The sequence below is a fragment of the Anser cygnoides genome, chromosome 19 (assembly GCF_040182565.1).
Source record: "Anser cygnoides isolate HZ-2024a breed goose chromosome 19, Taihu_goose_T2T_genome, whole genome shotgun sequence".
Taxonomy (NCBI): Eukaryota; Metazoa; Chordata; class Aves; order Anseriformes; family Anatidae; genus Anser; species Anser cygnoides.
Genome location: NC_089891.1, coordinates 10289566 through 10342387, shown reverse-complemented (window position 1 = coordinate 10342387; position 52822 = coordinate 10289566). Strand labels below are relative to the sequence as shown.

At 51.4% G+C, this 52822-nt stretch overlaps 2 protein-coding genes and 1 long non-coding RNA gene across 6 annotated transcripts; 1 reads left to right on the top strand and 2 right to left on the bottom strand.

Annotated features, from left to right (window-relative positions):
• Positions 1–1023: 1023 nt before the first annotated feature.
• On the bottom strand, positions 1024–15345 carry LOC125182864 (uncharacterized). 4 transcript variants are annotated; one of them, XR_007163527.2, is made up of 4 exons: positions 14149–15345; positions 8079–8227; positions 4012–4209; positions 1024–2503 (listed from the first exon to the last, which is right to left on the bottom strand). It is a non-coding gene; the product is annotated as an uncharacterized lncRNA (long non-coding RNA). The 4 variants fall into 4 exon arrangements; XR_010825814.1 differs by lacking the exon at positions 14149–15345 and adding an exon at positions 9157–11186; XR_007163526.2 differs by lacking the exon at positions 14149–15345 and adding an exon at positions 8680–9144.
• A 4346-nt stretch (positions 15346–19691) lies between these two features.
• FAM20A (FAM20A golgi associated secretory pathway pseudokinase) lies at positions 19692–33724 on the top strand. The gene is made up of 11 exons (XM_066979952.1): positions 19692–20080; positions 25978–26162; positions 26533–26583; positions 26789–26867; positions 27389–27481; positions 28676–28791; positions 29098–29278; positions 30117–30226; positions 30579–30660; positions 30739–30798; positions 33169–33724. The coding sequence occupies exons 1-11, from the start codon at positions 19755–19757 to the stop codon at positions 33431–33433; spliced, it is 1548 nt and encodes a 515-aa protein (XP_066836053.1). The 5' UTR covers positions 19692–19754; the 3' UTR covers positions 33434–33724.
• A 2425-nt stretch (positions 33725–36149) lies between these two features.
• Positions 36150–52033, bottom strand: PRKAR1A (protein kinase cAMP-dependent type I regulatory subunit alpha). Its single transcript, XM_048064507.2, has 12 exons — positions 51894–52033; positions 51314–51381; positions 49747–49925; positions 44611–44784; positions 43898–43989; positions 43556–43617; positions 42974–43020; positions 42140–42298; positions 41391–41451; positions 40989–41110; positions 40337–40418; positions 36150–38637 (listed from the first exon to the last, which is right to left on the bottom strand). Exons 3-12 carry the CDS (start codon positions 49921–49923, stop codon positions 38465–38467), a joined length of 1149 nt encoding a protein of 382 aa, XP_047920464.1. The 5' UTR covers positions 49924–49925; positions 51314–51381; positions 51894–52033; the 3' UTR covers positions 36150–38464.
• Between the last annotated feature and the right edge of the window lie 789 nt (positions 52034–52822).

Genomic DNA, 52822 nt, shown 5'->3' with positions numbered 1-52822 from the left:
CACTGACCTATAGGTGCTGCCCCTAACAATAGTTGCAAAAAGTTTAAGCCATTTACAGACACTGGTTAAATAGAAAAAATCTTTTGAACATTTTACAAAACCAGTTTTAAAAACAGGACGTGCAAACCCTTTATCTTGGGACGTGTTTATCCCAGCGATCAGATGTTCCACTTTGGTCTCCCCGCCAGGGCAATAAAAGCCCTACAAAAATCCTTAAAAACCAAAGTACAAACTTCAAGTTGAGCCCAGGAAAAATAAAGGAAATTGCTGTGCTAAAAGGGGAAAAAAAAAAAAAAAATGTGCTCTTCAATGCACAGCCACGCTCTGTGGGTAATTTCAGCCGAGCCCAAAAAAAGGGCGCTGAGTTTGTGGGTGGAAACATCAGCCCAGGGACCGTGACTGCACGTAGCGAGTCTGCACGGAAAATGAAAGCCGGGATGGGCTGGTGGAGCCCTGGCTGCTCCTGGCTCTTTCTGCGTGGCGTGGGCTTTCAGCGGCACCCACTTCCCCAGAGAACAGCCTCTCCATCCGCCTCGGCTGCCCCCAGCCTTTGCTGGCAGCCCCTGAGAATCCCCATGGGATGCAGAGGGTCTGCGGACAAGAAGCCCTTGGGCTGGGGCTCCTGTAGACATGCAATACGTTTACAAGGCTCTTCCTTCCCCACCGAGGTGGGATGCTGAAGCACAACGTGCCTTACCCATGGACAGGCAAGGCTCAGAGAAGCACAAGGAGGACACAATTCACCATCAAGCTCACCCACCTTCTCCACGGTCCCCGATGCCCTCCCAGGTACGAGGAGCCCAGGCGTTATGGGCTCCATAAAACCTCCCAGGTGTTATGAGACCGCTCATAATTCATGGTTTGTCACACTCTGCTCACAAACACTCCCACTGTATTTGCCCGAGAGCCCAAGCAGGTAAAGCCTGCAGTGGTTTGGGCTCCGAAATCACTGCCTGGCTGAAACACGCATTAAAAAACAGATAGAAAAAGCTACCGGCTGCCCACAGAATCAAATAAAATTAGTTCAGCTCAGCCTCCTCCGTCTTTCTTTATTGCTCAGGTAATAAAATCACTCACGATACAAATCTCTAATTTAAGGTGCATGGGAAAGCAAGCCATTAACAAGACAGCAGTGGCTGGGCTCTGCCCAGCACCGCTGTGGGATGAGGTGCTGGTCCCTCGCATCAACAACTGCTGGTTGTACAGCCCAGAGAGTTAAGCACTTTTTCAAACAAATAAAACAGCTCTCCAGGAAGGGATATGTCGGGGTGAATGAAAAGTACGAGCCTGAATGCTAGTGGGGGAAAGAGCATCTCCCCCAGGTGGTGAGAGGCGAGGAGAATATGCCCTGCTCAGCAGTGCCTGTAGCGCACCAGCCCCCGAGGGGACGGCTGGGACGTGCGGGGAGAAAAATCCTCTCCCCTCAGCTGGATCGAGGTTTCAGCCAAGCTCCTCTGCATTAATCGTACACTCATTAAAATCAGTTGTTCTCTTTCTAATTCAACCAGTGCTGCCAAGCTCAAGGATTAAAAATTCATGAGCTAATGTCCCTCAAAAAAAAAAAAAATTCGTCCGACGAGGCATAGATTTTTAAAATTGTCATAAAAAAAAAAAAAAAGTCTAGCTGTTCCTTTGTGCTCGAAACTTTCAGCTCGCATTTTTGTGAGGGACGGGAAAATGAACAAAAGCTGAGATTTTACACAATCGTGTGACTCCTGGTGCTTCCTGGAGGCAGCCTCGCAAATTGCGTCACCCGCGTGATGAAAACCAAGAGAGCGAGCACGTTGGGTTCCTCCCATCCCTCCTCCAGTCCAGCCCCTTGGTCCTTCTCCTTGGAGCTCTGCCCTTGAAATGTGCGTAGAGAACAGGGGCCTTCCTCCAGCGGGGCTCTCTCCTGGGTGCGGAGCAGCCCTGGCAGAAGGGTACAAGCGAGGGGGCCAAAGCCCAGAATTTCTCCCAAATCCCGTGCGTGTGAGCGACAAGCGAGGCGTGACTCTTAATGTGCTCCTCATTAAGGTCACCGCTGACAATAGCTGCAGAGCTGGAGACAAAGACAATAAACACCCTTTATTTGAAGCAGATGGGAACTTGGGAAGCCCTCGCCAATATTCTGAAAGCGATCCGGGATTTTTTTTCAATGGCCAAAACGAAAAACCACGCTGCTGGAGAGCCAGAGAGCTCCGGCCCACGGAAACACCCAAGGCACCTTTGCCAGCCCAGTCGGGGCGATCACGCCGTGCTGCTGCGCTCCCTCCCCCAGCAAAGGGCACCGGGGTTAGCAAATAAAACCCCCACCAAGCCAGGCCAGAGCACAAACAGCCCGGGAAGAGGCTGGGATCAGCTCCTCCGGCAGGGTTTGTTTCCTGAAGGAGGAGCAGCATAAATGAGGATGGCTCGTTAGCGAGCGTCGCTGCAGTTATTTATGGAAGGCGTTCATTTCCTTCATCATCTGGATAAATATCCATTAGCCTTCGAGGTGATGAGTCAACTATTAATTAACCTGCTGGGAAAAAAAAAATACAGATATTAATGTCTTCAAAGGAAGCCGCCAGCCAAGGGGAGGGAAAAAAAGGGACACTGGGGCAATGGTTGTTTACTCCTGCACGACGCCCCTGGATGCTGAAACTACAGCCCGGACCCTTCTTGTAGGGCATGCACTAAAAATGTGGAGGAGACAGGATGCATGCTGGCTGCTACATGTGCGCGTACACGGTCAACAAAAAATAAAATAAAATAAAATAAAATAAAATAAAATAAAATAAAATAAAATAAAATAATAAAATAAAATAAAATAAAATAAAATAAAATAAAATAAAATAAAATAAAATAATAAAATTAAAAAAAAAAAAAAACAAAATAAGGACTGTGTATGAAGTCATCCTGTTCCTGCCTCTCTTTGACCATTTTTAGCTCTGCTTTTTCCCTCTGCATATTCCCCAGTTCTCTACCCACACATGCCCACACTTCAGACAGACTATCCCAAAAAACTGAAAGATGTCGAAAAACCCACAATAATCCAGGGCCTCATCAACTTCCAGGAATGCTAACTGGCTTAAGAAACCACAACTTCTTTTTTTATTTTTTTTATTTTATAATGTATGGTGTTGTTTTTTTTTTTTTTTAGTCTTTTACAATCTCCTGTTTTAAAAACTGGCAGGAATTTCCTCCCTTTTCACCCTCCTCAGTCCTCTCCCTCCCAGCTATATTCGGGGAACACGTCTCACCAGCCCCGTTTAGCTCACATTTCAGGGCAGAGCAAATGTGCGTGCATTGATGAGTCAATTAGGCAGCCGATAAAAATCTGATCTCCGAAATTCCCTTTCTGCCTGCAAGCGTGCCGGGAGCGGCGGCGGCCACCGAGCCAGCGCTGTGCCCAGCGTGCCCAGAGCCTGGCAGGCAGAAAACGATTTCCTCCAGCTGACACCGCTCCCGCCCTGTGCTTGATGAGGCATCTGCCACTTAGCGCGAAAGACACCATCACGGTGTAATAAAGCACGCTGCCAGAAGGGTTTCGCGCTCCCACCAGCGCTCTGCCAGCTGCAGCGCTTCCCCTCGGCACGCTGCTGGCCGTGCCCTGCAGACCTCGCGTAGCGCGGCTGGTAATTAACTCGTCCCCAGAGCAGGCAGCTGAGCTCAGCCCTCGGAGCTCGCAGCCGCCTCTTCCGTTGCTCCCATCGCTCCAACCCCGGATTTCTGGGTCTGCAAGGAAAAGCCCCAGCGATGCCCCATTTTCCATGCAGGCGCCGTGTGCTGCACAGACAGCACCGCCGTTTTCCAGCTGTGCGCTACATTAGAAGGGGGTGGAGGCGAGAGATGGTGCCTGCCCAACCTCCTTGCCGATGGCCAAGCCGTGAAGCACCCAAGCAAGGCCACCCGCTCCCTTCCCACCTCGCAGCCACGGCCAAGACCCAAGCCACCCGCCGGTGAGGCTGCCCTGGGCGCGCACGCTTGGTGCCAGCACTGCCCCACAAGAGGAGAAACTCGGCCTGCTCCGTGCTGCTAGAGAGAGACCTCGTGGGCCCGACCCATGCAGCGCCGTACTGAAGGACGGGAGCACATCGGGAGGTGCTGGGCTTGCAGAGCTGGCTCTGCTGCTGCCATCGCCTGCTCAGCTCCGTGACCTCCCCTGGAGCCAGGTATCTCCCGCTCAGGCCGCACGCTTCTATTTTGCCGTCTGTTCTGTCTTCCGCCCAGCGTCTCTGCAAGTGGCTGAGCCGGGTTTTAAATGGAAAGAAAGAAACGGTGGAAGGCCACATGCGCACAGAATCGCGGGTGCTGACAGCCCCTCCTCAGCCTGGCAGCCCCCCGCCCCACAGGTCATCTGCACATCCCTGCAGCAAGCGCTCCCGTCCTGCGCCAGGCTGACCACTGGCACTGGGAACAGCCCAGAGGACTTTTCCACCGCCCTGCACGTCGTGTAGGGAGCGTCTTTGTGGGACCAGGTGAAAGGGTTCGTCAGCTGGCACACCCCGTGACATACAAAGCACTAATAATCACAGACACAGAGTCCAGTGTTCAAATGGAGTGAAGCAGATTGTGCTGCTCACGTCAGAAAACGATTATCCTACCAGTTATCGTCCTGCTTGGGCAGTAATTCCCATTTCCTTCTGAGCTAGGGGTTTCTGCTGGACCTGTTTGCACCCTTTCTGCTGCCCTCTCTCGTAGCACAACTGTCCTGGCAACACGTCTAAAAGTGGGCACATGCAGCACAATTTGAGAAATTCGGGCGTTCCTAGTCGGGTTTTGATTTCATGGGACCGGTCGGGTTTAGAGGAGAAAATGGGACAAACTGTCCCGAGCTTTGGCACATTCAAGCAGCGGCAATTTCGAGTAGAATGCAACACTGCAAAATTCGTAGTCGTAAAAACCGATCCTACATTAAGAAGAGCTGAATTTTAAAAATGACCCTGTAAAACCAGCCATTTCATAACCAAGACTCTGCCCTTGGATCTGTCCTTTCCAGCCAGGAAAATAAGTTAATGTTGGTGTAATTACAGAGTGACCGTTATTTACCATCGAGCTTCATAAAAATGTTGAGGAGAGATGTATGCATTTTAATTAAGTTCCAGGGGAAAAGAATGTGTACCTGGCCAGACTGCAAAGAGATGAACTCACCACGTCATCCACGCCCCAGCCTCCTGCCTGTTTTCCTCTGCAACAGTGAGATCAGCCCAGATTGCAGTCAGCGGGTTTAAAAAGCAAAGTAATCCTCTGAAAGTGCTGGGCCAGCATTTTCTCATCCCTGAGGCTCTGAACTGGGAGCTCTCATACAGCCATGTCTCCAGTGCGACTGACGGGCAGGTGCTGGAAATCCTAAGAAACCTGCAGGATTCCCCAAACTGGGGTATGGGGAGGGGACCCCGGTGGAGTTCGCTGCGGAGTTTTCCAGCTCCTGCAGCTGCCCGACTTTTCCATGGATTGCCCAGGTCGGGCTTTGTGCTACGGAGCTCCCTTTTCTCCTCGGGAATGCCCAGCTGTGGAAGGGAGGGTGCAGCTCATCCTGGGGTGCTCCTGGCACGGGTTTGTGCCCGAGCCACCACGGGCACGCTGCCAGCGGGGTCACAGCCGTGCTCCCGCGGGGCTACGGCGAGCCAGGGGTGTGCAGCTGGCTGGGGACGGATCCCGGTTGCCTTTGGGCGTGTAGAAAAAAGAAATAACAAATATATATATATATATATATATATATCCTGAGTTTGAGCAGCAAAGCAAAAAAAGAAAACAACTCCCCTAAGTGAGTCTGGAATGTTTCTAGGGCGTAGAGACAGAGCGAGGGATCAGCAGCAGCCCCCTCCCCGGGGTCAGCAGAGCAGCCTGCCACAATGGAAAATAGTTTCTGCTCTTTTCAAAGACTCGGATAGATCCCCTGTGAAAGTCACCGTTGCTCTAGCAGAGGGTCAGACGCGGTGTCTGTGGGCTATTTAAAGGCCAAACCATCTGCCCGATACCACTGCTCGGGTCCGACAGGAGCGGCGCAGGTGGCCGATGGCACGCGCGTGGCGCCTCCATCATGCAGCCACGGGACTGCTCCTTCCCGGAGGCTTCACAGAAAACAAGAGCCTCCCAAAGCTGGGGTCTCATTTCCTTCTTTTTGCAGTTTTGGGTGCCCCTAGGTGGGACAATGTCCGTCCGTGCTACAGCCTGGGCCAAAAAACCTGACCTTTCACAAGGCGGTGACCAAACGGGGCAGCGTCACCCAGCCCTTCCCAGCAGCGCGCGCCTTGCAGGGGCTGACCCAGCCCCTACGAGCATCCCTCGGGGAGATGCCGGCGTGTCGAAGCTGCAGGGGCTCGGCTTGGCGTGGCGTGGACGCAGCCTGCCCTGCCCTGCCTTGTGCTTCCCGTCCTGCTGGGAACAGCCTGGCTCCGGCCCCGCGGCTGACCGCGAGCCCCGTCCACACGAACGTGTTTGTTCCAGCGCTCGTTCACGCTGCAGCCACGGCGCTGGTTGGAAGGACACGGCTCAGGCTCAGTGTCAAACAAAACCCATTCCAACTGTCTGGGAAGAGAGCAAAATCTGCCATTGCGCTGCTTTGAGGGGTTTGCAGCTCGCTGCAGCACTTTGTGTCTGCAGTTGTTTCCATAAGCAAGTCCAAGAGAGCCCGCGAGCAGGAAGGAATTAGGCACTTATGCAAAGCCCATTAAAGTCGAGGGGAATCTTTCCATTGACTTCAGAGCCTTTGGCTCCTGGCCCTGCATATCGGGGGCTGTTGTGTGGGATTTCGAGCAGGAAGCGGGAGCAGGGCTCTGCAGGTTTTCTCAGCATTAGTTACAGACTTCAGCACAGCTCTCCGTGCCTGTCTCCCTGCGTGTAAATTAGGAAGTGCGTAGGCACTGACTGCTCGTTCTGGATGCACAGCCCTAACTGTGCGCCTCCTCCGTCCTTCCTGGGGTAGGCAGAGCGGGACCCCTCATCAGCAGGATTAGTCCGTTCCTGCGGGCAGCAAGGATTCTGTGTGGGTCCTGACACATCGGTCCTGGTGCCAAACCTACATATGATGTGTCAGTCTGAGATACACAAATTGGAAAAAAACAAAAACAAACAAACAAAAAAAAAACTCAGCAGGTCTGAAACCCTTGTTCACCCAAAGTCCAGATTCACAGCAGGGTGAATCCCCTGCTGGGACCACTCAGCGTTTCTCTGGCTGCACTTCTCCCTGCCCACTTTCACCCAGCACTTCTGCAGAGGGATGCACGGCCTTTTGGTGGAGCCCAGGAACACGCAACAAAATGACCGAGGATCTGAGCTGCCTCCGTTTTCACACCGAGCAGCAGAGAACTGATGTGCACGCTTGGGACCCGACCTCTGGAAACCAGAGCTCTCCAAGGAGCATCGTGCCAGGCACCCAAACCTGCCAGCACACCAACAGCAGGCGGGATCAGTATTGGAGTGAGAGGGAAATGATGCTTGACCCAAAGATCAGCTCCCCAGAGAGCTGGTCTGGGGGTTCCCTTTGCAGGAGCATCCCTCTCCACGGCCGGGCATCTCCACCAGCCCGGAGGGAGATGTGGCCGTTCCCTCCTTGTGGAAATCAGGTCGGGTTTTTTTTGTTTTCGGCAGGCCGTGGGTTTGGAAATGAGCTTCACTCCCACCTGCTGCACGTTCACAGGCTGAGCGGGACGAATTGCCAAAGCCGGCAGGAACTGGGAGCTCGTTCGCGTGACTGAGGCTTTGGCAGAGCGCAGGCTGCTCCGCTTCCACCGAGGGGAAGCGCCGGGAGATGCCGTGGCAGCAGTTCAAGGCCGGGCGGTGCGTTACGAAGTCTAGACGGCGCTGGATCCCGGCGAGCAGGAAGAATGCCGTGTCCCTGCCCCTGCTCGCCGCCTCAGCCCGAGCTGCATTCCTCAGCCGGGAGCGGGCTGGGGAAATATTTCGCTCCCCTCTTCCAACAGACCCTCGAGCACAGTTGTCTCCTGCAGGCACCTCCACCCCAAAGCCCTGCCTGGAAGGTCGGAGCTTTGCAGTGCCGCTGCCCGCACCAAGGCTTTCATTTGGCCAAAGGCCGCAGTGCCCCGCGGCCGGGCTGCTCGCAGGAAGGACGTGGGGGGGAAAAAATTTACAAAGCAAGTTTTTGTTCCTACCTGGAATAAGAGCAGCGCCTGCGGAGGGGTGGCACTGGGCAGCTTTTCTCTGCACCGTTGCAAGAGGCCCAGCGGAGAGCTGTTTCCAAGCAGCTGTGCTCATCGCTGTCTGCAGCCAGGGTCAAGAGAGAAGATTTGGACACAAACCCCTTAAAAAAAAAAAAAAACAGTATTAGTTTCAGAAGCAGTTTTCACTTATTGGAAGATTTCTATTTTGCCTTAGCTCCTAAATGCCTTTTCTATCAGCTGAGGGGCATGTTGTGCCATTTATAAATGAAATAGCATTTCAGCAGCTCCTGCAATACAACCCCCGAGTGAGGCTTGGGGAATTGGGCAGCGCTTCCCTACCCATCGCCAAAACCAGGGCACGACCTCTGGGCAGCGCCTCCCATCTGGACCTGTTCAAACGGCATCGGGGGTCCGGGGACGGCCACGCCACCATTCAGCAGCAGTTCCAAGGAGAAATAGGATCAAATGATGATCCTTTAGATTTGTCTCTGACCGCACACCGAGCACGTATGTGCTTTCCGTAAGTGGGCTGATAAGCGCTTTGGATCGGTATTAACACGTGCCAGACGCTGGGGAATCATCTCCCACTTACGGCAATTACGAGGACGCCCCAGAAGCCAATAAAGCCACGGAGATGATGAGCATCTGCTGGTGGCTGTCAGGCCCCAGCCCGGCAAGATAAATCTCTGTAATAAAGAGGTGTGATTTTTATTTTTTTATTTTTTGTTTGGTTGAGTCATACGGCATTCAGCGCTGGATCTGTGCGAGTCCTCCTCCCTTCAGGGATTCTCCCCGGGAGGAGCCGGGCACAGCAGCCTTCCTCCAGCAGGACGCTCCGTGGGGCTCCCCCAGCCCTGCCCTTTCCCTGCAGCCCCTCAGCTGCCTCCTGCTGCCCCCAGCACCGCGTCAGCATCACCCAGCTGGAGGTGGTCAGAGCAGAGAGACCTCGGCCCTGCACAGCCAACAGAGAAATCCTCAGCAGAGACCCTCCCCCTCCCCCTGCCCTCTCCTCACCACGCTTCCAGCCAAGGCAAGACCCAACATTGGCTCCATTTTTTTCAGCAAGTACCTGTGTGACAGAGCTTTCCGAAGGGCTGGATGCAAAGCCCTGCAGCTCAGCAGCACCAAGGAACGTGCAATGACTTTGGGGACGTGAGAGGTCCCCAAAACCTGTGGCAGGAGCCCAGCATGGCCAAGCCACCCTGTTCCTCCCAGGGCTTTGCTGAACCAGACCGCTTCACCTGCCTGAGGGATTGCTACGCTGTTTAATAAAACAGAGTGTTAACATCGCCCGGGACCGCAGAGCGAGCCCGCAGCGGGCACTTTGCTCCACCGAGGTATGTGCACAGGAAGGAAAGGGAAGAGCGTGTGCTTGCCTGGCTGGGTGCCCTCAGAAACCACGTCCACCCCGATGCCTCCGGGTACGTGTCCGCAGAGTGCAGAACAACAGGAAATCATTGGACGTGTATCAGCCCAAATCCAGAGAGCATCGGCCCTGCAATTAGCTATAATTAGAAATCGGCTCCGGCAGCGCGCCCCCGGCAGGATCCTTGCACACCCACACGCTCCCGTGTGCTAAAACGGGGCCGTCAGGGGAACGGGAAGGATGCTGATGTCTGCGAGGGGCTCACCCGCAAGCGAGGTCAGGGTTCGTACCCCGAGCCGACGTTGGGTCGGGTGGGCACAGCTCCTGCCCTGCTGCCCCAGCAGCTGTCCGCTGGCCAGCCCCACCAAGCTGCCGGTCTCAGCCTCAAATCCCCCCCGGAAATGCATTTGGGGTTATTTTTTAAAGTGCCTTTCTGTACTTTGGTTCCAAAACTGTAGTTTTTCTGTCTTTAATAAAAAAGATGACCTGCTGATCGACGATCCCGCAGCGAGCAAAAGTCAACTGACTCCTCAAGCTCCACGTTCAACCCCGTCCTCCCCACCATCACCCAAACACCAACGGGCTCCTAACCAGCAGCTTGGATGTGGCTGGAGCCAGGGCTATTTTTGCCTTGCTAATGGCCCTGTGAGCCTGTGCCAGCTCTCAGGACCACATCCAGAATATAACGGGAGAAGCTCAGTCCAGGCAAAGAAAGATTCAGTTGTCACTTTATTTTCAGGGCAATTTCACACTTGCGGTGCCCCAGCAGCTAAGATGCATTTCACAACTTCCCTACTTAATTGTGTCTCCAGCTAAAGCTGAACATTGTCATACAAGCAAAAAAAAAAAAAAAAAATCCAGTGCTTATAAGACCGTGACACTCAGGGATCTGGTAAAACCACAGCAATCCCAGCTATAATCCTTGCCCTGTAATCTGCATGTCATGAATTACTGCATAATTGGGCAATAGCTGCAATCCCGGCCCACAGTTATTTGCTCTTTATTTTGAAATAAAATGGTGGGGAAGACGGACAGCAATTGCGCGTTGTGAAGATACTCAGTAATTTTCAGCCTTTTCTATCAACAGACTCTCAGCGTTTCCCCGTCAAGGTCCTGGGCAATAAATACAGCAAAGATTTGGCCTTTGTGCGAGCCGAGGCCTGGGAAGAAAGGTGGGTAATTTGAAAAAGGAAAAATAATAATAATAATTGCGCAACTAAAATTGAGTTTTTTCTCTTGCTGTTCTTTGACCTGTTTGGTTCACAGATGTTTGAAAAGCTTTCAGAGCGTGAGAGTCTGAGCCAACAGGGCACCCACCCCCCGGCCCAGGGGAAAGCTGGCTATTTTGATCTCACTTTGGGCACATGGACTCAATGTTCATGGTTTGTGCAGTGAAATATTACTGGGTTTTTATTTTTTTTTCTATTTGGAAGCTTTGAGAGGCACCACCCAACCAACACAAGGCAAAGCATGGAAGAGGAGGTGAACAGATACCTCCTGTACCCCCAGAGCTGCTAGAAAATGTTACTGCTCCCAGCTATTCATCACGTCTTGGCACAGCAGCTGGTTTCCCCTACAACTTCAGGGCCAAATTCAAGATTTTCCACTACTAAATCCACATGATTCTGCTGATTATAATGGATATTTACTAAATTACATGCAGCTCTAAATCTTCTCTTAGTACTTGCAAAGAAAATCATTTCCCTGACCAATTAAAAAAAAAAATAAAAAAAAATGATTAGATATCCCTGTGTCCCTGTGCATCAATGTGGCTCTGCAGCTGCAGTAGCCAGGACAAAACAGAGAAGGAATCCACCGCCTCTTGCTCCCCACCACCACGGAAGAAAAACCACCAAGTGCAGGCAGAAATATTCCCTGCTCTGTGGTTATTGCATGCAGCAGATGAACCAGCCCATTTCACAGGCATTTGCCTCCAGATGAGCGAGAAAGGCAGAAACGGGAATCCAAGAGCAAGCACAAACCCCCCTGCAGGAGCTCTTGTGGTAGCTCATTGGAGAAACGTTGTGCTACAGAAATACTTTGTCTCCAGCCGAATCCACCTGTGAACATCAACTGTGAAGAGGAATAACTCACTTTGCATTGACTTTCAGCAGAGGACCTAGGATTCCAAGCCACGTTCTTCCCAAATTACTGTAATTTTCAGCCTATCTCCTGCGATGACGTACCTAGCTAGCCTGAAATTCCCCGTGGCACTTTAATGAGCAGTTCAACCTGAGATATAATTTGCCAAGATGTAAGTGCGTGCCCAGGAAGATCTGTTTCTGCTGCAGGGACTTGTACTAAAACTGGCATCGCCCCCCTCCAAGGCTTTCCCCACTGCGCACAACATGCTTGGGTGGAGAAGTCTGCCTGTGCCTTGGGGAAAACAGCCCCGTTCTCGTGGTGAGGGGACGAGGGAGGGAAGGTGAGGGGTGGGCTTGTCCCCGAGGGCTGCCCAGATATCCCCCCAACCTGCAGACCCCTTCCCACCGCCCTCCTGGCTGCAGGCAAAGCACTGGCTCGGTTGCAATGCACCTTTCCCAAGTGACAAACCTCGGTAAGTCACAGCCCAGCAAGGCACTTTTAAGCCTTGACAAAGGAATTAAATCATCTCCGTCCTTCCTAGGAGGCAATAAGCACCGTGGGGTTCGTTCCCTGATACCCTGCTGCACCACCAGCGGCTCCTGGCACCCATCCTGGCCCTTCCCCGTGTGTTTCAACCACCAGCCAGCAGCTGTGCTCACAGGCTTGTCCCAGGGGCTATCAGGAAGCCTGTTTGCTGATGTCCTGCCTGAAATTCAGTGTAGCTGTGCTGCTTCTGTATGAACCCTATTGCCCCAGGCCAACCCCTGCCCTCCAAATGGCAGCTCCCTTTCTGCCCTACATGCTGTTCCCTGCCTTGGTACTCACTAAGGGTTAATAGCTGAGTTGAATAACAACTGAATTTATTGCTGATAAGAGACCACTTCTTCTGAGCCTTGTTAAAAGTATCCTTGTTATTCTCTTGTTTCAATAAATATCTCATTGCTGGCTCTCCAGCAAAACAGCGAGGTCCCTGCTTCGCCCCAGCCCCTCCGCAGTGAGGGACCCCGAAGCCGAACGGGCAGGCAGGTTGAGTCAAAGGTCATCGCCCAGGCTCCAGTGTCCATGCTTAAAATGCTGGAGGCATTTTATAGAGAGACATTTTAACCTACGAGAAGTCCCAGTGCCATAATTGCATCTTAGTTTGACCTGAGCACTCCATTTTATGGAGCCAGAGACAAGCTCCTGGGCAAGCACACAAGGCTCGGCAGCTCTTCAGCAGGGCGCTCGTTTCTGTTAGCGCGTGAGATTCACCGTTTCTCCTTATTTTACATCCTACCGGTGGAAAAATAAATAAATAAATAAATCTCAACATTATTGTTGACTTGCAGCAAAGTGAGCAAACAGGAAGCAAAGCTGACACGCAGCTCGGCCCAAACAGCTCGAGCTGTTTCGATGGCAAGGCGGGCGGAGGAGCCCGCAGGCTGCGGGGTGAGCGCCAGCCCAGGAGACACGTCTGCTCCAAAGTGCTGATGAATGGAGCACTTGTCCTCCAGGGCCTCCCCGCTTCATCCGCTTGTTCTGTTCTGTACGTAATTTACGCTGCATTTATTGTGAAATGAGCTATTTAATAAATTCTCGTGGCGCAGCTCCCCACGTGAATGCTCCGTTCCAAAATCGTTACTTTTACTGCAAAATTCTCTGTTCACGGAGCCCCCAGTAAAAAGTGCAAAGCCACCCACTGCCCTTGGCTGCCTGACACCGGCCTCCGAGCCCGGGTTAGGATGACCTGGTGAGCAGCAGAGAGGGCGGCCAGGAGTGGGAAAAACAAACAAAAACTAATGGAAACAGGAAAAACTGAGCACGGCCGCAGTGCTGCCCAGAAGGAAGCTGACGAATCTCTGCAGCACCCTCACCTCGAGAAGCAACAAGCTGCTGCTGACCATCCCCCTATACCAGTGCTTGTCAATTAACAGTTTTAATTATTATTTATAACTGTTGTTATAACCGTTATATTGTTATTAATATAATATATTTTATTATCTATTATATTGCATTATATATACTATATTATGCATTATATTATATTATACCATATATTATATCATAGCATATATTATATTGTATTGTATTATATATATTTATGTTATGTTATGTTATGTTATGTTATGTTATGCTATATCATGTTATAACTATTTATAATTATAGCTGTTGTTATTTGGAACTTTTGAAACTTGTCTCTAAGCCCCAACCCCAGGGAGCTCGTGGCTGCCTTCAAGCCAAACTCCTCTTGCAGCCACGCAGGAGGACCAAAGCCCTTTGGAGGTTCAGGGCTCCAGGACCTCCTGCCCTGGCACAACCACCCCCTGCCCCGGCAGAGCTGCTGATGGCCCCACTGATGAACCCCATCAAAGCTGTGAACCACAAGCCTGGGGTCGTGGTAGGTTTTCCCCCCTTTTTCTTCCTAAGCTTTTTGGGAAGGGTTGGGGAGCCACTTTTTCCTCCACCTCCCCCCTGCAGTGCCCTTTTCACCTGAAAACACACAAAATCAGAGTCTCTCCTTCATCCCACAGCTGATCCCTTGGCACCTCCAAGCCTCCCCAAAGCAAAGAGCAGAGGGCCCTTCCCAAATTCCTGATCTCACCAGGACAGAGTGACAGCTCCCATTCTTACCTGGTTTAACAGTTTCATTTTATCTCCCTACTAAAAAACGGCCATAATTTTACAGCCCGTCTGCGTGTGGTTTTCGCTGGGACAAGATGTGCAATCTTAACAGCAAACAGCAGCCAAGATTGTATAGTTTCCTCTAAATAATTTAAAGCACTGCTCTTGCAGGCAAAGAGGAGTCCGCCAGCTCCCTCCGTGGAGGGGCATAGTGTAAAAACCACACTTAACTCCCAGCTGATTTTCTCCTGAAAAATTCATGCTTTTCTTTTGAGAATCCATATGCTTTGGGGTGAAGGTTTCCACCTGCCATCACAGCCTACCATGGCCAAAAATCAGAGGCTGGTGATTTTCCTTTGTGGTCTGGATGAGCTGGCTCCGGGCTGGGAGTCGGGAGGTTTGGGATTCACCCGTCGGTGGAAGAAAGCACAAAGCCCTTCATTTTCTGTTTGTAAACAGCCCCTGGCTGCTGACAGGCTTTAAATCATTATAGAGGAGGTCCCACAGCAGACCTCAGTGGTTTTATAGAGGAACTGATGGAGGGGTGAGCTACTGCAGGATGGGGAAGGTGTTACAGGGACTGGGAAGGAGGTTGCAGCCCGCTGCCCTGGGCTGTGCCCTATGCTCCCGTCTGTGTCCCTCAGCTCCTCGCCCCAGGTCCCAGCCCCTCTGCTCGGTTCCGTGACTCTGCCTGCTAATAGAAAAAAACACTAAAAGTTCCTCTCTTTGAAAGCCATTTAAAATTAAAAAAAAAAAAAAAGCCTCTGCAAACAATCTGCATTTTATCTTCTTAATGGCTCTACAGCCTCCACTCGCATCCAAAAATAATTGCTCTCAGCAAGGGCTTGAGGAATATTCCTTTCAAATCATGGACCAGATGTTCCTCGGAGACCATTACACAGTTAACTACCAATAAAAGTAATTCAAGAAACTAAATACTGGTTAAAGGACGCGCCCATGCAGCCCAGCACCGCTCGCAGCGGAGGAAAGCGCTGTGCTGCTATTTAACCTCTCGCGACGCAGACGCGCTTCTCCCTTCCTCCTCGGCAGAGGCGACGCAGGCCAGCGAGCCGGGCGGCTGCGGAGGGTTGTTTTCTTTTCGCTGTCTGGGAAGTCAGCTCTCCGAGGTTCAGCGCGAGTTGAGCCAGCGGCCGGACGGCCAAAAACCCAGAATTGCTTAAGAGGTCAGCGCCGCTTCCAGCCCGCCCCAGCGAGGCCAAGACAAACGGCGCCGCGGCCTCCCCTCTGCAGGGCACGGGCACGCAGCAGCACGAGCGGGGGTCACCAGCATCCCCCCGAGCTCTGCAGAAGCTGAGCTCTTTACCAATTATTTCAGGGCCCGTGGGTCAGTGTTCTTTGGGTGAGAAGGGGTACTGGTGCAGGGAGCACGACTGGAGCCTTCTGGACCTCGTTCGTCCCACTGGGTGGTTGGACCAGGGGATCTTGGAGGTCTTTTCCAGCCTTAATGATCTGGGTCTCCCCACCCCTATGTCCCTCCTGCACACAGGATCCTGCCTCAGCCACCCAAACCTGCACACCGCCTTCGGGGATGGTCAGAGGGGGAGAGGCCAGGAGGAAAAGCGACGCCGCGCTCGACCCGGACCAGAAGCAGCTCTGGCACACGGCGGCCACGTCATGCCCTCTCCTGGACTGCAAATGGTTTTTCACCTTGTTTGTGCTCAGCGGTGCAAGAGCAACCTGCCAAGCGGGAGAGCAACCACCCGCCCCCCAGCCCAGAGCAGCGGAGAGCTTGTGGAGGCCAAGAGGATGAGCCTCGAGGAGCTGCCAGGAGGGGAGATGGGGGGGAGAAAGTGGGCACGAGCCCATGGGAGCTGCTAGGGGTCCCGTGGGGAAGCGCCAGGGGTGTCGTGCCTGGGGCACCTCTCCTCGTTCACCTTCCCCGTCCTGCAGCAAGGGAGGCTGCAGACCTCACCTCCGCTTTGCACGTTTCTAAACGCTTCCTGCAGCACGGGAAGGGGGCTGAAGGTGCGGGGAGAGCAGGATGAGCCCCGAGCTCAGCAGACGGCACGTCTGGGGCTCTTCCCTGCCAAAAATCAGGGTCTGTGCATCTGATGTCACCTGGAAGCCAGAGCAGCAGCTCCCAACCTGCATAGAGGGTGGGAGGGGGTCAGGGGGTGGCCGGCTCAAAGGGCTCCGGGTGAGACTTGCAGCCAGAAGCACCACAAATCACCCAGGTTTTTTCCTGGGGTGGCCCAAGCTGTGGCTTCACCTCTATTTCCAGCTGCTCAGCATGCCCCCAGGATCCCCCGCTCCGTGCGGGCTTCTCTCCTTCCTCACCAGGGACAGGAACCGTAGGCACCCTTTACAGAAGCTCCACGTGCAGAGCAAACCCCTGACCCTGGGCCAGTCCTTTCCCAGTGATCCTCATCTGCTTTAGGGGCACGATTTTGGGGGTACCAGCCTCATCCCCATGCCCAGCCCGGGGCCAGGACCAGGACGGAGCTGCATTCCTGCATCTTGATGTGCCCGGACACATTTTCCCAGTGAAATGGCAAATACTTGGCTCCCCTGCCTTGTATTTGTGTTTTCTTTCTAATGTTGTGTGGCTGCCTTGGTGTTTAATCCCAGTAATTAATGAGACGGGGAGAAAAGAACAGTTCTCATCTCCTTCTCCCTTCTGCAAACATTACAATCAGCGGGGTTGGCCTGGGTCATTTCTGTGGCATTTCCAGCAGAGAGAGGAAGGAGCGGCAGGCAGAGGCATTTACCTTCTGGCAAGCAAGATGCATCTCTGAAGAAGATCATTTTAAAGTCAGCAATGTGTGAAAGAATTCAAAGTACATACATTTCCCAATACCTTAAAAAAAAAAAAAAGGAAAATCTTTTGTTATAAAAAAAAGGAAAAATATTTTGTTTATTAAAAAATGACTTTGCAAATGACCTCCTGGTTAGTATCCGAAATAGAAAGGAAGTCCTTCTTAACACAGGATGTCATTGCACATTTATTTAAAGCTTTAATGATATGTTTGGGGACATCATCTACGCCTGAATATTTCTCCATTGCAACTGTCTGGAGGAGGGAGCCTTTTCTTCGGTCTTAAAATAGTAAATGAGGCCAATTATCTCACGGCAGTTCCAAATGGTAATTTGATTCCTCTTCAGCTGTCCGGGTCCTACCGAAGCAGGTTTTGCAGGTTAGGTTTGGGAGCACATCTCCCCATCTCCCTCCGCTCGGCTGAGCACCGTGGGGCGTCAGGGCGCAACCCGGTGCCTCCGTGCCCGGGGGAGGCAGCACCAGCACTGACCCAAGAAATGGGGTCTCCTCGTTCACTGCTTCTTGTGTCGGAGATTCAAAAGAGGCCTGGGTTGAAATCAGTGCCAGAGGTGGGACGAAGGCAGAGGGAGCTTGGTCCGAGCACCCTGGGGGGGCACAACAAATGGGCTAACAAATAAGGCATTCCCGCAGGAATGGCCCCGTCCTGCAAATCCCAAATCCCACAGGTGCAAACCTATCAGCAGGAGCAGGCTGTGCCCAGGAAAAAAAGCCACAACAAAAATTTGGGGCTGTGGCAGCAAGGCCCTGGTAGCATTAAATAATAATGAGAGTGATAATTTGGCATTCCAGTGTGTGCGGAGCTGGCAGTCACCACCACTTTGGGAAGGACCGCAGGGCTTCAATTTAGTACAGATTAATGGAATCGATTTATTATTTTTTGTTTCTTTTTAATTAGCCTCATTAGGAACTAAACGATCTTCCTGCAGAGCACGCAAATAGCACAAAGACGCGGGCCCAGCTGATGGTTTTTCTCCTGGTGCAGTTGCTCAGAATTAGCGTTGCGAACCAGGGAAGATTTAATAGTGGTTTCTGGCAGAGATTAGCAGCGGGCAGCAGCTCAGGGAGGATTAAGAACGAAACAAGCATTAGGCAGTTTTGATGGAGAGTTTGTCAAAATTGGTCTATGAGTTTAAAGCGAATCAATGGAGGCTTTCAACGGGCTCACGTTGAGGGAGCCGTGTTTGTTCCCGGTGATTCATTCAACTCCAGATATTGTTAACTTCAGCAGAATAATCTCCTCTTTTTTAAACAAAAACGGGGAAAAAAAGTCCTATTGTTATTCACAGGCCATTGCTTATTACTGGGATTATTATGACACCGGTTTGAGGATGGTTTGAATCCCCGTGTTCAGCCGAGGTTTGTGCCTGTCGTTTTCTGACATCCTGTGGAAAATACGGAAAACTCGGTATTATAGAAAAAAAAAAAGTGAGCCCCCCAAAAGCTTAAGCCCCAAAGCTTCAAATACCAGAAGAACGGAGCAGAGCAATCCTGAAATTGCATTTCTGCAGGAGAATATGAACCAGCAGATGTGCAGAGCATGAACCAGCCTCTTCCGAAGACAAAGAGAGGGAGGGGAGGCGGAGGGGCACAGGAAGGCACTTCGGCAGGCTCGTGGGGACTGGGCTGCGGGCAGGTGCACGGAGCCATGGCCACAGCACGCTCGGGGACAGAAGCGCCCCCGGGGCCCTCCAGCCACCCCCCAGGGGACCAGCTCCTGCAGAAGGAGCACCGCAGGCTCCGGGACGTTTGCTTGGCCAACGGCTCCGCTGGTGGACGCCCGTTTGCGTGGCCCAAACTCCCCCGATCCCAGCACAGGACCCAGAGCCTCCCTTCGCAACGCTGTGAGGAAAGCCGAACTCTGCTGCAGGCAGCTGAGGACGTACTTCACTTTCCCTCTTTCTGCAGTTTATTTTTTGTTCTCCCTTCAGCAGAGCGCCGGAGCCAGGCTAGTCTGGTCACGCTCCCTTTGTTTACAGCCAGTTTCTCCTCCATCTCCCTCCCTTGGCCTGGTGCTTCTCAACCTGCTCCGTGCTGGCCCCCCCAAGCCTCACCCCGGGGCTCTCTGGCCCCCTGGACGTCCCCCAGCAGCTCCCAGTGCTCCCGCAGCCCGTCCCAGCACGTTCCCACCGCGAGCCTCTTGGAGCAAACTGCCGGGGCAAGTTTCCTCGAGTCTTTTTTATTTATTTTTTTTTAAGTCCTTACAAAAATAAAAGCCGAGGGGGAGCCGTGCGCCAGCAGCACGGTGGAGGGGCCGCAGCGCAGCTGGGGGGCTGCCCGCTCTGCACCCACACCTCGCCCCCAGCCCGTGTCCCCCAGGACCCCCCAGCACCCTTCGGGACCCTCCAGCACCCCCCAAGACCCCTCAGCACCCCCCAGGAGCCCTCAGCACCCCCCAGGAGCCCTCAGCACCCCCCAGGACCTCTCAGCACCCCCCAGCACCCCCAGGGGTCCGCGCCCCGCTCCCCTCCAGCAGCCTCCGCTTTCGGGAAAACGGGACCGGGGGTGGGGACAGAGGTTTGGGGGGCAGCTCCCCGAGCCCCCCTCTCTCCCTTTTTCCCCGCCCCGGCCTCCCCCCGCGGCGGGGGCCGGCCCCCAGCGCCCTGCCCGCTCCCCGCCCCGAGGTGCCCGCACGCCCCGCTCCGCCGCTCGGGCTCCCCCCCGCGTCCTGCACCGGGAGGAGGCGGCGGCGGCGGCGGCTGGGGCAGGGCTGCCGATTCCCCCACCCCCCCCACCACCACCCCCCCTCCAAAAATAATAATAAGAAAAAAAAAAAAAAATTAACCCCCAACCGGGTGCCTCCCGGTTCCCCTCGCCGGCCATGCCGGGACCGCGGCGGGACCGGCCGGCCGTGCTGCTGCTGCTCGGGGCGCTGCTGGCCGCAGACCTCTACTTCCACCTCTGGCCGAGGGTGCGCAGGGAGCTGGCTCCGGGGGGACCGGGGGGTCCGGGCTGCCCCTGCCGCCCCCCTCGCCCCGCCGCCCCCGCCCCGCCGCCGCCGCCCCGCGGCCGCGCCGCCTCCGCGCTGCGGCGCCTCTTCGGGCACCCGCTGTACCGCGCCGCCGCGCCCCGCGGCCCCGCGGAGCCGCTGCTGGGCGCCCGCGAAGCCCTGCGCTACTACCGGCGGAAGGCGGCCCGCTGGAACAGGTGCGTCCCGCCGCCGCGGCACCCGGCCCCCCGCCAACCCGGCCCCGGCACCCGGCTCCCGGCGGCCGGATCTGGGGATCCAGCCCCGGCACCCAGCTCTGGGAAGCCCAACCCTGGGTACCCAGCCCCGGCACCCATCTCTGGGAACCCCGTCCTTGGGTACCCAGCCCCAGCACCCGTCTCTGGGAACGCCATCCCCGGGTACCCAGCCCCGGCACCCGTCTCTGGGAACCCCATCCCTGGGTACCCAGCCCCGGCACCCACCTCTGGGAACGCCATCCCCGGGTACCCAGCCCCAGCACCCATCTCTGGGAACGCCATCCCCGGGTACCCAGCCCCGGCACCCGTCTCTGGGAACCCCATCCCTGGGTACCCAGCCCCAGAACCCACCTCTGGGAACACCATTCCTGGGTACTCAGCCCTGGCACCCATCTCTGGGAACCCCATCCCTGGGTACCCAGCCCCGGCACCCACCTCTGGGAACCCCGTCCCTGGGTACCCAGCCCTGGCACCCATCTCTAGGAACCCCATCCCTGGGTACCCAGCCCCGGCACCCATCTCTAGGAACCCCATCCCTGGGTACCCAGCCCTGGCACCCATTATCCGTGCATCCATCTCTGGGCACCCCTCTCTGCGAATCCCATCCCCAGATTCCCATCCCCAGGTACCCATCCCTGGCATCTATCCCTGGCACCCACCTCTGGGTACCCATCTCCGGGAACCCCATCTCTGGGAACCCCGTCTCTGGTCCCCATCCCAGGCACCCATCTCAGGGAATCCCATCTTTGGGGGTCCATCTCTGGCACCCATTATCCATGCACCCATCTCCAGGAACCCCATCCCTGGCACCCATCCGTGGCACCCATCTCTGGGAACTACATCTCCGGGTGTCTTATCTCTGGCACCCATCCCTAGCACCCATTTCTGGGTACCCATCTCCAGGAACCCCATCTCCAGGTACCCATTTCTGGGCACTCATCCCTGGCACCCATCTCCAGCACTCATCTCTGGGCACCCCGCTCTGGGAACCCCATCTCCAGATACCCATCCCCAGGTACCCATCCCTGGGCACCCATCTCTGGATACCCAACCCCAGCTACCCAATCCCCATCACCCCATCCCCAGCACCCATCTCTGGGTACCCATCTCCAGGTACCCTCTCCCCAAGCACCCCTCTCCACCACCCCCTGCGTGGGCACCCCCCAGGTATCCCTCGCCCAGGTGCCCCTACCTGGACGCACACCCCGTGGCTCCCCCCAGCACCCTCTCGGTGGCCCATTTTGTGCCCCCCTCCTGGCTCGCAGCCCCCTCATCCTCCCCGATTTCCTTCTCCGCAGCACCCAAGGGCATGTGGGGCTGTGCTTGGGGGCTTCCTGGGGTCCCTGCTGCTCTGCTGGGGGAGGCGAGGAGGTGAAGGATGAGACCCTTCCAGCTGTGTCACCCCAGGGATAAGTGCCTCTGTGCTCCGTGCCACCTTTCCAGCTTGGGGACCAAACAGCGACAGCCCCCGGGTGAAGCCCAGAGCCGGCTCCTTGTGCCCAGCAACCCCTGGGCTGGGTGACAGCCACGGCCCCCAACTATCGCCGTGGTCTGCGATAGCGGTGCCGGGGTGCTGGCTGCCCGTCCGGCCCCTCTCCTGCTCCCCTTGCCAACTTCTCTGCTGCAGGAGAAGGAGTGGAGGCTCTGACTTTTAGCCAGCAAACGACTCTCAGCTCTGAGCCGCTCTCCCAACACAGCCCTCGTCTTGCTGCCTCTCCCAGCCCCAGCCATGGTCGTGGGAAAACTTCCCCCGTCCCCTCCCTTTATGTGGTGCTGTCACCCGAGGGATGGTGACCCTCGGCACGGCCCCTGCCCCTAACCCCTCACAGGATGGCCGTGTCCCCGTGTCCCAGCTGGAAGCAGACAGCATCCCCTGCATCCCCGCTCCTCCCTTCGCCCCACCGGCCTCTTCCTTCTCTCGCTGCCCGTGCTGGGGATGTGACCGGGGACGGGGCGAGGCAGTGCTGGAAACAGGTTTTTACATCAGCTGGGTGGGACAGCGAGCGGCGGGGGGGCTGCAGGCGATGAGCGCACGGCTTTGCAATGCTCCCAGCGCACGAGGAGCTGGGCGGGGAGCTGGCTAACGGGCAGCAACCCCGCTGCTCCCCGCTCCAAAACCAGGCAGGGCAGGAGGGGATGTGGCCACTGTCCGACCCCGGACCCGCCGTGTCCCAGCAGAGCCCAGCACGGCCCTTCCCGTGCCCGCTGCGCCGCTGCCAAGCTCTGAGCAGAGCCGCAGCCAAAAGCAAACCCATTAATGCACGGAGCGCCGCCGGCTGCCCTCGGACTCATCGCTTAAACAGCAGCAACTCAAAATAACGAAATGTGCACAAAGTGGTGGGGAGAGCCTCGGGGACGCGGTGGTGGCAGGGTTGGAGCTGCCCTGTGCTCTGAGCAGGGTCGGGGCCCCAAGAGGCTCTGCCCTTGCCGGAGGCGGCCCGAGGGAGGACGAAGCCTCCCCGGGATCCCCTCAAGCCCATGGAGCGGTGGGGAGGCGCAGGGCAAGTGGGTGCCGAGCTGGGCTTTCAGCACAGAGCACAATTTGGCAGTGACGGTGAGCATCCCGGGGACCGGGCTGGGCACAGCACCCGAGGCTGAGCAATGCCTCGGGAACGCGCCAGGATTTGGGAAGCAGGATGGGACCGCGGGGAGGGGGGACATGGCCAGCACCAGGCTTCCTAAGCACCGCCAGAAGAGCACGCGAGGCCAGGTGCTCGCAGCAGCGCTGGCGTGATTTGCAGCCCAGCCTGCAGGACGGCCCCTGCTCTTTGGTCAGAAGGCTGCGTCTCCCTCCGTTATTTACTGCTTTGTTTAAAAGCGCTCTCGGCACTGACGCCGTGGCCGCGCGTTGCCTCGTGCTCGGAGGTTTGGCCCTTCTGCGGCCGGGAGGAGATCTGCGGGGCCGTGCGCCCTTGTTTGACTTCGCTTTGCACCTCTGGGAAGGAGAAGGGGGCAGCGTATTGATCGCACCTCAGCCACTTGGAAATAAAATATATGGCGCTCGTAAACAGGGAACGCGCTGGGGCCGAGCTAACACCCAGCCTCTCCTTTCCTTGGCGCTGCAAACTGAGCGCAGAATGAGGAGGCACTTGCCAGGGCTGGTGCGTTTCGTAAGACCATTCGTTGCTGCGGGCACGGATGAATTTATGGCTCCAGGAGGCCAGAAGCACTGCACGGCCCGCGTCCTCCCTGCCGTGGGAGACGTCCCTCTGGCTGCCCAGGGGTGACAGCAGTGTCCCCTGGGGGGCGGGAGCCCTTGGCTTTCCCTCCTGGTCTGTGGGTTTGGTGGAGCTGCTGCGCCGCGTAGGTGAGGGCCGTGCCTGCCTTCCCCAGCCCGCCCCAAGGTACGACTGCATCTACGGAACAGGGTCAGGACCCAGTGCCTGTCGGCCACCCCGTCCATGAACAGGACATGGGACTCGTTTCTACACCATAGAAACTTTCCTGAAGCATAGAAATGTTTCTGCACCTAGGCCTGGCACATCCCTCAGCGTGCCCGGGTGCTCCCCTCGAGTGGGGCCAGCTGCAGCCCAACCCCGTACCTGCCGCATGGCACGGCTGCCTTTGTTTTTGTAGCCGGATGGGAATAAATCGGTCTGGGACTCTGCCAGTCTGTGGCGTGGCCCCAGGATGTGGCACGGTTGGGATACGTGACGCGAGGGGAGCACGGCAAGGTGCATCCTACCCGCGCACAGCGCTCACTGCCCGTCCCGTCGCCTTCCCCCCGGCATCGGGTGAGGAACGGAGCTGCAGGATGCCAGCCATCTGCAGAGGCTGGTGGAGGTGCAGGAAGGGAAGAGCAAAGAAACAGTCGTGCCTCTTCCGAACAGACAAAACAACCTGCTGAAAAACTCCAGAGCTTGTTTGTTTCCTCGAAGGATATGCCCCAGACTCTGTATCCTCAAAACTTCAATGCCCCAAACTCTGTAGCCTGCTCAGTGCCAGCGGGACCAGCCCTGCCCATGGCCAGAGCCCGGTGGCACGGGGACACCGGGGCCAGCAGCCACCAGTACCCCAAGCCCGGTGGCACCCCACGCCGTGCCCCTCGCGGCCCTGGCCTTCTGCTGCTGGATCCGGCTGAGCACAAAGCCTGGGCAACCCCGGGGCTATTTATAGCAAGCTATAAATGATAAATGAACCCTTTTTTTTTTTTTTTTTTTTTTAACATTATTATGTCTTTTGCAGAGCTCTGCTCTTACAGGGAAATATTTCTGGAATCCTGGGGGGACAGGAGAGGCCGAGGGAGCCGCGTTTTGGGTTTCAAGGCTTGCAGGGGGCCGCGGGCCCTGCAGCACCGTGCCCGCTGCACGGCGGGGCCAGAGCTGCCGGCTGCGAGCTGCCTTCCCTTGCCCAACTGCTGCATTTTTTCCCCATCAGTAATGTGTTGCTCACCGCCACCCCGGGGGGGAACGGGCTGCCTGCATGGGAAGCGGGAGAGCAAATATGGTAAAATATTCGGGCAGGGAAATTCCCCGGGGGAAAATTCCTGAGTCATTCCCCAAAACGGACACCGGGGTCTTTTCTGTGCCGGTCTGGGGATGCATGCTGGCTGCGTGCATGTGGCTGAGTGCCTCTGGCTGAGCTGGTCCCTCTGACCCAAAATCCCAACGCAAATTCAGGGAGGGAACGGGCTGCCCCGACCCGCTGCTTGCTGCACGGGTTGCCACATCGCTCCCTTCCCTCCGTTTCTCCCCAGCTGGTACCGAGGGGGGTCCCTCAGCACGGGGAGGAACCTTGTGGTCGCACCACCAAACGTGCTCGGGTGGAGAAGGCAGATGGGACAACCCCACAAAAGATGGGACAGCCCCACAAAACCCGCTGCCTGCTGCCCTGCTCAGGGATAGAGGCGCTTGGCACCTCCCTGCCTCCTCCGTCCCAGGCCCTGGGTTAATGAACCACTCGTTATCAGCCCCCTGTTTGCCCTCCCTGCTGTGTCTCGGCACTTTCAGAGCAAAACGGACTTCGATTTCCCTCTGCCAGGCCTGTATTTGCAGGCTCTGCTGGCGTTAATGAGAAACTAACGCTGTGTCCCCTGCCGGGTGGATGAGGGACTTTTGGTGGCGGTTTAGCAAAGTTTGGGGCCAAACCACCAGTGTTCCAAACGTGAGGGAAATGCCGGTGGCTTGCGGAGATCTCCTGGGTTTGTTGCAGCACCCAGGAGGCCCCCACGGCTCCATCCACCAGGACAGGGACGGATTCAACCCCAAATTTAAGAGGTCCTGGGCAGGACGCTGCCGGGCGGCCTGCAGCCTCCCTGCTCACTAAAGCACAGGCCGCAGGCCCTCGGGAGGCAATTTCAGGCCCCGGCGATTTTCCTGACGTGCCAGCCCTGCTGCCTGGGACCTCTGGGCTCGGGAAAAAGCTCTGGCATAGATGCAGTGATGGTAAAGAAAATCCTCTGTGGAGGACAAACCCCCGTTGTTCCCCCGGGCTCTCCAGACACCTCACGGAGCAGCCAAGCCCCCAGCTATCCCCGTCACACCCCCAGTTCTCCCCGTCACACCCCAACCCCAGCTCCAGGGAGCATTTCCCCGTCACACGGCCTGCCTCTGGTGCTGCTGGAGTCCCGGGTTAGCTCCAGGCATGCCCTGATGCCCCTCTTGGTCCTGACGGGGCAAGGAGAAGACAACGGGGCTTCTCGGGTCCTGTGTCCACAAGGGACTTTTCCCCGAGCCTCCATAGATGTGCTGGGAGCTACAGAGCACCGCTGAGGCCTGGGACGCGCTGCAGCCACCCCCCTGCCTCAGTTTCCCCTCGGGCAGCACCATACCCACCCCATAAGACTGCGACCCCCCCCCGGCACCGAGGATTTCCATCCTGCGGCCCGTCCTCATCACCCCCCGCCCGCTCTCTCGCAGGAGACACAAGCTGTACAGGGAGGAGCTCAACCTGACGTCCCCGGCCACGCTGCTGCCGCTGCGGCCGGAGGCCAGCTGGCTCCAGTTCCACCTGGGCATCAGCCGGGATGGGCTCTACCCTCGCTCCAGCCCCGCCGTCAGCAGGCTGCTCCGCGACATGCGGGACTTCTCCACCGTCAGTGCCGGTGAGCTGCGTCCCGGCACGGGGATGGGGACAGGCCCCGCACCCGGGGTTGGTGGCTTCAGCCCCGCCAGGTTCTCTTCTGCCACCAGGGCAGGAGGATCCGTCCTGCTGGGGGACGCTCTGAGCCCTGCACTGGCTTCCCCGTGGGTTTTGTGCTGCGTGGTGGGTGTTGCTTTGCCTTGAGATGGAAGAAGGGGCTTGGCCGGGGTCATTTCTCCAGGATTTTTGGTGCACCTCTGTGCCACGCTGCGGGCCTGTTGCATTGCAGCTCATCCCGGCAGGCTGCAGGGAGCTGTGGTCGTGCAGGGGGTGGGCAGCAGGAGGGCGAGCCCTGCACGGCCCCTTCCTCACCGCTCCCCCTGTCCTTGCAGACTACAGCCAGGACGAGAAAGCTCTGCTGGGAGCCTGCGACTGCAGCCAGAGTGAGTGAGTTCCCTCGGGTCCCCGCTGTCCCCGCCAGCCCGCACCAAACATCCCTGCATGTCATCACTTCACCCAGCCGGGCAGGGTGACGCTGGGACCCCCCCCTTTCCAGCTCCTCTGCCCTACCCTTGGCAAAGGTGCCCTTCGCCAGGCAGCGCCAAGCCCCTCGCCCTCCTGTTTAAGCCAGTTTAATTTCCTCCCCAGTCGTGAAACCCAGCGGCGTGCACCTGAAGCTGGTCCTCAGGTTCCAGGACTTCGGGAAAGCCATGTTCAAGCCCATGAGGTAAGGCAGAGCCCCCCCGCTGCCCCCCCAGCAGCCCCACTTGGCCACCAAGCAAGGAGCTGAACCGTAGTGGATTTATCAGCATCACCCATCTGGGAAACGCCACACAACGAGCAGCGGGCACAGGGGTTTGCTGCAGAGAGGGCAGCGAGAGGTGTGGGCATCCTTGGCAAGGTCGGGTGTGCACGTCCACATCTCGTCTCCTTTGCTCAGCAGCAGCTACCTGTAATTAGTGCTGGCTGCTTGCGCCCTCCCAGAGATGTGCAGATAAACGCCGGTGTTCCCACGCTGGTCACTGACGCTGGAAATGCCTTGTTTGGTAGATGCCAGACAGCGAAGGACCTCAGGGTGCTTTTCTCCCCCCAGCTGGCTGTTTTTCCATTAGGGACTGTGCATCCCTTCCCCAGCGGGCTGTTTTCCCTCGTTTCTCCCTGGATTCCCCAGGGCGCCCTGCATCTGCCCTGGAGCTGGGCGTGCAGCTCCCCGTGCTCGCCCCGTGCTCACCCCCTGATCTCTTCCAGGCAGAAGCGCGAGGAAGAGACACCCGAGGATTTCTTCTACTTCGTCGACTTCCAGCGGCACAACGCGGAGATCGCCGCCTTCCACCTCGACAGGTACGGGCTGCCGGGTGCTGTGCCCGCGGGCAGCTTGGAGCTGAGCCCCGCGGAGCTGCTGGGCCAGAGATCAGCGGCTGCTCTGCAGGCACCGTGGTGGGAGCTGGTGTGCTATTTGGGAACAGTCCCCAGCAGAAGCCCAGGACACACATTTGCCTTAGGGAAGGGGCTGGAAGGTGCTGTGAGGGGCTCGCATGCCGCAGCCCAGGCTCGTGGCTGAGCTAAAGCGCAGCCATGCGGCTTCGAGCCCTCAGCTAACGAGCAATTAACCTGGCACCTTTTCCCAGCAACCTTTGTATTTAATAAAATCAAAAACGCCCTGGTTAGAAGAGGAGGGCAGCAGCCTTTTCCCCTCTGTGGGGAAACTCTCAAGCACTGCGGGGAAGCGATCCCTGCTGCAGAGCCGAGCTCCCAGCCCTGCTCCCTGATGTGACCCCGCTTGGCTCCTGCCACTCTCCTCCCTGCACCCCAGCTTCACCGCCAGCAAAAGGAGGCAGGCCTGCTTTTCTGAAGCGCTTTGCAGTTTCTAGAGCTGAAAGGTGCTAGATGAGAGCAAATCACTTTTTTCCCCTTAAACACTGCTCAATAAGTAACAGGCCAAATCCCGTTTTGTGCCTGCTTCTCGGAAGCGGAGGGCATTGCCCAAGGAGCAGGGCACAGCATCGGCCGTTTTGCCCGGTGGTGCTGACTCAGCAATCAGCAGAGGTTTTCCATTCTCAGACGTGAATGTCTTCCTGCCCCGGGCCCTTTTTTTTTTTAAGACCATGTGAGATGGAGCAGCTGGGAGTGAGCCCCTCGGAGTGGGGCGAGCCCCCTCTCCGCCCCCCGTCCCAGCTGCTTGGCACCTTGCAGAAAGGCCCCGAGGGCTCGTCTGCCTCCCAAAAGACAGGGCGTGCACGCAAGGAGACAGGAGCAACTGGTTAGGGAAAAGACACAAATCCTGGAGAACATCCAGATTGTCCCAGGCGACAGCTATTAACATACCAGAATAAAACTCAGCCTCGTTTTATTGCAGAGGGTAAAACGATCCTGGCTATTTGCTAGAAAGAAGCCAGGGGGAAAAAAATCCTTTTGGGTACAGTCGCGGCAGAAACAGGGGGACGAAGACCAATGGTTTGTGAACAGGAGGGATGCAGGCAGTGCCCGCTGCCCTGCCTTGCCGTCCGGTGCGCTCACGTCCCTTTCCCCGTGCAGGATCCTGGATTTCCGCCGGGTGCCCCCCACCGTCGGGAGGTTGATCAACGTCACCAAGGAGATCCTGGAGGTCACCAAGAACGAAGTCCTGCAGAGCGTCTTCTTCGTCTCGCCAGGTAGGCGAGCGCTCGGCTGCGCGAGCTGGGGCTGCGGGCGGCTCGGGCCTGACGGGTGGAAGAGCGACTGCTGTGCAGGAACGGAGTTGAGCTCTCTTATCTGCCTGCTTTTCGCAACCTTTCCCTTGGCATGGACTGTCCGTCGACCAAAATGCAGGTATCCTGCATGATTAGGCAGTTCACGTCCATTTTATGGTTACAGATGCCCAGTACCCATGGCGTGATGGGGCTGGGGTCAGCGCGGGCTCCTCTGCAGCCTCCCACACCTCACGGCACCTTCCCCTAGCTCTCCTCTGTTCCCTGCAGCCAGCAACGTGTGCTTCTTCGCCAAGTGCCCCTACATGTGCAAGACGGAGTACGCGGTGTGCGGGAACCCTCACCTCCTGGAGGGGTCCCTCTCCGCCTTCCTGCCCTCCCTCAACCTGGCGCCACGACTCTCCATCCCAAACCCCTGGATCCGGTCCTACTCGTTTGATGGAAAAGAGGAGTAAGTGGGTAAATGCTGCTGCTTCCATATCTGCGTTTCAGGGGGTGCAGGGGGAGGAGAATGAGCAGGACGCGGGCGGGCAGACACTGAATAGGAGGGAGCAGCTCCAGCTGGGAGGGTCCTGCAAAGACCATCGGGTCCAACTAGGCCTTTCACTAGGCCTGTTCAGCCTGGAAAAGAGGAGGCTGAGGGGAAACCTCATTGCAGCCTACAACTTCTTCATGAGGGAGAGCAGAGGGGCAGGCACCGATCTATTCTCTGTGGTGACCAGTGACAGGACCCGAGGGAATGGTGTCAAGCTGCGACAGGGGAGGTTCAGGCTGGACATCAGGAAGAGGTTCTTCACTGAGAGGGTGGTTGTGCACTGGAACAGGCTCCCCGGGGACGTAGTCACAGCACCAAGCCTGTCGGAGTTAACAAAGTGTTTGGACTGTGCTCTCAGTCATATGGTCTGAATTTTGGATAGACCTATGTGGGGCCAGGAGCTGGACTCGATGACCCTTATGGGTCCCTTCCAACTTGGGATATTCTGTGATTCTGTGATTCTATGATTCTGTGACTCTATGAACTGTCAAACGGAGGCCGGGCAGAGGCAGCAAGGCCGGGGTTCAGATCTGGCCCCTGGGCCCAACCTTCAGCCTCCCTGCACGCCCGAGGAGGGAGGGCGAAGGCAGCGATGGAGGCCGCGGCCCTGCACTCAGGGGCATCCCTGCCTGGCAGAGACGTGGTTCCAGCAGCAGGGCCGAGGCGTCCATCCCACCCCTCCACACAGGAGGTGGCTTTGGGGGCTGTTGGGACACCTCTGAGAGCGTCCCCCCTTCCCCTCGGTCTCCTGCAGATGGGAGGTGAATCCGCTCTACTGCGACACCGTGAAGGAGATCTACCCCTACAGCAGCGGCAACCGGCTGCTGAACATCGTCGACATGGCCATATTTGACTTCCTAATAGGTAGGATGAACGGGGCAACAACGTTCTTCCTTCCATGGGGGCCTTCGGCAGCACTCCCTCCTCCCTGCCCCACCTCAGGGTTTCCTGGAGCCATCCCCACTGCTCCAGGGAGGGTTTGGGGCACGCGGGCACCGCCAGACGAGGCAGCCCCTAATGGTGAGCAGGCACGGGGCAGCTCCAGAGCCACCCCAGTCAGCTCCAGGGGGCTCCAGGGGAGCAGGGCAGCAGCTGCGAGTGTCTCGGACACTTCCAGCGAGCATTTTGCGTAGATTGAAAAGAAAACGCAGGCAGTTCAGAAAATCACTCAGGCGCTTGCAAGGGAAACTCTGCTCCTGTGTCTCCCCTTTGCCAGGGAACATGGACCGCCACCACTACGAGATGTTCACCAAGTTTGGGGACGACGGCTTCCTCTTGCACCTGGACAACGCCAGGGGGTGAGGCGGGGAGGCTGCAGGGCCAGCAGGGAGGGCTGGGGCAGGCGGCACCATGCTGAGCTCTCTCCTTACCCGCAGGTTCGGGCGGCATTCCCACGACGAAACCTCCATCCTGGCCCCGCTCACCCAGTGCTGCATGTAAGTGCCAGCTTCGTCGTCCTTCCCAGACATGTCAGTGTACCCCCTCCCAGGCTGGGCCCCCCAGCAGCACCCCAGCTCCCCCCATAACCCTGGCCGAGGAGGCCGACTGAATACCAGACCATGGAAGCCACCAGATGTCCCCAACATGGGAATTAAGCTTTTATATCAGCATTAAGCTCTGTTGTGCTGCAGGCGGTGTCGTACCACCGTCCTTCCTGCACTGATGGACCCTGTCCCCCGAGAGTCCCCTAAGTAACCCTAAAGCCCAGGTGAGGTTCCCAAATCCCTGTGAACAGCTGCCTTGCAGAGCAGCAGGCTAGCATAAGGTGCTTGAATGCCCACCGAAGCATTGGTCTTGCACGTGGAAGGGCTTTTGCTGCTTTTTCTGCTGGATTGATCCCTTCCAGCCATCGCCTGGCACTTCCCAGCCCATCGACATGAGGTGCTATCAGCCCGACACGAAGCTCAGAAATCTCCATCCAAAAGCTTTGGTAGTTAATCAGGTTTCTTCCCATGGCACTACGGAGAAGCTCATCAGTTTTGCTGTTTGAATCCTATCTTCGCTGCCCCTTTATTAATTCACATAAATCAACAGCTGAAAGTTAAATTACAGAGGCAGGAAAACAGCTGCTCTTCCCCGTGGTTTCTCTTTAGGAGATGCCTAACCTATTTCCTTGCTGTACCTGCTCCAGCTAAGCCTCGGGGCGGTAATTGCACTCTCCGCCCCCCCCCCCCCGACATTTGTATTACCAGATCTAATTTTAAAAACTGCTATTTGCACCTAGCGAGACTTTTCATTTGTAATTGCAGGCTCTCAGTGAATCCTTCACCTGAACTCCTATTTTGCGGGGTTCAAATTAACTCTGCCTCTTAATTTGACCTAACAGTACTAGCCACAGGTCAGATCCTTCCTATTCATCCAGATCCAACCCCCAGAAGCTGTCCTTAATTTAGTTCTCCTGGTGGCAGCAGTAAGAAGCCCTGCAAGTCGCACCTTTTAATAAGCCAGCTCTGGCCCAGAACAGCGTAAAAGCGACTTGTGCTGCCTGAGGGAGCCGCACAAAACCTTATTTCCTGGACCAGCCAATCCATCTGGTGTGGGGGAGCATCCAAAAATTTTTGGAAAGAAGTGGAAAGGTTTCTTGAAGTCCAGAGGTCACCGATGTGTCTGTGCCCTCCACGTGCCTGCTCCCAAGTACAGAAAGTGGCACAGATGCAGCCGTGCAGTGGTCCCTTTCCCGAGAGTCAAAACCCCAGACAAGGAGCAGATAAGCCTGAAAACAGCCCCCAGTTAATCTGACACGTGCATCTTCTTGGCTGAGAAGGTCCCTAGAAAGCTCTGGGTCAAATCTTCAACACTTCAGCCTGCTGGAGGGCTCACAGTGCTGTGTGGGAGGGGAGAGGAGCTGGTGGCGGGCTTTCCGTCCCGCGCTCCCTTCCACCTTCTGCCAATTTCTTGTGCAACTGTTAGGGCATTAAAAGAGCTGTTCCCTGCAGGGTCAGGCTACCCCGTTCTCCACCTCCCAGCACCATCGCAGAGCAAACACAGCTGGTGTTTACCCACAGCAGCTCCTAGGGTCACCCCTCGCCGGGAGGGACCGCGCAGGGCTCCTCCGGCAGCAGCAGAGCCGCGCGCTCCGACAGTGAGCTGGGTTTAGTGCTGGACCAGTCCTTTTTTGTGGCTTCACCTGGATCACGCATGCAAGGCAGGCCCGTGAGCACAATTTTAAGCACCTGTCCTGGTGGCAGCCGGCCGTGGTGCCTCACATGGCTCCCCGGAGCGTGGCACAGTGGCAGCGGGCCGGTACTGATGGATGGCCTGGGTAAATAACAGGCGTGCGAGGGCAATTTCTGCACCTGGCTGCAATGCTCCTGGCTACGCCTTTTGCCGCCTGAAAATCCCAGCTAAGTGGGACTGGTTCCACAAACGTGGGCTGCAACTTTTCGGAAGTTTAAAAGGCAATAATTAAAATCGCCGATCGATTTCGGTAATAGAGATGCTGAAATCAAAACGCTTTTGCTGAGGATTAAGTAAATAATTTCAGAATACTTAGTTTCAATCCCAGAAGTGTTCCAAGATTATAGCTTTTCATCCTGCTTTCTGTCAAAGGGAAATATGTAAGTCTCAGTCCCTCTTAAGGTGAGATGTCAGTTAGGTCAGCTTCAGAAAATATTCTCTTTTTGCTCAGTTTTGACAGGAGACTTTTCCTCATTCATCACCAGCTAAGATACGGCTCTTCATTTCACCTCTCCCTCTGCCCCATAAATATCTTTGGGAACATGGCACTGTTACTGATAAGACAGCTGGTTCTCGCTAGGATGCTGCAAAAAGCTCACGTTAGGCTGTCTGATTTCTCTCCCTTCCAGAATAAAGCGGATGACGTGGTTGCGACTGCAGCTCTTGGCGGAGCCCGAGTACCGGCTCAGCGACGTGATGAGGGAATCGCTCCTGCAGGACCCCCTGGCACCCGTCCTCACCGAGCCCCATCTCTTGGCTCTGGACAGGCGGCTCCAGCTCATCCTGAAGGCTGTGAGGAAATGCATAGACACCTACGGAGAAGGCAGGGTGGTGGCCAACGACACCGCGCCGCCCGGGGCTCCCACGTCGGACAGGGCCAAGCTGAGCACGTAAAGCCCTGAACTCGTGCTCAGAGGCAGGGGAGACCCCCGCGAGGCAAGCGGCACGTTTTAATAGCTGGTAATTTCCACCTACAAATTGTGCTTCCTCCGCCTGTGAGGAGAAACTCTTCGGGAGATCTTCGAGGATCGCGCTGTGGCCTGGCTGCGGCACCCCGAGGTGGGACGTGTCCGGGGGGGCACGCGTGGCTCAGCCCGCCCAGGATCTCGGCCTTGCTGTGAAGGACACAAACTAGATCCAAGGATGAGGCTTGAATAAAAAGATGCCAAGAGCATTTTCCTCTTACCAAGTCTGTGTTCTGTAATCAAGAGCGCGTATCTGAGAACAGGGCGACCTTACTTCACCTGCTGCTCTGAGACGAGGTCTCCCAACAGAAAGCGCTCGACCCGCTCTGCTTTGACCCATGCACGGTGCCCAGAAGCCCACTGCCCCCCAGGGCAGGAAAATCACTTCTACCTGCCCCGTGGGTGGAAGAACCAGTCGGGGTTATAGCAGAGAGGCAGATATGTATTGCCCTTGACCCCACGAGTACAGCCCTGATAAAAATAATTAAAAAAAATAAATCAAACAGCTCAGAAACACAGGACTGTATTTAGAATTCACAATGACACCCACTTCCAGTAAAAAACGTTTTGCCAAAGTGGAGGGCTCCTTCAAAGGTCATCTTCTCATAGCTTTGAAGTCACTCAAGTTACCAGAATTCCCTGGAAAATACAAATGGTCTCCCCTGCCCTTATCTCTGCTTATTTCGAGATGCAATAGGAACTGAAGACCAAAAAAGAGTAGGGAGGGAGTTATCAGAAATCTTCCAATTTGTAATTTTCCCCTTGCCTCCCAAGGACAAGGCTTATGAATGGTTTGATTACTGAAGCTCTCTTTAATAGCTTTTTGCTTTAACTGTTCAAGAAGGATTACTCCGAGCTTTTTGGCAGCCTAGGGAAAGTCGTTGAGAACGTTGTTGATAATTTATCATCCTTAAGGAAAAAAAAAAAACAATCAAACTGCTAGAAGCTCGTTCTAAGCTAACCTTTAAGTTAAACAAAAGCCAGCAACAGCACCGCAGACTCCTCAGGTTCGCAGCAAGCTGCTTCACGTACCACGGGCTCATTTTCCCCTAGGCTGGAATTGTGCCCAACCTAACGAGAGCTCGGTGACGCTGGCAGTGCCTGCGGCATGTAAGGAAGTAACAAAGCTTGTTTGGCCACCGCTGTTAGTTTTTCGCAGGGAACCGTACTGAAAGCCCAATCCAACCCCATAGTGTATCTACAGTCAACTGCCTGTCTCCACACTGTAAAGCTACAGAAGAAAGCATAGATGTAATTTTAATATGAAGATGTAATTTGAGTACAGGTGCCTGTTCTGCTCATTTTTATGAGTGAGGAAGGTTGGAGTGTTTGTGCTTCGCACAGTGGGCTGATATTCTGAAGCCACAAAGGTCAGGAAAAGAAAAAACACACAAAGGCAAACAAACAAAAACCTCACACCTGGCTCTTTTTAGTCTGTCCTGACTTGTGGTTCAGCCACGTCCTTCCACTCCCAGCTTTCACTGAAGATTCACTAAAGAATATTTTTGGTAGCCTTAATCAGTCAGAGTTATCGACAGTGGTGGACTTAGACTTCTTTTTTTTTTTTTACATCAACTCTTGCGGACAGATAATAGATTAAAATAAAAGGATTTAACTCCCTCTCAGCATGCAGTCCAGCAGTTATTGCAGTACAGCACGCTGTATTCCCAGAGTTGCTTCTCCCTCTACTGGTGACTTTTTGTGCTTGTAACGCACATGACAAACCCCAAAGCAATTTGAACAGTGTTATGCAGTGGCTACTGCTGCAGAAGGTAACTTTAAATATGAACTTACAAGACTGGAAAAGGAAGTTCTAAAAAGTTTCATTTTAAGTTTAAAAAAAAACTGTTTTCAACCTTTTTAAAAAAATCAAGGGAATGGGACAAAGGAAGGCTAAGATGAAGGAAACAAACAAGGATATTTTAATGGCTGTTATGCTAACAGTGGTTGCAAGGTTTCCTTCTTCTTGTGTGTTCTCCCTTACATGGTAGCTCTTTAATGTTTCTTGAAAGTGTGATAGATTTTATGATTTTAGATTTATGATAGATTTCTCAAAACCAGATTCAAAACATGTCCAGACTGAGCTGCTCTAGGTCAGATTCCACTTGTCAAACTTTTTCCTACCTCATCACAGAGTGAACCCCCCCCCCCATATTTTTTCCACTGTCTGTACACTAGACCTCATTAATGATTACTTTTCAGATGTTCAAAACTTTCCCTAAGGGCATGATGCAGAGATGGGGGCAGACAACTTACAGAAGTTTAGGAGCTCCAGTAACAGCGGCTGTGCCAGGAACGAGCTGCCTTTACGAGAGATCAAAAACAGAAGTGACTTAAGAGAGACCCTCAAGCAAGCCGCCGGTACCTCTAAGCAGTGTTTCTTTCAAAAGCAGATCTCACGCACCCAAAGCCAGAACTCCACAGAAGTTCCTGGGTCAGAGGCACAGGGTGGCTCGTGGAGAGCAAGCGCCACGAGCTCGAGGGCATGGTTCAGTTGTGCTGCAAGCTAGGTTTTGAACTCGATCCTCCAGAGTTAACAAAGCTAATCCCTTAAGTTTCTTCGTTTCCACCAGCTCATTATTAAGGCATCCTCTAAGGCTGAAGGAAAACAATACAGGGATGGGAGGGAAAAATAAAGAGACTGATTGCATTTAAGAATTTAAATCATTTTATTGCTTTACCTGCCATTAGGACAATCTATAACAAAAGGAATATAATATATTAGCACATACAGTAAATCAGACTTATATAGTCAGGTAACAATACAAAAATGGTCCTCTGGTTGACTATAGCTTTCTAGGGCAATAGACTTCATAAATTCGCTAAAGGTGGACTAGCAAAAAATTACTTCTAAAGCCCTGAATGTTAGCTAAGGCAAAACTATGCCAATTGTGGTTTCAAACATATTTAAATTGCACACAAAGGTAAAGCTATAACTGTGAATAATATTTAACTCAGACTTAGCTGATTTATCTTAAAATCTTGTAGGTAAAACTACAAAAGGGAGTAAACAGCAAGCTAAAAAGATGCAGTAGTGAAACTTGATTAGAAAGCCTTATATAAAAAAATGTGCATTTTTTTTGTGGAGCTCTAACTAGTTTACACAGTTTTTGGTGCTTTAAAGTAACGTGAAGAACACATGAAGGAAAAACCTGGATAGAGTCAAAACTGAAGGGAACAGTTTTAACAAAAAAAAAAGTAGCATTTGCTTACTCCTTAAGGGCTCTGGCAGAAATCATCTACTCAATATCTTCTGAACAGAGAACTCAAACCACAAGCATTTAAATTCCACTCTTGGAATTTCATGTTTGGAAATACCATGAAACCTGTTGTAAAAGCATGATACCCTCGGAATTATTTAGCATCAATTAACCGACTGTTTTTGACATGCCTGGGAGAAAGTCTGTTGAATTTGCATTCATATCATCTTGGAAAGGAAATAAAATGAGGGCTCCATCATTAAAAGTAGTTGCACAACAAATGCAAAACTGCTTGCTGTCACTCCCAAATACAAACCTACGCTACTTTATATAAATTACAGTTTAAAGGAAACTTTAAAAATTGCCTACCATTATTGAACCGTGGAATTCAGTAAAAACTTTCGGGAAGTATTGGTGCGCACAGAGTAATGTAACACAAAGCTGGTAAATACTGAAATACATTTAAGACTCCGCAACATACTGAACTTGGAAAAAAAAAGTATGAAATCTGTGTCATGGAAATTGGATAAGCAAGGAAAAGAATGCACCTTTTGTATTTAAATTAGATTCATAATCATTCTTTTTTAAAATTATGAATTTAAAAACAAACATACTTAAAATAACTGAGCGCTGCGGGAAAGTTAAAACATGCACTTTTTCCGCCTCACATTCTCCACCAAGTACAATGGCATCTATATGGACCAGCAATCTTGCCCCCTGCAACTAATGCTGGCCATAAGTACTCAAAGTTTAAAATTTCCCTGGTTTCGAAGGGTCACCTGAACTGATGATCATTTAAAAAAAAAAGTCAACTGAGGAATACAAAGCAAGCAAGAGTCACAGGGGAAATAAAACGCTTGCTTCCAATTTCTGCACCAATCTAGGACTTGAACATTAATATCAGCTAGACAGCTGCACCATTCTTACATCGATCTATGTACTCGAGACCAAAGTTAGGCATTTCATGTAATATTTGGTTCTTGCCACTTTGAACAGGAAGTTTCGAGTGGCAAATCTATCACCAAAGAGAGAACAAGAGAAATAATCAGTTGCGGCAAGTCAGCAAATTAAGTAACAACTGCAGTAGTTCACCAGAACTATTAATCTTGAAAGCTTTGATTTACACTTGACAAAAACATAACTAAGCAACCTTAAACCAGCAGACACAGGAACAATTATACTGTTAAATTCCAACTGTGGCTTTCTTAGCAGCTGATGCCTCACAATTGACCCCAGGATTACAGTACCCAGAAAGTTAAAAAAGAAAACCCCAAGCCCCAAGAAGCTCAATTACAAGGGCAGTTCTCATTTGAAAAGAAATACAGCAGATTATGACCACAGCCTTAAAGTCTGTCCAACAGCTTGAGAAACACCTTTAGATTTCCACCCCCCTCTTCCCAGTTACCTCCTTACTCTGTGGCAATTGGCATGGTGCCTGGAGATCTCTTCTTCAGAAAAGCAAGGCTGCATTTGCTGCATTTGCCCAAGTTGGACGCAGTTGCACAGAAAGAAGCCGTAACAGCAAACATCTCCATAGAACTTTTTCTATTTATTTAATGGGACAGAGAGCACAGAACTAATATGCTCTAAATTAAAAGTAGTGCCATGAAAAGCGATTTTACCTTTTGATTTTTGTTGTTTTTTGTTTTTTTTTTTTTAAACAGACAGGAAGCTGCAAATGCCAGTGGCAATGTGGCTCTGCACAAGGGTAATAAAGCAGTGTGCATTTGTGAAGCATGTTTCTGATAGGGAGGAAGGTTTCAGACAGACAGCGATACAAAACTGTTGTACTGCTGGATGTTTCGCTTGAGAATATCCGAGCACGGACCCAGGACACGTTCAAATCGGGGTCGATCGAGCTTTACACATTTCAACAGGCCACGAGCAACAACTGTGGCAGCACGGGGACGGTTCATCAACAAAGCTATTTCACCTAGAGCAACAGGAAAGTGTGAACAGCATTAAAAAAATCAAGGTGCAAAGAACCAAAGAAATTATCCTGTCATATTTCAAACTGCTGCAGGAATTGAACCGAAGTTAATTCAGGTTTTAATACTGATCAGAACAAGTATCTATGTAGTTACATTAGAAGCAAGTGTGAAGCCCGTGTAAAAAAAAAAAAAAGAAACCTTTATGAACAGACTAAAGTTTTTTTTATTTACCAGTCTGTCTGCATTCAAGTTTCTGAAGACAACCTAGAAAACTTTGAAGTTTCTATTTGAAAAAGGGTCACACCTCAGTTAACTATGTAATTTTCCTAACCAAGTACTCATTTTTCTAATATGTAAGGTATGCTACTGTTCAACCCAAACTTCTCGGACATGCAGGACAAGACCATGGGGTATTGAAGTAACAGTGTTAATGCACAAGACAGAAGCTTTTGACGTTTAGCTAGCCAGAATCAAGAACGTGACCTTGCCATTGGATGGTAGAAAATGAGCATCCCAAGCCTGGGATTCCCATTTCATAAGCTCTGCACAAACATGACAAAAGCTTTGTTTCAAATACCTGTTACAACTACTAACGTGTTTTGAAATTAAGCTTTCTTCATGCCATTGTTCCCTTTGGTGTTAACAGCTACGCCTAACAAACTGAGAAGCGAGTATGAAAAAGCCCACACCAACTTTCAGGTTGGTTTGTCTTTAAGCAGTTAGACTGGTTACCTTCAAATTCAGGACTGAGGAAAGAACTCAGTGTTCCTCAGAGAATAAATTTGCCTGTATTATCAGAAGGGATGTTCAAAAGAAAGGTGAAAAACTCCTCCTCTGCGCCCAATTAAAACCCCAAACTCACTAGCCTCGAGAACACAAGCTTGCAAAAGAGTAAGCAGGTTCTAAAGGAGAGTTAAATCCTTGGGGACAGATCTGCAGCACCTGAACACAATGGTAATATTTAGTGTAGCAGTAGGAAACTCAGGGATATACATCAGGGGAAAGCTTAGAAGAGACTGAAACTTGACAAATTTAGAACAAACATCTGGTACTAGTTACTGAGCCCTAAGCAGATCTTTCAGCAGACCTTTGGCCTGAGCCAGCACTATTACTGCACTCCTGAGCTCATCCCACTTCAGGCCTTGCAACAGAGTATTTGCTGATTACATCATCTACAGAGCTGGAAAACTGAAAAGACAGCCAGAAGGCTTTTGCAAGAGGACAATTCAGAGAACAATGAGAGGATATACCTTAAACCTGAAGAAATATTTTTTGTTTGGCTGGGTTTGTTTGTTTTGTCTTTTTTTTTTTTTGAAAGAGGGAAGTGTTTAAACATTAAATAGAGGTTGGATAAACAGTGGAAGAGATTGCTCAGAGAGGCTGTGGGATCTCCATCCCTGGACACACAAGGAACTCAACTGGACAGAGCCCTGAGCAACAAGATGCAATTTCAGAGTTAGCCCTGCTTGGAGTAGGGAGTTTGGACCAGATGACCACCAGTCTGTGCAGTAACCCATGGCTACTTTTCTGTAAGATGCACGCACGCTCGAATGCCAAGTGACTGATACTCACCTGACACTGACTGAAGCACAAATTAGCCAAAAACAGCAATTAACAAATCCATCCCACTACTATCATCCACACAGCACGGGTAAAACTGACAGTGGTTTATGTAATCACAGGTGTCACGACAGAACTCACCGAAATAATCAGAAGGTGCCAGTCTGCCCACTTCAACAAATTCTTCATTTTCTGATCGACGCTGTAACACTGCAGCTGTGCCCTTTAATAAATCACAGCAATTAAGCAATTGGAATTTCTGATATCACTTGAGACACTGAATTCCAGAAGGAATGAGTTGCTTCACAGAAATAACTGTTCTGATATCTCAGTCTTTAAAAACCACTTCACAGTTCATGCATAGTTCACCAGACTGCTCCATAAGAACAGCTGGTCCTCCCTTTTCCTTAAGCTTAAAACATCTTGGGTGTTTACTTACCCACAGCACTGATTTCCTCCCATTTTTCTTGTATCAGTAAGAATATTACAGTAAAAATAGCAAAAAGAGAAGGCAATGATACCACTAGCAAGATATTGCTAGCTATCCAGAATGGGTCTCCTCTCTCCTAAACAGGACAAACTAGTTTAAGCCAGATTTTTTTTTCCTGGAAGTACCATTTGTAAAAATAGTCAAGCTAAATATAAGCTTCTGCATGTCCAGCAAGATTGCATCTCATGAGGAATTCTCTAAAAGTACATTCCTGCATTTTATTTTTCTCCGAATGTCTATTTAGGGGCAAAATAAGCAATGTTAAAAATATTAACAAACACGACGACTTTCAGCCTTGCTTACCTCCAAGATGATGAAGAATTCATCTCCTGGCTCTCCCTGGACCACAATCTTTTGCCCATCCTCAAACTGTACCGGTTCTAACGCATCAGCTACAGTTAGGCGCTCCCACTTGTCCAGAGATTCTATAGAGTTAATAGCTCGTTAATAAATAGTCTTTTTGAGGTACAAGCTATACTTTTTCCTCTGTCCTTACAGAGAAGACAGCCTATAAACAGTTACATTTGTGCATCAGATAAAGATTTCAATTGGAATTACTTTGGAACAATGCAGAAAAAAACAATACAGGCTTTACAGTCTAGTTCATGGATTACCACAATACTCTGTAATCATAATAACACTAGGTAACACCTGAATTGCAATATGACAATTTATTCCACTTCAGAACAAAATCTTCTTACTTACCCAGTATAGACACTTTACTAAGGAATTCCTCATACATCTTTCTCTTTCTCAAAGTGCTCCCCTACAGGGGAAAAAAGAAAAAAACAAAAAGTAAGGTTTTTTTTGTCTACATCTCATTTGATATGAGGTTTCTGCTAAACTTCAATGTAAAAATATACAGCTTAACCAGGCATTGTGCATCCTGTCACACACACCCCAAGCCCCACAAAACTAGGTGTTTTCAAATTTCATTATTTCGGTAATATTTCAGAGAGTTCAGCAGCCTTTGTAAAGCACTTATGTACTATGGTCTTGACATTGCTAACGTATTATTGTATAACCTTACAAAGGTTCACAGCACTTGCTCAAGTTATTTACAACTGCCATTCACACACAAACAACTTACGAACAGAAAGCTAGAATAGGAAAGCCAGAATACAGAGCAGAATCTAAACAACTGACAATTTAACCAGGCGTTATATTTTCAGCCCAATGAACTACGCTGCATCGATAGTGCTGGAATTGTCTCATTCCCTAATGCAAGGCTATCCCCTGCCCCGTTCCCGTATGGGCATGAGAAGCGATAAGCTTTCTGATTGCACAAGATAGCAGGATTTTGAATAAACAACCCCAGCAAAAGGCAAGCAGATAGAAAGTCAGGTGACCAGCAGAAGTTGACCGAACAGTTAAATGAAAAGCATAACTCCAGGTTAGCACACAGCTCCTTGAGCCAATTGCATGAGCCACGTGTCAGCTAGAAAAATACTTGCCATCAGGATCCTTCTGTAGCTATCTCTGTCAATGCCCCACAACTTCACATTCGTCTTCGCTTTGACAGTTGCGGCACGAGGAGTTCCATATATAAGGGCAAGTTCTCCAAAGCTTCCACCCTCACCGACGCTGGTTGCCCACTCGTTGTTCACGTACACCTGGAAGGCAGCGCATGGTGCTAAGCCAAAGCCCACGGCGTCTTGCAAGCCAGCTGAAGACAGCATGAAGCTTTCGCTACCCTGCATTTCCTTCATAGTGAAGGGAAATTCTCACATCTATACAGTAAAAGGGGACCATTCCGGGGTTTCATCAGCACTTTAGAGACAACCCCCAAGCCAGCCAGAAGTTTACTTTTCATTACCAAAGGGACTGTTCTCTGTATCACGTGCACAGACTACACACGTAAACTCCAGAGACCTTTGGGTAGGAAATAAAATCTTAAAGTCTCTATGAAATGCAGAGAACTCAAAAGGCCTTAGAAGAGGCTGTCACAGAAAGCTGTGGATGGTTTGGACTGGAAAATAAAAAGGCTGGTCATTCTTAAAGCCTGTCCCACACCTTAACTAGACCTCACCCTACACTTACAAAATATTAGTATTCTGTTAGCATCTGAATCCTTTGTTTGAAGCTCAACACAACTCACTCAGTCTGCGCAGCCAGACTGAGCTGTCACTAAGGAGTAAAATAGCTCCAAAGCAAAATAAGCTTCTACAATAAAAACTTCTTAAGAGAAAAGCTGTCTAAGTAAGGACCTGTAAGAGAGGCCAACAAATACCACACTACTCTTCTGCTAGGGATGAACGCATCATTAATAAACTACCAGTAATGCTTACATCCATTTCTCCTTGATCAACAACATAGAAGTTATCACCTTCATCACCTAAAGATGAAAAACAAAAAAAAGGAATGAAGATGAAAAAACTGAATAAACACTAAAAAAGTAAAGCCAGGCAAGCATTCGTGTTTTTACAAAATTGGCACCTCTGCCAGCCTTGATGTGTAGAATGTAATGAGGTTGGCAGGGACCAATTTTTACAGTTTGCAGGGTGAAATTTCACATTTTGCTGATTTCACACTCCTCTTAGTTCTGTGAAAGAGGACATCTACTGATATGCAGTGTATCAGCAGCACTTCCAGGAACACTGGAAAGGCACACTGGATCCAAAAACTGTCGTAATGTATTCTACAGAGCCATCAATTCACAATCTTCCCAATAAATAACATACGCAATGGAACTGCATATTCCCACAATGGCTCCACTCCTTACTTTACAGCATGAGCTGTGCTCCAGGTAATGTAGCAAGACTCACTACAGCCAGACTGTTTTTATTTCCAAAGAAACATGCTAACACCATCACTAGGTCAGCCTGCTCACCACATCCATCTTATTTATCAATGTAAGCGTTGCCACTTGCCTTGCTGTATGACGGTCTCGCCGGCAATGTAAGTGACGGGGAACATTGCATCAAAGATGTCACTGAAAGAAGGATCCCAGAATTAGACAACTGCAGCACGTGCAGCAACCTAATCTAAGTGGAAGACAGGTTAGAACTAGCTGATCTTAAAAAGTCTCTTCCACCCCAACTAGTCTGTGATTCTGTGCACGCATTCATACATCTCCGACCAGCCACTACTTCCTCTGTAACCTCTGTATTGTTACACTGACTTATAAAGAGACTGTGCAGCGTTGTATGTCACAAAACATTTAGCTCTTCAGAAATCTACACTTTAAGACTTCTACAAAGATTTATTCCTACCTCCTCTCATTGTCATCAAGATGGGCAAACAGCACGTTCTTCTCAATAGCTTTTGCCAATGCAGCCATAGTCTTATAATCTTTTGGAATAACCTAGGACATAATCAGAAAAAGTTACTGTTTAAATTCCTAAAGAAGAAATTTTGTATTCCCCAAGATAAATAAATTAATTAAATTGCTACAAAACTCTGACCAAGTTTTTCCAGATTCTTTCAAGCACTGTAGAGCTAATAAATACATACAGTCAACATTCATAGCCAGTTTATACAGAAGGTAAATAAAATCTTGAACTGTAAAAGACATCACTCCATGTTAACATTGTAGTTTCTTCTGCAAGAGTGCAAGTGTCTGTTCAACCTGTTTCCCTATGAATAGCAGCAAATCTGCTCTGCCACTAGGCTAAACTTAATATTGCTGCAGCTGCTGGATAACTGGAAGCACTGGGTGTGTATATTAGAAGTATGTATAAATATATGTGCACACACATTACTTCAAAGGGAACAGGTCAAAGTTCCACATAAATGGTTTAATTGAATGCCAGTTTATCCTAACCTCCAGTGACAGAGCCACAGGTCTGCTTTTTACAGCCATCACACGACTTTAACAGACCACAGGAGCTTAGTGTGACTTCGTACACTGGGTAGAAAGTGGCCTTAGGTAAACTCTTAGATTGCAGTTCCAATTCCTGGCAACATTTAAAAGAAATTAGAGCACCTTTCTAACGTAAGACGCAGCATCCTCTTCTGTATAGACTTCTGCACTGATGGCCCCACGTCGTCTTCGACCCTTAACCACAGGGTTCACAGGAGGAGGAGGAGAGATTTCATCCTCCCGCGAGTCTGAGCGTGAACCAGACTTCTGTTGATTCAACAACTGCTTTGTTTCCTCCTGAACAGGAAGGAAGAGATATCTGTGTCACCTAATCCAGTAAAGCAAAAGAGCAGTTACATATCACATTCCAATTTAGTCTGCCAGTGCTAGGGAGCTTCCTGTGTACTCTTACTTCCACATTAAGGCAAGCAAGGAGATTACAGTAAGCAAGATCAAAGCCCTTTTTCAAGCAGGCAGAAGATATGGCTTTCATAACATTCATGTCACAATGGTGTTTATTTTAATTTATTAAACGAGTAGTGTCATTTATTAAGAGGTATAAATTTGATTCTACTTTCCACTAGTATATTCAACAGACAATGAAAAAAATCTGCAAATGATAAAGACATATTCCCAAATATGGGGGATGTAAATATATCCCAAACCCAGGAGCTCCTTCCCTCAGCTCCAAGGTATTGAGCCTTTTTCTCCTTTGAAAGGCAGAAGGACTCCTCAGAAATACACGTTACACGAGAACCTTCTGAAACAAGGTGGAGCCATGGACCAACTCGACACTTGGTAACCATCATTTATTTTAGGAGAAAGAAATATGAACACTGCTTACAGAAGAGGTGGAGGAAGGATACTAAAGGCCAAACAGTATTTTTTTTCCCCCCCTCAAATTGCACATCTGTCAACTTTGTACAGACTTTCTCCTTACTTCCCTCAGTTACCTTTCGTGCTGTGTCATAGTAATCTTGTAGAAAGGCAGCACGCTTACAGTAAAACGAAGCCTAGCTAACTTGACGCACAAAGACTCGATTCTTTTAGTAAGGTGAATCTTCTGGTACGTAAGATCTGCCTTCAAAAAAAAAAAAAGAAGCCAACCTCAAAGCCAAAGCATTTGAGTCACAGCAGCTCAAATGACTTTCTCCCTGCTTTAAGGAAACAGTTTTGGGATATGCCTTAAAAGAACAAGGAGTCATCTGTTCTGCCAGAACTCGAGGCGCGTAAGAGCTGGGTTTGTCCTGGTGTCCTTGATAAGGCTGTCCCCAGCCCTGTTGGGCAGCTTGGCTGCCACACTCCTCCCCGGAGGTACACAGCGGCTATGTATAACACCACCACTTTGAGGAAAGAGACGTCAGATAAACATTACAGTGAGTTTACATTTTATACCTCTCGGATAGCCAAAGAGCACCGATCCGTCAAACGGCACTTCACTTCCTGCTCGTTGTCCATTAAAATAGTGCTACATTTCAATCCGATGGGGGCAAGGTGTATTTAAAGCCTTGGCACTTTTAAAGTGAGTGAACGTCAGCTGCTGGATCTCTTCCAGCATCACATAAAACACACAAACGTTGAAATCCTCTAACTCTCCGGGACAGAAGCACTTCGGTAGCATCGAGCCAGGGAGCTGTGCATCACAACAAGAGGCTCGCCAGCACCACGGCCTGCTTGAGGAACTGCACCGGGAGAAAAAGCACAACTGGGAACTCTGCCTGAGCTGAGCTTTAACATCATGTTAAGTCTGTTAAGGTAGGACATGGACATAGAAAGGTTACAGGCGGGGAAGACAAAATATTTAAGTATATCAGCTATTCTAGATGGTCTATTTAAACACGTATCAAGAGGAAGGTGACCCCCACAAAACAAATCACCCCACGTTTGCATTATGCATCGCAGGACAACTCTGTGCCATGTAGGGGCACACTAGAAGCTCACTGCTTTCCTAACAGCAGCTTTCCATGCATTCATGTTTCTAAAATACACCTTTTGTCATTCCTGACGCTAAACCACACGTATTACACCACCGGATCAGAGATAAATCACACTAGGCCCTGACAGAAAGGAGCGACAGCTGTTATTCTCTGGTACCCTAGAATACAACCAGTCTCATTTGTATGAGAAAATGTGTTTGTTCAAGTTTAGAAACTCCTAGAACTAAAATGCTCACTGGAGAAAGGTATTAATTTTGTTCTGTACTGATTAGTACAACCATCACTGGGATTTTAAAGAGTTTTAGTACCAAAGTTAGCCTGCATATTGTATCCAAATATCGAGCTTTCAGCTGACAGAGCAGACCAGACAAAGTTTTTATTGTCAATGACCACTAACTGTAAACTTTATTTTTCCTGACAGATAAGAAATAGTTATTATTAAACCCATTTAAATTATTAGTTGCAAGTAAGAAATATTAAAGTAATGAGCCCCACATAGTCACATTTGAATTCCATCAGCTACTGAAGACGACCATGATTTCAGAACTAAGTTCTGCACCGTGTACCCTGGTATCTGGTAACTGTCATTGCTCCAGAAATAGTCGATTTCGTCTGGTTAATTTGTACTTAATTCATACCATCTCTCCACATATTTGAAAAAACTCAGAAGCTAAAAGGTGCAGCATTAAAATTTCTGCTATACATTTAGGTATGAGTTTGTGGACACAGGGGGGTGATGAGGAGCAGGTACAGTGCTCAGACATCAATCACTAGCTTTATAACCTCAGTTTTCTGTGAAGTCCAACGTACACCCAACAGGTCCATCAGACAGCAACAATCTCTGCTACGTTTCCACAGCTCAAACCAGATGACGCAGCACGCCCAGCACTGGGTAGCTTTTAGCACGCGCTGCTGTTATCAGACATGTTCGCACAGCAGCAGAAGCCTTAGCGCCCCACAAATTGATTGTGTGCCATTTCATCTCCGTGCAGTAATCAAATTCATGGGAAAGCTTTCATAACCGACGAGGACATGCAAATTCCTATCGTAGCTATAACCGCTTCAGAGGCGGTAATTTTAATGTTGCAGAACATAAACTCAAAAGCGTGTTTAAACGTCTTCTATGTATTTTACTAACATGTCAATGAATCAGTTCCGTGCGCATGCTGCGAAGAGACGACTTGTCAGGATAACTAGGGAGAAAATAGCAACCCAGCTTCGGGTTTGAATTAGGTTCACTCAAAAGTCAGCCTTAATAAAAACTTAATCACGCTGCACCTCAGCCTCGGTTTCGTTCAGTGCAACAGATTAGCAGATTTAAAAAGGGATATTGAAAAGTTGCTCTGCTTTACTAAAGACGTAACGGACGTTACTGGTGGGAAGTAAAATAGATTGTTTCACACATTTTTGCTCAGCCAGAACTACGTAGCAGGTTAGAGCTGGTTAATAACAGTACTTAGCACCGGTGCTTTCCAGACAGGGGTGTCAGAGGAGCTTGTTAACGTAGCGCAGGACGTTCACTGCTCTGTTACCTGATAGCTATTAAGGTCCAACGTTACCTGGTCGAACTAAGACCGATCCATTAGACTGAATGGGGAAATTACGTCAAGAAAACTGTAGCAATTTTTAAATTCAGAAGAAAAAGACTCCGGTTTCACCATACTACAGCTGTACTAGTTGGCACGTACAACCCATGCCAACACTACTCATAATAGAAGACCGAACAAAATTGTAAGAGTAATTTGAGGGGAATAAACATTACCTAACCAGTTTTACTTTCAGCTTCCTTGTAGGCTGACAGAGTACACAGACAGGCTATTTGCACCAGAACAAAAACGTCAAGAGTTATTCAACTCCAAAATACACGTGACTACCAGGACGACAAGCCTAGCCCTGAACGTAAAGGCAAATTAAGTTCCCTTTAAAACTAAATATTGTATGTCGAACATCAGTCTGCTATAGAAAAGAACCTAAATATTCCTCTTTTTATATCCCTACACATGGATTGGTTTACAGCTTATTCTAAGTGCAGTCAGTCAGTTTACTGTGATATTTTTTAAAGTGAGAATTTTTTATATTACCTTAAACATTGATACAAAAAGCTTTAGAATCTATCCATGCTCAAACCCAAGAATATACGGTGGAATATACGGTAACAGGTGGGGACAAAGGATTTTTAGGAACCTGATTGCTACCGGGATTTTGAAAGAGAATGTACACAAGATGTTACCACAAAAGAAAAAGTCAGACATATTACAGAGTTCTTGTCCATTTAACAAGCAAAAATGTTCCTCAAACACACTGCGAGCTACAGGAGGTGAGTCTGCAGGATTTAGTCATTTTCTACTATCTGCCACGAACACTTCCATTAGAAGACTCCTTCCACTACACATACTTATGATCTCTAGCGCTAATCTTCCTTCTTTACTTCAGCAATTAGTAATTACTACCTAGAATAAAAAAATAAGACAAAGATACAGCTCCCGCATAAGACAAGTAGGTAGAGCAGCACCTGCAAATGACTGCTGCATAAGGTCACAGCTACATTATTTACTGATGCCATATCCTGAACACACTGGTTATGGCCAGCCTTTCCTCTGCAGGAGCCCTTAAAAACCTCACATTTTCATAGCAGCTTTTTCTCCTATCTGCTAGATAACGATATATACAATGAACGTTGTTTCAGATAGGAGCACCGAACGGACAGAACGCTTTCCGTTCCCAAGATCACAGAATGCTTCCAACAACAAAAACACCAAAGAGACCTCGAGGAAAAACAAGAGGACCAACAAAGCTGTGACAGTACCACTGAACTCCCAGCAGAAGGCAGAAACAGGCTTGCTCTCCTACAAATTTGGAAACCAAATACTTCCATTTGATTTCAGCTAGGCTTGGGTAACTACAACTGGCCTACTACTTCTGTGCTGTACCTGAATCAATGTAAACAATTTGTCTTGATGTAAGAAACCAGTGATTGTTGCCAGCCTCGACAGGGGTCACACCCCACAGATATCTGACCACAGACAGGACCTCACATCCTATAGCTTGTCAGTAAATACTAGATTGGGGTTACATCTGCATCCAAAGTAGGTAAGTCTCCTTGTCAGTTTATTTCTTGCCCTAAGTCCTTTTTTATGACAGAGGTGCTTTTACACCATGATCAGCTAACAAAAAACACTTCAGAAAATTGGTTCTCCAAAAGCATCAATTCAAGTTCCAAAGAGCCAACAGGAACACACGCCAAATCTGAGCCTCAGTCACTACATCACACTGAGATGGCGTAAGTTTAGGTTGTTCCTTCTCTCACCGCACTTATTTTTACCTTCTCCAATCTTTCAAAGTATTCCCTGAGGAATCCCATGGGCCGTTCAGGTCTCACGGTGCATAACTGCACAATGCAATCCTTTAGGAGTTGCTGGATGTTGTGTTTTTGGACGTAAAGTTCACATTCCCGAAGGCTACGCTCCTCTTCACTGCTGCTGCTGCTAGAAGCTGCCATTGCTGAAAGTAAGAGAAAGAGAAGGTTAAATAATTAGTGGAAGCAAGGATGCTGCTGCCCAATAGTCAGGCATGTTGTGCTGCCTGAAAGAAAATGATGCTGCATTATCATCTTCCTGATATCAGAGTATAAAGCCACCTTTATCTGTATGACAAAGTTAAACTGTGAGAGAAAAAGTTATGAACTTATTTAGCACCTGGGAAGAAATAAAAATAATCTGGATGCTCTGTAGACACAGGCAGAAAAGGAAGAACATCTGCTTGAGCTGGAAAAGCTTCAACAACCCAAGCCCTCTGAGCACTTAGTCAGGAAAGGTTTCCATCTTAACTTTCTGCTGATTAAATCTAAGATTTTGCAGGATTGGAGGCTCACTTAGAGGCAGCGTTGCGTGGCCTGTGTGGGGTGGTTTAACCCAGCAGCCAGCTAAGCACCACAGAGCCCTTCACTCACTCTCCACCCCTCCACTGGGACAGGGGAGAGAACCAAAGAGAAAATAAGAACAAATAAAACAAGTGATGCACAAGGCAACTGCTCACCAGCAGCCGACCGGTGCCCAGCCTGTCCCCGAGCAGCAGCCCCCGGCCAACTGCCCCCGTTTTATCCCTGAGCATGACGCCACGAGGCCCGGGACATCCGGACAGTCTGGGCCAGCTGTCCTGGCTGCGTCCCCTCCCAGCTCATCCTGCAACCCCCGGCCTCCTGGCTGGCAGGGCAGCACAGGAAGCTGAAACACCCTTGGCTTCGTAGAAGCACTGCCCAGCTAAAGCGGCCGCATGTTATCACCATCACTTTCCTCCTAATTCCAAAACACAGCACCGTAGCTGCTACTATGAAGATTAACTCTGTCCCAGCTGAAAGCAGGACACGGGGTCAAGGGGATTACGCTCAGGAGATAGGTGGGTGGAAGCTGGGAATCTGAGAGGCAAGCATTAGAGGCATTAGGAAGTGAAACGTGGAACACGGTAAGGTCAAATCAGAGCAAGTTCACCAAGCACCAAGGCAGTTCGTTAATGAAAGTTATGGAATTAGAAGTGTTCCTCCTAAAAAGCTGCTCTCCGGGTTGAATTGCTCCACACTTCATAAACATTTCACTGCAAACCCCAAAACGTTTCTTCAGCTGTAAGTTATCAGGAGCACACCTTTAGACCTACCCATTATGATACCAGGTTTTCAGGTGACTTTAAAATTACGGTGTCAGCTGTAGCACTTTCATGAAAGCGTTCTTAAACAGCATAGCTTTTTTTCCTTTCCAGTTACAATTTTTAATATATTCGTATGTACGTACATTTATAAAATACATTCACCTCAGGCCGTTTTTTCATAAAGCACTAGATGAAGAATTAGGAAGCCATTTCTCAGGGCATTTTTGATGAAAGATAAAGACAGTTACCTGCTACGGGGACAGCTGCAGCGGCTCAGGAACACACGACACGAACACGTTGATCCCAGGATCTGCTTCTGAAAGGGAAAAAATGGAGTCAGGAGAGAGCCTTCGGGGAGCTGACAGGCCCCTGAAGCAGCTAAGGAGGGCCCCGCACAGCTCCAGCGCCTGTGAAGGGCGAAGGGCGGCGCTAATTAACGCGGGTCAGCCCTAATTACCGGGGGTCGGCGCTAATTAGCGACGATCCGCGCCAATTCACGAGGGCCGGCCCTGCTTAACGAAGCCGCGCGCGCGCTACTTAACGAAGCTCGGCGCTAATTAAGGCACCTCCGCGCCAGCGAAGGCATTAAGATAACGATAAATAGATGAATAAATATGTAAATAACGACCCCGGGCCCTCACCCCGCCCCCCCCCAGCGCCCGCCCCCCCCCAGCGCCCGCGGCCCCGCAGCGCAGGGGCTCCCCCCCGCTCCGCTGCCGGCCCGGGGCCGCTCCCGGCGGCAGGGCCGGGCCCCGAGGCCTCGCACCGGCCTCGTAATGCCCTCACGGCTCCCGCCGAGCCCTCCCCGGGCCGGGCCCCGGCGCCCACCTGCGCGGGGCGGCTCCGCCGGGCCCTCAGCGCCCCCCGGCCCCGGCCCCGGCCCGGCCTCGGCCTCAGCGACGGCTCCCAACGGAAACGGAGCGCGCCGGCCAACCGCCGCCCGCCGTGACGTCAATGCGCCTCGCTCTTCGCCCTGAGCGCGGTCGCCATGGTAACCTTAAAGGGGCCGGGCTAACAGCGAGGTTTGCGTACGGGAAGGTTCGCGGAGGGGGTGAGTGCCCCTTTAAGGGAAGCCCCGGGATGGGCTGCTGAGGGGAGCGGGCGCCGCCTGGTGGGGCCCGCGGGGTGCTGAGGGAGGGCTGCGGGCAGAGCCGGCCGCCATTACCTCGCAGGGGGGGGTTGTGTGACAGAAAAATTTGTTTTCTGGTATTTCGTGCGTGTTTTGAGGCTAGGAGACGCTTGTGACAGACCACAAGCAGCCGCCGAGTTCACGCTCCTTCACTCTTTGAAGGCTTCTGTGGGTTAGGGGTTAATCAGAAGCCATGGTGCAGGAGTTTCTGACACTAAGCCAAAAGCATGAGGTTTTACAAAAAAAATCAAGCCCATCTCAATGTGAATTGTAAGGAATCCTTAATATCGGTCACACAGAGTACAGTACATTATAAATAGATAACAAACTACATTCTCAGCTGATAACACTTTGTAACAAAACCAACAGATTTTTCTGAACACTGAAAAAAGTTCCGTGCAGTCTCCCCTACACACTTCTTTATTTTTTTTTTCCTTTTTATCTTCACTTTTTGCAGGCCGCCTGTCACTGTCACATCTCACTCCTCCCTGTTTGGACGAGTCCTGGTGTTTTGGAAGGGATCCCATCCGGAACAAGGCTCAGCCCCATGCGTAAGACCTGTTCCGCAACATTCTCTTTATGGAGAAAAACAAGCGTACTGTTGTGCAGCATGCTCCTGATGCAATCC

Coding starts and splice junctions, on each gene's coding strand:
- FAM20A (XM_066979952.1), top strand. CDS start 19,755: ATGCCGGGACCGCGGCGGGACCGGCCGGCCGTGCTGCTGCTGCTCGGG. Junction 20,081..25,977: donor AAGGCGGCCCGCTGGAACAG/GTGCGTCCCGCC, acceptor GCTCTCTCGCAG/GAGACACAAGCTGTACAGGG. Junction 27,482..28,675: donor GCCGCCTTCCACCTCGACAG/GTACGGGCTGCC, acceptor TTCCCCGTGCAG/GATCCTGGATTTCCGCCGGG.
- PRKAR1A (XM_048064507.2), bottom strand. CDS start 49,923: ATGGCAGCTTCTAGCAGCAGCAGCAGTGAAGAGGAGCGTAGCCTTCGG. Junction 41,452..42,139: donor GCTACAGAAGGATCCTGATG/GCAAGTATTTTT, acceptor TTTCCCCTGTAG/GGGAGCACTTTGAGAAAGAG. Junction 38,638..40,336: donor GGCACCTTCTGATTATTTCG/GTGAGTTCTGTC, acceptor CTGTTGCTCTAG/GTGAAATAGCTTTGTTGATG.